Genomic DNA, 72,089 nt, shown 5'->3' with positions numbered 1-72,089 from the left:
CAATAGAGATGGAAATGGCAAATTATATCATGGACTATGATCCATCTTGCATTATGGATAATGATTCATTATTATATACAGAATAAGAGTCGAATAAGCTATCGAACTAAATACAAAACTGCAATTGGGTCATCGAATTCAAAAAATTACAATTGACTCATTGAATAACATAAAATCATACAATTAAATCAAAAGTAACATGTTTACCTATTAGTTGCATATGTGACGGTTATCAAATTAAAAAAAAAAAATTAAATTTTATTTTAATAATTTAAATAAACAAATTATTTATTAAAAAGAAAAAAAAAAAAAAAGATGAAGCTTGTGGTTGTGTCTCGGGGTGCTGAAGACAAAGAACTAGTTTTATTTTAACCCTCCAATAATAGAGAGTTATTGAATTTTCTATCAGATTAAGGGTGTGTTTAGAAACGCGGAAAATGATTTCTGGAAATTATTTTCCGGGTTTTTTGGTGTTTGGCTAGGCAAGGAAAATGAAAGTCAATGGAAAATCACACCTATTTTCCGGAAAATGACTTCCCTTTTTTTTGGGAAGTCATTTTTCATCTTCTAAACACACACACAAACGCCAGACTTCCTCCAACAACATTCAACAACACCATACCTTCACTGGTTTCCGGCCGGAAACCAGCTCTCTCTGGTTTCCGGCGGAAACCAGCGAGCTCTTCTCCGATTTCCGCCGGAAACCAGAGAGCTCCGCCTTTCAGGCCGGAAGCCAGAGAGCTCTCTGGTTTCCGCCTTTCAGGCCGAAAGCCAGAGAGAACGGCGGAAACCAGAGAGTGGTTTCCGCCGTTTTTTTTGTTTTTTTGTTGTTTTTTTTTAAAAAAAAAATTTAAATTTTTTTATTAAATAATATTATTTGATTTTATTAATAAATATTATTATTTATAATATTATTGTAAATGTTATATATTTTAAACAAAATAACTAATTATTTAAAATGTTTAATTATACAATTTTACATATTTTCAAAAAATGAGCCAAACACTAAAAGATAGTTTTTCATTTTACAGTCAAACACCGGAAAGGAAAATGACTTTTAAAAAAGACTCATTTTTCAGAAGTCATTTTCCTGCTTTCCAAACGTACTCTAAAAGAAAAACGTAACGTTGGGAACTAAATACGACACTTTGCTCATAATGGAGAGAATAAGTCGAAAATATGAGTATAACCATTTTCCCTTTTTAAAAAAATAAAAAATGAACTGATGGAGAAACCATTGACTTCGTCAACGCAAAAAAAAGACTCGAAGGTCGTGTTACTCGTGTAGTCTTGTGTTAATTAAACAGCGTAGAGTAGTGAATGAATATCTATCTGCTCGCATCACATTTTCTCCGATACCACAAAAAGCCGCCGCCATGTTTTCCGTTCTCCCCTTCCTCCTTTTCCTCTTCTACGTCTCCGCCGCCGTAGTTGCAGAATCCCCAGCTTACAGCCCCCCCGAACACTTCTTCCTCAACTGCGGCGCATCCTCAAGCAACCTGCCCGACCGGGATGGCCGTATATGGGATACTGATAATTTCACCAAGTTCATTCCGGCTAACGCGGCGGATATATCAGTGACTCCCAAGCCGGAAGAGCAAGGCCCTAACGTCCCCCAGATCCCATACACCACCGGCGTCAGAATCTTCCAGTCCAACTTCACCTACTCCTTCCCCGTCTCCGCCGGCCCCAAGTTCCTCCGCCTCTACTTCTTCCCTTCCCTTCCCGGGTTCAACAAGACAGAATCTTACTTCTCAGTCACGGCTAACGACCACACCCTGTTGGGAAACTTCAGCCCGTATCTCACCGCCGCCGCCGGCCGTGACTCTGTGGTCCAGAAAGAGTATATCGTTAACGTCGACGATCAACAGATGCTCAACGTAACCTTCGCTCCTTCTCCCAACTCTTTTGCTTTTGTCAACGGGATCGAAATTGTTTCGATCCCGACGGGGTATTACATACGAGGCGAATCCGCCGGAACCGACGACGACCAAATAAAATGGGTGCCGGGAAACAATATTTATTATTACATCTACAACAACACCGCTCTTGAGACTCTGTACAGGCTAACCGTTGGGGGGCAATCTCTTTCGCCGAAAGATGATACCGGGATGTACCGGACGTGGTCTTCCGACGATGAGTATGTCGTCGGTCGTGGATATTTTACGCCGAATTTGGATGTGAAGATCAAGTACACTGCAAAGACGCCGGAATACTCTGCTCCTGAGAAGGTTTACACTCACTCAAGGACCATAGCCAATTACAGCAAGGTTGTCAATTGGACATTTCCGGTCGACTCGGGGTTTCTTTATCTTTTCAGGTCCTATTTTTGTGAGTTTGCGATCGAAATCGATGGGGGGAATCAACGGGTTTTCTCGTTGGACATAGCGAACACAACGGCGGAGAATCATGTGGATGTTTTTCTAATGGCAGAAGGTTCGAAAATTCCAATCTTCAGAGACTACCTTGTGAACGTGAAGGATACCGATGGTCGCCGGGGAAAGACAAATGTTTCGTTGGCTATAAGGCCTAACATGGAAACCCGGCCGGTTTGGGCAAATGCGTTGTTAAATGGGTTAGAGATTTTCAAGCTGAATGATACTCAAGGGAGCCTGGCCGCGTCTAATCCTGACCTCATCATATCTCAGCCGGTGCAATCGCCGCCTCCGGGGAAGAAAAAAGGCGGCGCTACGATCGGCGCCGTCGTTGGCGGCGTGGGCGGTGGGGTTCTGGTGATGGCGATCTTGGGATTCTTTATTTTCCGGCAACGGAGGAGGAGAGTGGGGAACTCGGGTGGAAGCGTTACCAAGACAACTTGGGACCCACTGTCCGCCGTGCCACCATCAACGCACAACACGGACGGGTCCGGCACGCCGCTACCGTCCGATCTCTGCCGCAGCTTCTCACTGGAGGATCTGAAAGCCGCGACGTCCAACTTCGACGAGAATTTCGTGGTGGGCAAAGGCGGGTTCGGAAAAGTCTACCGAGGCTTCATAGACAACGGCGCGATCGCCGTCGCGATCAAGCGGCTGAACCCGGAATCCAGCCAAGGTATCCGCGAGTTCCAAACGGAGATCGAAATGCTCTCCAGGCTAAGGCATCTCCACTTAGTCTCTTTAATCGGCTACTGCAACGACAACGGAGAAATGATTCTAGTCTACGATTACATGGCTCGAGGAACCTTGCGCGATCATCTCTACAAATCCGATAACCCCTCTCTCCCATGGAAGAAACGGCTCGAAATCTCCATCGGCGCCGCCAAGGGCTTGCATTATCTCCACACCGGAGCAAAATGGACGATTATTCACCGGGACGTTAAGTCCACTAATATCTTGTTGGATGAAAGATGGGTGGCTAAGGTGTCGGATTTCGGTTTATCCAAGGTGGGTCCACTCGGGGAAGCCTATACCCACGTCAGCACCGCCGTGAAAGGGAGCGTCGGATACGTGGATCCGGAATACTATAGAAGACAACAAGTGACGGAAAAATCCGACGTTTATTCGTTCGGGGTGGTTTTATTCGAGGTCCTATGCGCGAGGCCGGCCGTGATTCCGACCCAAACGAGAGAGCGAGTGAACTTAGCGGAGTGGGCCCGGCAGTGTTGCCGGAAAGGCACGGTGGATCAAATGGTGGATCCCAGATTACGCGGCGAGATTGCGCCGGAGTCGCTGAACAAGTACGCCGAGATAGCCTGCAATTGCCTGAAGGAACAAGGGGTAGACCGCCCCGCGATGAGCGATGTGGTTTGGAGCCTTGAATTCGCGTTGCAGCTCCAGGAAGCCGCCGAGAAGAGGACCCAAGCGGCCGCCGGCGACGACGGGTTCCCGCCCGGCAGCCCATCTTTCCCGCTGCTAGGAAACGGAGACTCAAACACCACCACCGACAGCAGCGAAGGCGGCGTTTTCTCGACGTCCGATGAAGTTGCGGCAATGTCGTCTACAACCAGTGGGAGTGGGACAGCGACAACCACAACCGGCGTCGACAGGCTACAGTCCCATAATGTTTTTTCCCTACTCAACCACCCTGAGGGACGTTAATTAATATTTTTCTTATCTCTACTCTGAATTCAAATTTCTAGTTGCCGTAGCCCATAGGCATTGATCATTGATGAATGATGAGAGCAGAAACAGACAAAGCTTGGGGTCCATTTTCTATTCTCTGTTTTCCTTAATAGATAACTAGGTGGGTGTATAAGTATTGAAATTTCAGTTATAAGGGTTACAATATATGTTTGTTAATAGTAATGATTTCACATGCAAATATTACAACATATATCATAAGTAACAATTTATTTTTTATTCATATTGGTATTAAGTTTTTTACAATAAGTATTACATTCAATTTTTTTTTCTAAGTAACATTTCACATATAAGTATTACAATATTTACATTAGAATTACAGTTTGTAAGTATCACAATTTCAGTTATAAATATTACAATATGTATCATTCGTAACACTTATTTTATACTAAATACTATCACAATTTCACATATAAATATTACAATATCTATTATAAGTAACAATTTATTTATTTCAAATTAGTATTAAATTTTATATGTAATAATAAGTATTATGATTTTTATCATAAGTAACAAACAATTATGTTAGATTCGACCTGTCACAAATGATTTTTTTTTTGTCCAAATTTTAAAAGTTACCCATTATTATTCGCATCAAACTTTCATTTGTCTAGTTTTATTGAAAGCAAATCAAAGCTAGATTTATAAAGGAAACGAGACAAAGTCGGGAGGGACGGAGTCTTAATACAAACGTTTAGCCTGAGAATAGGTTGTTGTAGCTAAAGAATGAGCTAGAGAATTAAAAGAACGTGGAATAAAACGAATAGAACAAACATTAAATGAACACATTAGCTTCTTACGCTCACTATTAATAGTGCCAATATAGGTTCCTAAGATTAGCTGAAGAACTTGCCAGATTGTGACAAAGATTATAGCAGTCCAAATGTAGACGAATTGAACCCCCCCCCCCCCCCCCTCCCGCCTCGATTTTTCAGCCATGTAAGAGCCTCATTGCATGCCATAGTTCCCGCTATTAATGGACACGAGCAGTTTGGTAGTGGTCCGTTTGCAGCGACAATAAATTCTCTTGCCGGCGAGAGGATGAAAGCACCAACATAGGCTTTGCCCAACCGTGGATACAAACCTGCATCTATGAAACAATTTGACTCCAGCCTGGGTGAGGAGTCATCACAATGTCGTGAAATGGAGGTTGGCGCCGGAAGTGAGTTGCTTGTCCGAGCAACAGTACGCCGAGAGGTCACCGCTTGTTGTACCGCCATCCTAGACCGCCTCATTCTTTGCCTTTCATATCTCGTAGAGGGCAGCAGCAAGAATCTCCAGCTCAGCTTCCTCCAAGACCGCCCAAGCATCATCTAGCCAGCTTGGGAAATCGGTCCCGTCCACTCTCACGCCTAACATTCTGGGAGAAATCACAAGAAATTAGGGCATGCATAACATCTTCATTTTGACCACCACACATTGGGCATGAAGGGCTCACATATACCCTTTTGAGGTATAAATTGGAGGTAGTATGAAACACATTTTTCACAACTCTCCAAAGGAAGGTCCTCCACTTGGGAGGACCTTTAACTTCTATAATTTAGACCAATTTTTAAAATCAGTAGGTTGCTCAATATATATGTTCACCCATAGTAACTCTATATCCCCTCTTGATAGTGTAACAACCTCTTGGTTCTCCATGCCAGTACCACGAATCCTCATAATCTGGGTTCACAAGAACACGGGTGATACGCTCTATATCATATGGTAAGAACAAATCTCTTAACAAAGGTAAATCCCATGAGCGCGTTGATGGGTCAATCAAGCCTCCAACCGTTTTGCCACATAGTTGATGGGGGATGGGGTATGACGGTCTGAATCATTGGATCCATACCACCTGGCAGCCATGGATCACCCCAAACTAACGTGTTAGCTCCATTGCCAATTCTACGTCTTACACCACTACAAATCAGCCCATGAGAAACCATAATACTTCTCCAACAGAAGCTAGGGCAACTACCAAGAGTGGCATTAATAAAAGAGGTTTTAGGGAAATACCTTGCCTTATAAACCCATGTTGCCAAAGACTGTGGCTCAGTAAGGAAACGCCATCCTTGCTTGCCTAACGTTACCAAATTAAATGCATGCAAATCCTTGAACCCCAATCCACCAAATTTCTTTGGAACACATAAGCAGTCCCAAGCCAGCTAATGAATTCCTCTGTCATTAGATCCGCATGAGCCCCACCAATAACGATTCATAGTATACTCTAGTGCCAAACATAAAGAATTCGGGATTAGGAACACACTCATAGAAAATGTAGGCATAGCTTGTGCCACACTTTTTAGAAGAATTTCCTTACCCGCCCTCGTGAGTAACTTCTTATTCCAGGCACCAATTCTCTGTTTAATCTTTTCCGCAATATAAGTGAAAATAGCACGTTGCCTATAAAGGAACGCAAGCCTAAGTACTTACTAAAATTTTCCGCCTGAGAAACCCCAAGCAAGCCTGCAACGAGTTCACAAGCCTCTCCAGTAGTGTTCCTACTGAAGTAGATGTTGGATTTGTGAAATTAACTGCTTGACCAAACAGGCTTTCATATGTGTGTAGGCATTGCTTAATCACTCTAGCTTCCTGTCGCCCATAGGCATTGATGAATGATGAGAGCAGAAACGGACAAAGCTCGGGGTCCATTCTCTATTTTCTGTTTTCCTTATTTTTTTAGGTAAAAATTTGTGTGAAATGTCTCAAGAGACGGGTGATAGATAAGTAGGTGTCTAGGTGGGTGTATAAGTATCACAATTTCAATTATAAATGTTACAATATATATCATAAGTAATAATTTATTTTTAATTCGTATTGGTATTAAGTTTTTTACAATAAGTATTACATCCAATTTCTTTCCTAAGTAACATTTCACATATAAGTATTACAATATTTACATTAGAATTACAGTTTGTAAGTATCACAATTTCAGTTATAAATATTACAATATGTATCATTCGTAACACTTATTTTATACTAAATACTATCACAATTTCACATATAAATATTACAATATCTATTATAAGTAATAATTTATTTATTTCAAATTAGTATTAAATTTTATATGTAATAATAAGTATTATGATTTTTATCATAAGTAACAAACAACTATGCTAAATTCGGCCTGTCTCAAAGGAGTTTTTCTTTCTTTTGTCCAAATTTTAAAAGTTACCCATTATTATTCGCATCAAACTTTCATTTGTCTAGTTTTTTTGAAAGCAAATCAAAGTTAGATTTATAAAGGAAATGAGACAAAGTCTGGAGGGACAGAGTTCCAATACAAACTTTGAGCCTGAGAATATGCTGTTGTAGCTAAAGAATGAGCTAGAGAATTGAAAGAACGTGGAATAAAATGAATAGAACAAACATTAAATGAACGCATTAGGTTCCTACACTCACTATTGATAATGTCAATATAGGACCTAAGATTAGCCGAAGAAGTTATCAGATTGTGACAAAGATTATAGCAGTCCGAATGTAGACGAATTGTAGTTACCCCCTGATTTTTTTTTTCCAGCCATGTGAGACCCTCATTGCATGCCATAGTTCCCGCCATTAATGGACACGAGCAGTTTGGCAGTGGCCCGTTTGTAGCGGCAATAAATTCTCTTACCGGCGAGAGGATGACAACACCAAAAGAGGTTTTGCCCAACCGTGGATCAAAACCTGCATCCATGAAACAATTTGGCTCCGGCCTGGGCGAGGAGTCATCACGCTGTCGTGAAATGGAGGCTGGCATCGGAAGTGAGTTGCTTGTTCGAGCAGCAGAGGTCACCACCTGCTGTGTCGTCATCTAGGTTCTGCGCGGTAGTGGTAATCTAGCCTCCCAGACCGCCTCACTCCTCGCCTTCCATATATCGTAGAGGGTAGCAGCAAGAATCTCCAGCTCGGCTTCCTCCAAGATCGCCCAAGTATCATCTAGCCAGCCTGGGAAATCGGTGTCGTCCACATCTGCAAGTGGCAGTCCACCCTCACGCCAAACATGATGGGAGAAATCATAAGAAATTAGGGCATACATAACATCTTCATTTTGACCACCACACATTGGGCAAGAATGGCTCACATATACCCTTTTGAGGTATAAATTGGTGGCAGTAGGAAACACATTTTTTACAGCTCTCTAAATGAAGGTCCTCCACTTGGGCGACCTTTACCTTCCATAACTTAGACCAATTTTTAAAACCAGTAGGTTGGTTAATATATATGTTCACCCATAGTAACTCTATATCCCCTCTTGACAGTGTAGCAACCCCTTGGGTCTTCATGCCAGTACCACGAATTCTCATAATATGGGTTCACATGAACACGGGTGATACGCTCTATATCATATGGTAAGAACAAATCTCTTAACAAAGGTAAATCCCATGAGCGCATTGATGGGTCAATCAAGCCTGCAACCGCTATGCCACGGAGTTGATGGGGCATGACGGTCTGAATCATTGGATCCGTACCACCTGATAGCCATGGATTACCCCAAACTAATGTGTTGGCTCCATTGCCAATTCTACGTCTTACACCACTACAAATCAGCCCATGAGCAACCATAATACTACTCCAACAGAAACTAGGGCAACTACCAAGAGTGGCATTAATAAAAGAGGTTTTAGGGAAATACCATTCCTTATAAACTAGGGGTGGGCACTTCGATTCGGTTTATCCGAACCGAACCAAACCGAACCGAACTAGTAATAGAAAATCGAACGGTTCGGAATTTTGTAACCCGAACGATTTAGTACCGAATCGAACCGAAACCAAACGGTTTGGCAAAAACCGAACCGAACCGAATGCTATATAATTTTTTAAATAAATAATAATAATAATAATAATAACAACAATAATAATAATAATAATAATAATAATAATAATAATAATAATAATAATAATAATAATAATAATAATAATAATAATAATAATAATAATAAAGAAGTAAATCCAAGTTCCTTGATGCCTGCTCCGCCGTTCAGTTCTCATTCTTACTGGTACCGAACCTTACCTTTTTTATTTGATTTCTTTATAGCTTGTTTTCTACATTGCACTTTTGTTGTTTGTCGCAATTGTTCTTTACCTCACAATTATATCTAACTTGACTTATATTTACAATATTCAGTATTTTCCTTAGTTTCATGTTTTTCTATAAATTTAATGTGTTTTACAGTCATACTAATTTTGATTTCCAGTGCACTATAATTATTTTCTAGTACTGGAATATATTTCGAGTGCACTAGCAATGATAGATTGTATCCAAAAATTAACTATATAGTAATTGACACTAGTTCTTTTAATATTAACTATACAGATAGATGATTATTCATCTTATCAATAAAAATATTCCAACTGAACCAACTGAAGAGTCCGGTTGTGCAAAAACGTTAACTGGTGTTTGGTAATTAGTACTTAGTATTGTGTTTGAACTTTGAATTGCTATTTTGTTATATAATGTTTAGAGTTTGAATTTGGATTATGTGAATATGTATTGTTTGGTAGTATGTTCGAAAAATTAGGAAATGTTGAAATTTGGGGATCTTAAACCGAACCAAAACCGAACTGTTTCAAACCGAAGACTGTGGTTCAGTAAGGAAACGCCAGCCTTGTTTGCCTAACAGTACCAAATTAAATGCATGCAAATCCTTGAACCCCAATCCACCAAATTTCTTTGGAACACATAAGCAGTCCCAAGCCAGCCAATGAATTCCTCTGTCATTAGATCCGCATGAGCCCCACCAATAACGATTCATAGTATACTCTAGTGCCAAACATAAAGAATTCGGGATTAGGAACACACTCATAGAAAATGTAGGCATAGTTTGTGCCGCACTTTTTAGAAGAATTTCCTTACCCGCCCTTGTGAGTAACTTCTTATTCCAGGCACCAATTCTCTGTTTAATCTTTTCCTCAATATAAGTGAAAACAGCATGTTTATTCCTGCCTATAAAAGAAGGCAAGCCTAAGTACTTACCAAAATTTTCCGCCTGAGAAACCCCAAGCAAGCCTGCAACGAGTTCACGAGCCTCTCCAGTAGTGTTCCTACTGAAGTAGATGTTGGATTTGTGGAAATTAACTGCTTGACCAGATAGGCTGTCATATGTGTAGGCATTGCTTAATCACTCTAGCTTCCTGTGCATTGGCTTTAAAGAAAAGCAGACTGTCATCTGCAAAGAACAAATGTGAGATAGCAGGGGGCTCCCCTGGCTACCCTACAACCATGAACGGAACCTGTTGCAATAACATGGAAATCCAGAGAAGCATCTCATCTTCCATGGAAGGTAACATGTAAGACTTACCACAACATCCACATGGTTTTTAGAGAAACTCAACAATGTTGCTGTATTATTCCTCATCCATAGCAGTGTTAGGCCGCCACTCAAACCTACCCTATCAACATAGAACAGTCCTTCAAAACCAATCATAACCCATAGATGTTCTGCATGTTCTCTCCCCACCTTAATCTTCATCAGAAAAACAAAATCTGGTTTCTTACTAGACACTAAGTCTACCAGCTCGCGAACTATACGTGGATTGCCCAAGTCACGACAATTCCAACTTAAGGTACTCATGATGACGCGCGGGTCTGGGAGCCAAAACCCGCCAATAACAAGTTTTTTGAAACATCATGCATCGCCACATCACCACCTTCTACCCCATTGCCGCACTCAACCACAGCCCTCCGCCGACTCACGACGTCGTTTTGATGCAGCCACCACGCTCATCTCACCCACTACTGAACCAACCACCACGGCCTTACCCTTGCCACCCTGATCCACCACTGCCTCCTCCCGCAGCACACCCCAATCGGAACCAGCCAGCGCTTCCCAATAGCCCTTGGCCCGCAGTTCAATCCTACACACAAGCTAGACCCATACGGGTATTGATCCACCGGAATCACCACATCACGCGCCTTTAACCAAAATTTATAAGAGTTTCCTAGTAATCCAGAATAGAAGCAAAAGGTGTGGAGTCGCTCGTATTTGAAAGGCACCCAGGACCAAGACTTTTCACGTTTTATCCGCTTCATGAGACGTTTGATCAGTTTAGCAACAGGAATTGAGACACAGATACGGTAAAACGCACGCCATGGCCCTCCTGTCTGCCTTTCGTCACTCTTCACAAAAGTTATTATGAAGTTTCCAATTTGTTCAAGGATTATGTCCGAAGTATAACCCACCAACAAGTCGTACAATTGCACCCACATGTCAAAAGTATCCAGAACCGTACCACAAGTCTCAGCAACTCCCCAACACCAATCTGCTTGCAAACTAACGTATTATTTTCAAAAGACCAGGGGCCCTCTCAAGAACTCGTTGCATGTTAGTTTTATGGAAGAAAATATACATGAACAGATTCGGCTCAACCTCATATATCTGCACGCCCCTTACCGGTCGCCAAACTGAAGCCATAACTTGCTACATAAACTCCAATTTGACAAGCTTATCTGTAAGAAACCTGCCTATAAGGATCCACGAGTTAGACGCCACCCCCACACCGTCCTGAATCTCCACACCTATCGGCATTAATCCAACCTCTTTTCCCTCCAGGATGATGTCAACACAACGGGTCGCAATGTCTGCCACGGCATCCACAGTTGTCGGCAACGCCATCAGGAAACAGCAGCAACAGAAATCACACCAACGTGCGCAGATTAACCGGCAAAAACATACATTTTTATAACTCATAATGTACATTATTCTAACTCATAAAGTTCATTATCTTATCCCATAAATTTCATTATTCTAACTGATAAAGTATATTATTTTACCCTAGAAGTTTCATTATTCTAACACATAATGTACATTATTCTAACACATAAAGTATACTATTCTAACTCATAATATACATTATTTCTTCCTTTAAAAAAATAAAATACATTATTTTAACTCATAAAATTCAACGACATCGTTTTGGACCGTGGTCCATATATATGTACCATAATTTGCTGCATTATTATTGCAGGGCCTACGGTACAATGACTTGCCAATGCGGTTTCTTTCCTTGTTCCATTATCTATTTCGCGTGGGGCGTGACCCTGCAAAAAGTAATGATATTTTTCTCCAACTTGCAACTCCAACAAATCGTTTAAAGCCAACATTTATATGACAAAAGCGAGGTCACGAGCATAATTAAGCCAAGGAATACAACCTTAGCAGTTAGCACCCATTCTTTGACGATTCAAATTAAATTAGGCAAAAAATTTGTGTTTTCGTAAAGGGGTTATGTCAATATAAAAATGTAATATTTATAATGAAAAATATAATACTAATCAGAAATAAAATATTTTTTATTTTTTATTTTTAAATAAAAGTGTTTGTTACTTATAAGAGAAATTATAATATTTTTGAAGAAAAATGTAATATTTACATTTTTATTTAAAAATATTATATATTTTCTTAAAAAGTATTACACTTTCCGCTAACAAACTCTTTATTCCTGATTAGTATTATATTTTTCAGTATAAGTATTAAATTTTCTTCTTAACTCAATCCGTCTCACAAATAAGAATTTATAAGACGGTCTCACGAAAAAGTCTAATCAAATTAAGGTTCATTTCACGTAACTTCAGCATTAAGAGCATGAAACAACTTCAAGTCTGAACGTTGTTTGAGTCACATGCACTGTCTCAACTGCAATAATAATGCTATAACTACAATATGGAACAATTTTTCAATGAATTTATTTTTATTCAAGAATTAATACCACCATATTAGCCGTTGACAATTGTGACATTTTTCTTTTTGATTTTTGATTATCAATTCAATGATTTTTTTATCTATCGACTAGCTACGTGTTTCAAATTCACTAAATTCAATGAAACAAATGCCCTTATGTTTACTAATTTTTGTCATTGACATTTTGGATACTTTAAATCGAATTTGATTAATTTGAAAAAAAAAATGACTAATCAAAAGTGATTAAATTAAAAGTTAATAATTGAAACAAAAAATTTCACTATAAGTGAGACCCTGAAAGTGGAATAAATTTGTTATGTTAATTTAGTGGTGATAATTTCATTTTTGGTCCCTTAACTACAATGACATTTTCTCTTTTGGTCATAAAACAATCACTTTTGATCTATTGATTTTTTAAATTGAACAAATTCATTATAAAATGTTTGAAATATCACTAAAAATAGTGAAATATTTACGGATTTACCTATAGATTAAATAGCCTATATATACTTTAATTACGTACAGATTTTATTGATTTATATACGAATTTTATGTTGGTAAATTATATATTTTTTCTTGTAGTGTACTCCCATATGAAGAAGGATTAAATTAAATTTGGTGAATTTGAGAGCATTTCAACAATTTAGAATAATTTTGAATTAATTTGAAAATCACGGAACCAAAAGTGGTTGAGTTGATAATTGCAAATAAAAATTAAAATGAAAACATATCAAATGTGCTTTGTGTGTAGTATATGAATCACAGTAAATGATGTTAGAGAAAAAGATTAGAGTGAGATAATTTTTATAGTGGTTAGACTATTGATGTAATATATGTAATTACGTAAATTTTTACACCGTTGTCTTCAGTTATGATCTTTAAATCAGGTGAAAACCAACTTCACTAAGTTTCGAGGGTTTTTACTATTTATTTTGGTTGTATAAATCAGTGTTGTAAAAATCGGCTTAGGCGGCCACCGAGGCCCTAGGCACAACTAGGTTGAGGGGATTTTCTCCTTATGCGCCACTTAGTTGGTCATCTGACAAGACACCCAACTCGGCCGACTCAATCGAATCAGCACTGAATTTAATCGAGTTAATTGTTTTCAATGATTTTTTTCCTCAAAACAATGTCTTTTTGAGTGAAAATTCCAATGTAATTAGGATTTAGGAGAAGCCCTAGAATTCTGGAATTCTGAAAAAAAAAAAAAAAAAAAAAAACGCAAACCCCGTCATTTGCTCCTTGCCTTCGTCGTCTGCTCTAGTACTCCGGCTACTCCTGCAATCTGCTGCGTCGGCGCGTGGTGAAATTGGGAAGCTTAGACATTTGCAACGTGAGTACATTTCCTGGGTAAATTGCCACCTGGAATATAAAGGAAGATACAACTAACATGAGAAAAGTAAATGTTTAATTAACATACATTTATACCACACTAATCTCTTTGACCTTTTGCAGAAAAGATTCTGGGGCATAACTCTGATAAAATCATCTGGTCTCTAATTTAATTGATCTGTAAATTTCTAAACTCAAGTCTGGACTCTATCTAGAAGTTGTTAATTATTTCTTAACAAATCATATCAAGAATTTAGAATGCGTGAAGCAATTAAGTTATAAGAAATATCATAACATATAATCACTTTCATAAGCCAGACAATGTATAAGCAAGTGTATAATCATCTGATCTCTATATTTTTTTTTTTTAAATTAGTTGGGTGCCTAGGCGCTATGTGCCCCCGACGTCCGACTGGTGCCTTCTAAAATATTGTTACAAATACAAGTCAGAAGCATTTTCACGAAACGTGATCACAAATCCGCCTACTGCTTAGATTGTCCATTCTTCTAACAATTTTTAAGATGAAGGGCCTTCCACAATGTTGCCTTCTTATATTGCTTGCAAAACTTTCTCACATTTTCAAAAGTGACAAAACCTTTGGACTATGTGACATGACATAGCATTCATCTCTTCTCTTCGTGGTGGCCTTCTCGCTGGAGAAGGCAACCACTTGCCTTCTCCGTGACCGGCGCTCGGTCGGTCACATTTTTACTTGAAAACATGTCGAAAAAGTGATCGACTCTTTAATGACCTATGATAGTAGGTCATTTACCTGCATTTAGGCTTTATTACATCAAAATACATTGTTCATGGGTGTAATTGTACCATTAAAAAGTTGGAGAGGCTAATACTCTTTAATGACCTATGATAGTAACCCTTTTCCCTAATACATATTTAAAAAAACTAACTGCTATGCAATTTTAGTCTAATTAATTGAACGTACTAGTGTGTTAACCTAATATTTCAATAGTTATGCTCGGCAACTGAATGCACCATGCGCATGGTGCATACGATGCAAAACGACGTCGTTTTGAATAAAAACGCACGTCCCACTTAAAAAAAAAAAAAAATCAGGTTCGATTCTCGGCAATAGCATTATTGTGGATATATAGTTATGAATTTCTGGATATATAGTTATGAATTTGTGGATATTTAGTTCATTCATTGGGGATATTTAGTTCATTCATTGTAGATATTTACTTCATTCATTCACTTGGATATATAGTTATGAATTTCTGGATATATAGTTATGAATTTATGGATATTTAGTTCATTCATTGTGGATATTTAGTTCATTCATTGTAGATATTTACTTCATTCATTCACTGTGGATTTAGTTCATTCATTGTGGATTTTTACTTCATTCATTCACTGTGGATATATAGTTATAAATTTGTGGATATATAGTTATGAATTTATAGATATATAATTATGAATTTATGGATATATAAAAATGCTATTGCCGGGAATCGAACCTGATTTCTTCTTTAAGTGGGACGCGCATTTTTTAACCAAAACGACATCGTTTTGCATCGAATGCACCATGCACATGGTGCATTCGGTTGCACAGCATAATTTGCGCTAATATTTAGGATAGATCATACATGTTTCAATGTTTGGGACATTTGTTGGGTCAGCACGGAAAAGTAGTACGAGTACTAATTTTATAACTGGTCGGCCTAGTTAGTGTACTTATTTTCATTACGACCTTTCAAAAGGTTGATTCCACAAGTCATGTCCAATTCTACCATGGCCTAGGCCCATCGCTTTTATCCAATTACTAGTTTTTTTACGAACGCGAATGTGATAATGCCTAATGATTATTTTTAAATAAGTATTTCAAAATATATTAATATAATATTATATATGAGATGTTCATGCATAGGTAAATCAATGTTGAATTTGTTTATTTAAATCGGTAATTTAAAGTATATAAATGCAATATAATATATGATAGATTGATTATAATTGTCATTAAAATAAATGTTTGTAACTTTATAATAACGCTAGTATAAAAATGATAGTATAAATAAATACTACTTTTTGTTTAAATTTCTCTAATTCTTTTTAATTCTCTTTTGGGTAGCATTGTCATTGTCTTCATCTTCAGTACATGTCTTTTTTTTTTTAATTGGTAGTGTGTCATGTGCAATTCGGTTACTAGTGGTAGCATAGAGGGATTCATCGTGCAATGAGACTATGATGTAGGAAGCTTTAGATTTGCTTTGTTGTGTATATAATGGGATCTTAGTTGTACTATGAACTCTTTATGTTACAAGCACCTATTGATAGTTGGTAGTGGTAGTTTTTCTCATACATGTTTCATGCATTGTGAGATGTGTGGCGTAGCCTTGCAGGTTATCATGTGAAAGTATTGAACAAAATATTAATATTTATTATATTTGTATAAAATACTTGGTAAATAAATATATTATAACATATTTTGTATTATAACTTTGATATTTAATTACAAGATAATGTAAAAAGAATACAATGGACAATGTAGTGAATATAATAAATTAATAAATTTGAAGATAGTGAATCTTTGAATTGTAGAAAATAAAGATAATATAACTAATAAATTATATCTGTTTTTAAATTTTTTATAATGAATATTTTTTTTAAAATAAAGGCATTATAGACATCTAATTCTAAATTAATTAAATTCATATGTATTATTGTTTGTTGTAGCTACTAATTTATTTAATTTAATAAGAGTAATAAAGTGGCGTACATACTTTTTATCAATAATAATGAAATCATTGATTTTTTTTTTTAATTTTCATTCGTTGTTGAGACAAATTGTTTTGACAATTTGTCAATGATAATTGTTACAATTCCTGTCAATAGAGGATGATAATAAATAATTTAAAATATATAGTTACAATAGATATTGTTATAATGATATAGTAAAAATTAACTTACAAATTTCTTTTGAAATTTTCATGCATTGATAAAATTCTGATGTGTAAACTTATTCAATTGGAGCCAGTGGGATGTCAACATTGTCAATTCTTTGGAAAATGGTCCTATCATTTTAGAGTCCTGATTTATGATCAACAACTTTGTAGTTAGGTGGCGCAGGTCTGACAATGATGTAAGAACAATTTTGTCCGATAAAAAAATAATACTCCTAGTATAATATTTATAAAATAATGTACAATTGTACCATATAAAAAGTACATACAAAAAATATTAATACCATAACGACCTAAATCATTCCAATAATGCAAAAGTATAAATAAAATATTAAGTTTTGTTCTAAATAATCAAAATAAGATTAATTAAAAAAAAACTTAACCTAAATTCATTTTTTTTAATGCATAAAAATCAAATGATTTTTAAAGTTCATGATTTATAATCTTAAATATTTGACTGCTATGTATTTAGTTGGACTAATTATTTGACCAAAGTTTGTGTTAAATTTTATATTATATATTTTTAAATACATTTTAACATATTCGTAGTATATGTTTAACAATTATGCCAACTCTAATTGGGATGGAGTTCGAACCTAAGACTTTTCTTATAGAAATTAATGAGTAAGTTAAAAATAATAAATAGTTAACGGAATATTCCGTTACTAAAGTTTATACTAACATAATTTAAGTTATTTAAGGGAATAAAATAATATAATAAATGGTAAATAAGGAAAATCATTACAAGATACTAAAATCAAAATAATATGAACCATTCATTTTAAGAAACAATTACACCGACATTTTTTTGTTCTAGTTAAGGACCTAACATTATTGGCTCTTATTAGAATTGTATGTATGTATTGTAGATGTAGATGTAGATGTAGATAAATATAGATATTATGTTTAGCTCCTTTCTCATTTTCAAAGGGTTAACAAAAAATTTTCTTTCTATTATATATATAGATATATAGAAATGCGCTCATATGCGGTCATCATCTGCCATGTAATCGTGTGACTTAATTTGCATCGTCCAATCATTTGCATCCAAAGGCACGAGACAATCTCAATGCACCATGTATCACTTGAAAATGCACCACACAACAAAGCACTCAAATATGCACCACACACTAGCACGTAATGCACTCCGATAACGGGTCAATTGAACTCGTCGTCAGATTTGACATCCCCGTTGAATCGTGTAATTCAAATCAATGCATCATTAATCACTCAAAAATGCACTTACAAAATACTTAAAAATGCACCACACAAACACGTAATGCACCATCAAAATGTACATGGTGCTTATCGTTTAATTTTCCTAATTTAATTCATATCACCAAGAATGAACAACATTAACCAACCTCATATACACACACAAGACTAATATCATTGTTCAATAAAACCTATGATGGATGCACTCATGCACCAATTTAATTCACATCACCAAGAATTAATAACATTAAACAACCCTCAACTATTGATTTACCTAAATGAATAAGTCTCCACTTTTTACATGTGAGAAGATGTTTTCACCCGACCATACATACACAAAATTTTACTTGCAGTTTTTAAAAAAAAAAAAAAAAAAAAAAAACTATTTTGTCATTGTTACATTTAATCATATTCTTTTAATTTTGCATCATTGCATCATTCACTTTCATTTGTTTTGTTACAATTAGTTTTCCATTTAAAATTTAAGTGTTTTACTGTTAACAAAAAGATATTCAAGCCTTTTGCCCCAACTTGTATTTTCTCTATGCTACTAACATACTTTCTCAACCTAATGAAAATGTTACATGCCATCTAAGCACAAGATGCTTGGCATAAATTATATGTTAGTCATCCTTATTAAACAATGAGTAACATATAAATTTATAAAAATAAAAATTTAGAGGAAAATTAATTAAATTATACAATGTTAATTCTAAACATATATATACATTTATAAAAATAGAAAACAATGCATATTGAATTAATCAATTATGTAACTTATAAAAATATAGGTAGAACAAATTGCACTTTTGGTCCTGTGAGTATTAGGGTACTGACAATTTGAGTACGTGACTTTCAAAACTCTCAATTTAAACCTTTAACTATGCAATTTTTGACAGATTTGGTCATCCGGGCCAAATTGCCGGCCAATTTTGGCCGGAAAAAGATTTAATGCTTCGAATTAATTTCTGATGAGGGTAAAAACGTCATTGCGAGTGTATTTCGATCATCATGAGCATCATGGTACTCCGGCTCGTCTTCTTCTTCCTCCACTGAGGCCACAGAGATAATAGGTTCACCACTAGCATTTCCACTGTCCTTCTCATCGGGATATCTAACAACAACTACAGGGCAAACGCAATGTCTAACACAGTAATCACTAACGCTGCCAAGCCTTCCATCGTTTCCTCTCTTAGTAGCCCCAAATCCACGGCTCCCCATGATGACGGCACTGAGTCCCAGCCTTTCGACCTCGAGGCAGAGCCTCTCCTTCATATCGTGGTCCTTAACGATGTGGATTTTGAACGGAATCTGCGCGTCCACCAGCGGCTGAGCCAGATCGGTGGCCTTAGTAGTAGTAAAAGTGTCGAAATCATCCTCCAGCTTCTGCTGCGACTCCTCGTTGTCAGTGTCGACGATGGAGGTCAACAGAACCCCAGTCAGCTCCATAGAGAACAGAGGTGGGGCGGACATGGAGGAGTATGACGGCGTCCCCGGGACGGAGGTAGTGGTGGACCGCCCACTTGACGGCGAAGGCAGACTCGTCGCTGAGGTCTACGGCGATGCCGATCTTACGCTGGGCTCCGGCCGTGGGGGTATCGGTGGAAGACGGGGTGGCGGGAGGCGGAAAGCGCAGGGAAGATGAACGGACTTTGACGTTGGCAAGGCGTGGAAGGTCGGAATCCGCGGAGTTAGGCTGTATTTTCCGGCGATTGAACTCGGATTGGGGGCACAGGGACAGGGTGGGTACTCACCGTTTTGATTCGCCGTTGCTACAATATATAAGAAATGACGTTTTTACCCTCATCAGAAATTAATTTGAAGCATTAAATCTTTTTCCGGCCAAAATTGGTCGGCAATTTGGCCCGGAGGACCAAATCTGCCAAAAATTGCATAGTTAAAGGTTTAAATTGGGAATTTTGAAAGTCACGTACTCAAATTGTTAGTACCCTAATACTCACAGGACCAAAAGTGCAATTTGTTCATATAGGTATAACCCTTGCTACTTTTTAATTGTAGTTACTAACAATTTTTACCATTAGCAATGTAATAGAATTTTCTTAAATTTAAATATAAAAAATATCAATATTTGTTTGAACGTAATAAATATTTAAATATTAAATATTCCATTCAAATTGCATAATTATTATAGCAGGAAATACTTAATTAAAAATTATGAAAATTTAAAATTTAATTTAAACTAGATGACATGCAAGAACCTGACATTATTATATGAGGTCTCCACATGGCATAATTTGCATTGCAGATAGTCGTATGCCACTTGACAAATATTTAATTTATAAATATAATGGTATGCACTAATAATATAAAATAATAATTAAAGTAGAGTCGCCTGCTGAAATGTATGCATTTGGACTTTGAATGGAGGGAGCCATGGAGCATACCTTTCAACTCCACACAAAATTTTCTATTATCCATTTTCTTGTTCTTATTATTAGTCAGAGAGAAACTACGAAAAGAAGAAAACCGCACATTTGACTAATTACCCTCTCTCAGTAGAGAAATATGATAGTGGTGTTGGGTAAATAACTATTAGCTGATAGCTGTTAGCCAATAGTTATACTATAAATTTGAGTTCACTTTGTAAGGTGGATCTTAGTCCAAAATATATAATTTATATCAATTCAAATTGTGAACATTCAGTGTGTAAATTGTGAATATTTAGTATGTAAAATTGTGAATATTTAGTATGCATGTAAATTGTGTATATTTGGACCAGGTCCACCTTGCAAGGTAGACCCGGGTCTACATAATAATTTCTGATTGGGTTAGTGAGTTTGACTAGTTGATATCACTAGCTGATTGTAAAAAGATATTTGGTAAATTAACTGCTAGCGATAACTGATTACATAAAAAATAACTTTCTCAAAAAGCTGATAAAAAAATGCTTTGAGCAGTTTTTTTTATATTTAAATTTTAATGTTTTGGAGCAATAAACTGTTAGAAAAAGCTAATTAATCAAACACTTATATTAGTTGTTTAACCAAGTCAAACACTACTACTTAGTTGTGTGTTTTTAAAAATTAAATACTACTTGCTAGTGACCACGGTATGACCAAGAACCCCACAAATCTGGCACTTCGGCTACCAATTATTGTATCGGCCGCCACGACCGCGGCCACCGCCACCACCACCGTGCGACTGTCCATTGTTCTAGCTGGAATTGCGACCGCCGCCACCACGCGACTGGCCGCCTCGACCTCGTTGCTTCCCGTCGCGTTGAGCTGTAAGGCTGCCGGGTAAGAACCACCGTGATCACCGCTCGCGACGAACTCCTCCACTCCCAAGAAGTCAGCTAGTTCTTGAAGAGTGATCGACTGTCCATGAACATTGAGAGATGACGTTAACGCATGAAATTGCATACTGATTATAGCAAGTGACCGCGATATGACCAAGAACCCCACAAATCTGGCACTTCGGCTACCAGTTATTGTATCGACCGCGGTTCTGACCGCCACCACCACCATGCGATTGTCCACTCTTTTGGCTGGAATTGCGACCACCGCCACCACGCGACTGGCCGCCTCGGCCTCGTTGCTTCTCGTCGCGTTGAGCCGTAAAGGCTGCCGGGCAAGAACCACATCACCGCTCGCGACAAACTCCTCCGCTCCCAAGAAGTTAGCTAGTTCTTGAAGAGTGACCGGCTGTCCACGAACATTGAGAGATGACGTTAACGCATGAAACTTAGACCGTAACCCCTTGTAGACATCAAGATCTTGTTCGTAAAGAGATATCGGCCGACCGTCAAGGGCAAGGTCCTCGACCAAAACCCGCGCGCCCTTCCGATATAATCGGCAATCGAGGAATCGCCTTGATGAAGCGAATGGAGCTGCCCGAGAAGATTCAAAGACCGAGCCCAAAAAGAAGAAGCAAGGGAATTAAAAAAAATGTCACAATAAGGTTCATCCTATTCCTCCTTATTGGAGGCTGACTTTGGCAAAAATGTCACAATAAGGTTTTTCTATTTTGATCCCAAAAATACTAAAAAAATCAATAAACAAATATTTGAATGAGCAAACCAAACGTCCCATATATTTCATCTCTCATTTCATTATTTGAAAATTTTCACAATCTATTCTTTATTCTCTATTTTTTTAATTAAAAGATATATTTATCAATACTTATTTTTCACTGTATTCAATTTTTTTCATAAATTATTATAAAATTAATCATACATTTGAAATTTTTGAGTGAGTTTTAAACTCAATATACTATATATAAGTTTTTAATTTATGATATCCAAATATATAACATAACTACAAAAATGTGAATCAAAACATATATGTTGAATTAATATTTTTCAATGTTGACTCTGTTATAATGTGTAGTATCTATTCGTAACAAGCACAAATCGCACCCAATAGGGATTGAACACACAAAATTTCATTTGGAAGAATCATTTTGTGCCACTAGACCATAAGGTCATTAGCTAATATAGAGTAATATTTAATCTAAGTGTATGTAAGTATGTTATGTTGGGATAAGTAGATGAGAATATAAAAGATATATTAATGTGGGTAAAGTAAGAAAATATGGCAATGAAAGTGGTTATTGCAATGTATAAATATGTAAGTAGATAAAAGTGTGAGTAATATAGTAGTAGATAAGTATGTAGTTAGGTGATAAGGGTAGCGGATAGGTGAAGTGAAAGTTTGTAAGTAATTATAATAGTGATTAAATATAAAATTATGTGTGTGTATTTAATAAATAACAACAAATTGCTTTTTTAATACCTTCATTAACTTGAAATTTTGGGAAACCATTTTCGGAGAGAAACTTTTCATTTTTTCAATTGTCCATTGTTTTTGTTTTTGGGACAAGAATTCATGTCACATTTTAAACAATTTTTTAGCTTTTTTAGAATAGAAATAAATAAGGGAATGTTTGACAATTATTTAATAGTTGATTGATTTAATTAATAGTTGATTGTGTTAAATGCATATTTTGACGAGCTGATAGTATTAGTTGGATATAGAAAAATGTTCGATAAATTAGTTGTTTGCTCTGTTTAGCTGATTACACGTAAAATAAGCTATAAATGCATAAGTATATTGTGTTATTTACTTAACTCTTAAATCACGTTTACAATTTATTAGTATTGTTATTCTTGTTGTTATTTTTTTTATTAATAATATTATAATTATAATTATAAAGAAATACTTTATATGTAATAATAATTCAATATTAAAAATATAAATACAAATAAAAATAAAATAAACATAAGTTGTCAATAATAATTCAATATAACGAGTAACATAATTATATATCTATATAAAGTGTTATGGACCGAGAGTTAATTAATATTTTTGGCTCTATGATGGTTTTGATGATATTAAAAATGTTAACTTGAACAAAAAATGAATAAATACAAATACTACAATAACCAACAATAATTAAGATCTGATTATACGTTTTTTTTTTTAAAAAGAACTGATTATATTTTTTAAAACGAAAATGTAATAAGCCAATATCAATAAGTTATTCAAAAAATATATATATTTTTTCATTTCCAGCGTATTGGCAATAATAAGTCAAACCAAAAAGTTCTGTACCAAAATTGATTAAACAAGTCAAATTTTAACTGATAAACCATTTTACAAAAAAAAAAAAAAACCTAAGTAAATCTCAACTAGAAGTAAAATTCTGTGACCTTTCCTAATTATAGAGTTGCCAATTGAGTACAAGGTATTTATGACTTATTTAATTACCTAACAAATATGATTTCATTTGTTGTACGTTACTAATTTGTTTTTTTGGTTAGAACATAAAAATCACTACTCAATTATAGTTATTCAAAAGAAAATATAAAAGTAACAAAGCTTAGTTAACAAAGAACAAAACCCTAAACTTTGCATAAAAATAATATTGATTGATTAACGACCTTTGATGTAAACATAGCATTCAAATTAAGTAGTCTAAGAAGACAGGCAGCATTGGCCTCGCTCGCTCTTTCTTTCTTTCTTTCTCCCTCATCTTCCCCTCTGTTCTGTTTTGGTTCCACTTCATTGGTGCTGCCCTAGATCTCAAACGAATACTATATTCTTTATCAATATATTATATATATTTATATACAATAATACTACGGAGTATAATACTTGCATATGCGTAGAGATTTAGATCTTTCAGATTGAGGATTTCAAGCGCTTCTTCGTTCTGCAAAGATCTTATCCTCCAGCTTAATCATCAGGTATTGCCTTCATTGTCTATCCATGCGTTTGCTCTAATTTTATCTCGATTCTGCGATATGGGTTGGGACCACTGGATGCTAGTGTTTGAATTTGTGCTAGATGATGCGTCTACGTAGGTTTTTGTCTGTTTACCTACGTTTATGTATAATGTTTGGAGTATATTGGAATGAGGAGATTTCAATGTAGGCAGCGATGGTAGATTTGATTCAATGAGATAGGTTTGACTTTTCTCCCCGGGTTTGGTTTGGGGCAGCTCGGGAATTTCAAATCTCCCCGGTTATTGGTTTCGTATTTTTTTTTTTTTAATCTTCTGTGGGGTTTGGCTTCGGATCTACTTTCAGTTCTTTGCTCAAAATCTGTTTTTCCGTTTGAAGCGTTTCCATTTTTCCCATTTCTGCTTTCAGTTCTCTTTTGAATGTAATATGGGATTAAGGGAAGTGAAATGCAAATCAGCATCCGGATATTGCAAAGTGGGTTTCTTGGAATCTTAATTTTCCGTAATTCTGTAGTTGAAATGCTGATTTCATGTTTTAGTTTGGTGATTTGTTGAATACGTAGTATCTATGGGTCTTAGTTATTTAATGTGTAATAGTGTGGGGTCATCTGCTGGATTTGAGAAATTGCCTTCCCTCTAGCTTGGGAATCTCCCAACTGGTGTAGGTTGCAATATTTCGGAGTTAAGTTTAAGGTATATGTCTCAATAGACGATTGCTTACCACTTCATTTTGTTATTTTTGCAGCTTAAGCTTACCACTATGAATTGATCTTAGATCTGCATGTGATTGAAATTGCTAGACCAAGTTCTGTGATTGTGGAGACTGGGTTTTCAGAGGGACACTGCATCTTGGTAGGGAGTTAGTTGCTAATGCATTGTCTTTAAATGAAGACAAATCAGGCCTGGCGTTTAGGCATGAAGGATATGCAGATATTGCCTGCCTCTCGCCAGCGAGCTCAGTTAAGGAAACCAACATGGATAATCGTTTTGGTTTCATTGGTTAGCTTGTTCTTGATCTGTGCTTATATGTACCCTCCTAGAAATTCTGCTGGTTGTTATGTATTCTCAACTCATGGTTGTGATTCCGAGTGGCTTCCCCCTACTCCAGCCAGAGAATTATCAGATAGAGAGATAGCGGCTCGTGTTGTAATTAGTGATATTCTAAATACACCTCCGGTTTTATCAAAGAACCCAAAGATTGCATTTCTATTTTTAACACCTGGTGCCTTACCATTTGAGAAGCTCTGGGATCAATTCTTTCAGGTTCGCCTTTCATCCCCTTTCGTTATGTTCATTGCCTATTGTTGCTGTTGTTGTTATTATTATTAGTTCAAATTTATTTTTCTGTTGTCATGTTACTGTACTATTTTTATGAATTGGTAAGCATTTACCACTTACCTATATTGTTTTGTCATATTAAATGCTGACATGTTTGGACTCATTGCATCTTAAATGTATAAGCCCTTGATCTTTGAAATTGCTATTTTATGAGATTGCATATAAGAAACCACTTTCATCTATGAGCTATAAACATTAAAAATCATGGCTGGTAATGCATCTGAACTTCAAATAACACAATGATAATAACATTGAATTGATGATGATTGTTTTCCAGAATCCAAGTAGATAAGTTGACAAGGATTACTATCGTTATTTACTCTCAATCATATGGTGATATAGATAGACTGCGAAGATTCAATTTTTCTTATTATTATAATATTTTTTTTCAATAAGCAAATTGTTTTAGGAATTAGGAACTTTGGAACCACCTCAGATATTAGCTTTTTAAATTTTTCTTAATCTTATGTACCACCTCAGACATTAGCTTTTTTACCTGGTCAAATATCTAAAAGCTCTCCCCCAAACAAGGCCTATATTTTGACTTGCCAAACTTGTATTCTTAATTAGTTATTCATCATTTCACAGCTAAGTCATCCATCACTTGGTAGAATTAAAAAAAACATATAAAAGAAATGTACACATATTACCTAACTTTTGATAATAAATTGCATCCTGGTTGTACCTTGCATTTGGTGCTTGTTGCTAGGTTAGGGTACTAAATATGGAATGATATTCTAATCAAACATTGCTCTATTGTAATAATATAACTTATTTTCAAAAAAATTGTCCATTTTTTATCTTGAAAAATGCTTCATTTCAGATAGTCACTTATTTTGTTCTGTCATCAGTGACATGTGATATATATATATATATATATATATATATATATATATATATATATAGTAATAATCAAATGAGATCACCTCTTCCCGTGAGATCCACACAAGCTACTACACGAATGCACAGTCTAGATTGTGTGCAATTCGCCCAGCATATGAATGCACAATCTACCCTGTGTGCATTCGTGCAGTAGCTTGTGTGCGTTTCCTTAGGGTCTCATGGGACTCACGGTAACAGGTGGGGATGCACTTGAACATTAGCCTCTATATATATATAATGGGCTCTGAGTGAACTCATTTTGATATTTCTCTTCTTTTTCAATTTATGTTGTCAGGGTCATGAAGGAAAGTTCTCTGTTTATGTCCATGCATCCAAGGATAGGCCAGTACATTTTAGCCGTTACTTTTATAATCGGGAGATCCGCAGTGAGAAGGTTTGTTGTTCTACCCTCAAATCTGAAGTATTCTGTATCCTATTTATGGCTTTAGTCTTAGTTCCACTCTGTTGCATGGAATTTTATTTAATCTTTTTTCGAAAAATATTTTCTAGCTGTTAACTTGTATCTTCCTTTTATTTATTTATTTGTTTTTGAAATATAATTTGAGGTGTTCACTTTTATTATAGGGTAATAAAGAACAGTTGAAATATAACAAACCCTCCACCCCCCTACTGAAAAGGGTACCGGACTACCGGGTTCCTTATTACATTGCTGGCCATTGGTTGTTTTAGAGAGTTTCATTTGAGTTGGACATTTTGATCCCTATTGATCAATAATTATATCTAGCATTATGCCTTTGAATACAAATTAGCTACTCCATATAGAGTGTTATATGGCATTTAACAACAAAATATAATTCACAGTTGTGACATTCCTACTATAGTTTTATTATCTTCTGTTGTTTTAGTATTTGGAAACTATGGTGTCATTTTATCACTGAAGTTGTTGGATCTCATTCTACAGGTAGTGTGGGGGAAAATTTCAATGGTTGATGCAGAGAGACGGCTTTTGGCCAATGCCCTTAAAGATCTTGACAATCAGCAATTTGTACTTCTCTCTGATAGGTGGGTAGTGATGCTCCACATTAACCTTTTGGCTGGATTTGTGAATCCTTTAGTGTTTGCATTTCTTAACAGAAGTTTCTTGAATTGCAGTTGTATACCCTTGCGTAGTTTTGACTATGTGTACAACTATCTGATGTACACAAATGTCAGTTTCGTAGACTGGTAAGCTCAACTTTTTATTGTGTTTTTTCTGATTAGATCAAATTTGGAAATATTCTTTTATGTTTTATTACTGTAAAAAAAAAAGAAAGAAAGAAGCAGAAGACCATTTTGGAGTACCCTATTTGGACCATATGTATTATGGAGCTTCCTTTTATAGGATTCTTGTCAATTCTTTTCTTTATTGTGAGCCCCTTCTTTTTTCCTCAGCTTTGAGGATCCTGGCCCACATGGAAGTGGTAGGTATTCAGAGCGTATGTTACCTGAAGTTGAAAAGAAAGACTTTCGAAAGGGTGCACAGGTACTTTCTCTATTCTTTTATCTTTTATTTTGTTTTTATTTTTGTTTTTTGTTTTCTTTGGGAGAAGCTCATGGAAGTTGGCAGTACTCGGCTACTTGCCACATTTTGAAAATTTTGACATGAGCGGTAGCTCTTACCAATCCTATCTGTTCAGTTTGTATATTATTGTATCACTCTCACTTTATTGTGTGCCTTATTCTCATAGCTTTTCACTTGTGCAGTGGTTTACTATGAAGCGACAGCATGCTGTTATAATTATGGCTGACAATCTTTACTATACTAAATTCCACGATTACTGCAAGGTGGTTCTTTTCCTGTAAATGATTTACATTTATATATGTTAAGGCTATACTTTTAAATCCTTGATCTAATATGGCCTCATTTTGTTTGAGTTTCAAATCATTTTCCACTTGCTTTGCATTGCACTATTGCATTAAGCAAGATGGTAATGATCTTGTTTATGTTCATTCATAGGCCTAGTAGTCTCTACAGTTTACAAGCATGGTTGTTCAACAGCCTCCTTTCCCTTAGTCCTTCAACTTAATCTAGTTGTTTGTGCATTAAGTTATCTTGTTTTATCAAGAACTTTACTACCCAGTATTAATCTCTTAGCTCCACCAGGCAGACTATTGGATCACTATGAGCTTTTAACAATTTATATATGAATATGGACATGTCAGACATGGATTGACTTATGAATATTGAATCACACTGAATCTGTCATAGTTTTTGTCATTTTGTGCATTATCTTTTGTTTGATTTATTGCCTTTGTTCTTGTTTGTATGTTTGTTTGTTTTATTTTTGATTTTTTACATTACGACTTTTCAAAGGAAGTATTCTACTCATTTGGCTTTTATGTTATGTGGGCCAATGATTTATTTATTAAATAAACATTGTATTCTAGTAATGAATTTTTCAAAATCTAGGGGTGGCCAAGGCTCCCAATTCTCCCCCACTTGTGGTTTCAATGTGGATCTGCCATTTGTTATACTAACACTAGTACTATTCCCATGCTAGTATGAATGGGGATTTATGTTTACTGGTTTCATTGATTGCTTTCTATTTGTGCTTAAATGTCTTTCAAGAAATTGTTCAACCTTATCAAGGCATAAAAGGTGTGGAAGATTCTGAAATAGTTCTTGTAACATTAACGTTTAAGTTGGTTGTAGTATAGGTTTGAGAAACTTAAGTGAATGCACTCAACAAATAGTGTTAGAAATGTTTTAATAATCCTTTTAGATCTGCGAATTTTAATTTGAGTACTAAAATGTAATCGATCCTGGTTGCATTTTGACTTTGACATAGTTTCTCTTGCTAATAATTGATTCTATTGATAAATTACTGGAAGACTCAACTAAGTTGATTAGTTGAGTGAATTACTTTCATCAGTTCATGCTTTATTCTCCTTGACACATGGAAACCAGTTAATTTCCTAGACCAGATAATTTGAGGCTTATTTTCAAATACATTTATTAGAAATTCAAAAGTGGGTCCAATTTTTGTTACCCTCACCTGTACTTGAATGCTTTCCTTGAAAATATGAAGAGATAAATTTGAACTTAAAAGTCATGTTGACAAAGACCCTAGTGACCTAGTCCTTGCGATATGCTAGCCTTCAGGTTCAGTGAATGTGATACACTATGGTGAATATCCTATCAATTGATGAATATGCTATAGGGTTGAATATCAACCTGAACTCGCACTAATACAATACCAGTATTCTTTTATCAGTTGTATCTGTTAGTTATTGTCACAAGTTTATCTTAGATTTGAATTACATTTTCAATCTCTAAATCGTTGCACTGATATGTTAATGCCAAGTTAGGTACAGCCTTTTGCACACATTTCAAAGAAAACCAATGTGCTATACATTATATCACCATTTGTTTTAGTTATATTTGAAATGTGTAAATCTTGATTAATGGCATTCAATCACTGACACTTTTTCTCTCACTTAACAGCCAAACATGGATGGAGGGCGTAACTGCTATTCTGATGAGCACTATTTACCAACCTTTTTCTATGTAAGTGGTTTTTTTATAATTTTATTTCTTTTTCAATTATGTGGAATTAGGGAAAAGATAAAATATTACTATTGAGAAAAGATTGTGAGAGCCTAGGCTCTCTATACTGTATTATATAGTAGTATGCTCATATTTATGGCAATGTGGCTGACTGGCTGTACAGCGGGCATGTACAAACTATGCCTATGCTATGGTTTTTTTTTTTAATAAAAAATAAAATTTCAACAAATTATAAACCTTGGAGTGTAATCGCTCTATTGCATTTTCAGATGCTTGATTCTTCTGGAATTGCAAATTGGTCAGTTACACATGTTGATTGGTCGGAGGGAAAGTGGCATCCCAAATCATACACCAGCCGTGATGTTACTTATGAGCTGATGAAAAACATTACAGTATGACTTGCTCTTCCTTATCTTTCATATCGATCATGTACATTGAATTTCCTTTTTTCCCACTTTTTGTATCTTGGATGTTCTTATTGCTGTACTTGTGAAATTCTTTGTAGTCTAGCTTTCATCAAAAGCCTCATAAATAATTTTGTGTTTTGACATCTCTATCGGGAATATTCATTTTACTGATGGAATAAATGCATAAATAACCTCTGAATCCTTGATTTAAAATGATTTTGTGCCATATAATTGTTTCCTTGCTAATTTGAAATGAGTTTTCTCCAGAAATTACAAATTAGGCATGGGTTGCTCTAATTCTTTTTCCTCTGTTTCTGCAGTCAATTACTGAGAGCGTGCATGTTACCAGTGATGCCAGGGTATGATTTTTCTTCGGTAGAATATATAATGCATTTGATTTTGGTGGTTGTCGTGTACTAACCTAACAATTTATTGTATGTTGCAGAAGGAAGTTCAAACTAGGCCCTGTTTATGGAATGGGAATGAACGACCGTGTTACCTGTTTGGGAGGAAATTCTTACCTGAAACTCTGGATAACTTGATGCTCCTTTTCCCCAATTACACGTCGATTTGAATGGATTGGTATGTGTAAGACTAATTCTTTGGTCGATAGAATTCGACTCCCTTCTTCTGCTGCATTTGTGATGTACCAACCGCTATTGTAAAGTGCCCCACGCACGGTATAGAAGGCTTGATTGCTCACCGAGGCTACTTGTTGAGGACAGAGGCGATCCAGTTGCTAGCAGTTAGTCGTCAAGCTTTGCTGGGGTGTTGGTGTTTTTTGTGTTATTTTTACCCCTAAATTTTGGGCTATTTATGTCATGGTAATCTTTGGACACGAAAATATTTGAGGACATTCAACTGTGCATCATCACTGTACGTTTGACCATTGTAGGAGATGCAAATTTGTGAAAGTTGTGAATATAGCCCGGCAACAACTCACTCACTGCTGTCTTTTACTGCTTTGTAGAACCAACCAGATATATATAATTTTCTGAAACTGGAAATTCATGTAAAATCTCTGCAGACTTGCAAGCAAAGCAGATGGCGACCTTTTGGCCTAGTTGGAGTGACTTATTGACTTTCATAGTTTGAGTCGGTTACTTTGTCGGCCGGGATTATGTTGTCTGCCTTTGGCCCCTTTGCTCATCCCTATCATTTGGTACGTTCATTCATGAGTCCATATCGATTTGGTGGTTTTGTCAAATTAGTATTTATGCGCAAAATTATTTGTCGAAAAGTATAATTATAATAATTGAGAATTGAAATTACCACCAAAATCGAGGATGGATCTGGTATTTTGAAATACGAATGATACAACAATAAAATTAGCTCAAACCCAAATGCAGTAACACAAATACCTCCTCATTCTTCAATCTAATAAAAACACAAGAATACTAAGAGCATCCTCAATAATAGTGTTTTTTTTTTGGTGATTTTTGAGGTGCCAAATAGGAAAGAGAGGAGGGAGGGAAAAGAAGAAAGAAAAAAAAAACAGAAAAAAAAAAAAACAAAAAAAAACAGAGCAGTGGACGAGACAATGGGCATGTTCTCTTAAAAAAACTGTGAAAAAATCACAAATAAAGATGCTCTAAAAATCCATGTGGTCCTGTCTTGTGGTTATGGTTCATGCCTGTGTCTTTATGTGCCTTGTCGTGTCAAATTTGTTGGTGCGCCTTGAGACTTATCTCTGGTTTTAAAGTTAGAGTTGTTTAGGTCTATATTTATGTATTCCTAAGTCTCAAAATGGTTTTCCTATATTTATACTTATTGTACTCAACGGGTGGAAGTGTGATACTTAGCATTATTCGCTAACGGTTGCTACACCGCATGTTTTTTATTAATTGGCTCGTGAGCGCCTGTGAGCCATGCTTGTATTTGAATAATGATTATAATTTATACTTTGTTTAGTTAGTTTTAGCCTGTGTATCTAGGTTCTCAAGCTTAGATGTGGCATAGCACCCCAACACTTATGTTTAGCTTCCGCCTTTTTGGGATATTAATGATAGAATTGTTCTTATTTGGTAAGCTTTAATGGGTTTAAATTATGCTGAAAATCGGGGGTGTTACATCATCGCTGGTCAGCGACGCTGTGGCCGGCCGAGAGGGCGCTCGTCGCGGCCCACAGTACGGACCCACTCCATGGCCACCCAGAGTCACGGTGATGGTCCTCTCTTGACTCTATCAGCCCAGGTTTGTCCTACTGAACCTACTTATTATACACAGGATGTCAAACACGATGAATGGCGCAAGGCAATGGATGATGAGTTCAATGCTCTTCTTCAGAATGAAATATGGTATCTTGTTTCATCTCAGTTTGATATGAATATTATTGGTTGCAAATGGGTCTTTCGTACCAAAAGGAAAGCTGATGGGTCGATAGATCGCTACAAAGCAATGTTAGTAGTAAAAGGATTCAATCAGGTACCTGGTCAGGATTTTTTTGACACCTTTAGCCGAGTTGTCAAGCCAACTACTGTCAGGTTACTTCTATCTCTGGCTATATCCTCATGTTTGTCTATTGAAACGTTCTCTATATGGATTAAAACAGGCCCAAGAGCCTGGTTTAATCGCTTGCATACTTTTTTTTCAGGCAACTGGTTTTAAAGCTTCAAAAACAGATGTATCATTGTTTTACTACTCACAGGCTTCAAGATTCATTTATGTTCTTGTTTATGTTGATGATATCCTTGTCATGGGCAATGATCAAAATCTTATCAGCTTTCTTCTTAATGCTCTATCGTTTGCATTCAATATTAGAGATCTTGGCGAATCCTGTTTCTTTCTTGGGATTGAAACCATTAAATGTAAAATGAAATCTTGCTTTCTCAACAAAGATATATGATATATATCCTAAAACAGGCTGGCATGACAGATTGTAAACCTTTAGTCATTCCTATAGCTGTTTCAAAATCCACTGTTTCCAATGTTGATCTATATGATGATGCCACGCAATATAGAAGTCTGACCGGTGCTTTAATTTACAATATCTTACAGTTACTCGCCCAGATTTATCTTTTGTAGTAAATCAGCTATGTCAGCACATGCATGCACCTACAGTCTCACAATGGGAACAGTTGAAACGTGTTCTAAGGTATGTAAAGGGAACTATCACTTTTGGTTTGAGAATTCGGCAATCGATATCCAGGGAATTGCATGCTTTCTCATATTCTGATTGGGCTGGTTGCCCTGATGATTGTAAATCAACTAGCGGGTATGCTGTTTTTCTTTGTTCTAATATTATATCATGGGTATGCGAGAAACAACGAACTGTTGCTAGATCATCTACTGAAGTTGAATATAAGCTATAACATATGTCTGTGCTAAGGTCATTTGGACTCTCTTGCTCCTACGAGAAATTGGCATAACCAACGTGTCCACTCCCAGGCTTTGGTGTGATAATCTTGGAGCTACATATGTGTGCAAATCCTATATTCAATGCTAGAACCAAACATATAGAAATTGATTATCATTTTGTCAGAGACAAGAGTTGCGAAAGGAGATATACAAGTTAATTTTATTTCAACCAAGGATCAGTTGGCAGATATACGAAGGCTCTACCTGGTCCTCGTTTTTCATTTCTTCGGAACAAGCTACAACTCACTAGTGTACCTTGTGCTTGAGGGGGAATATTAGGACTCTATGTATTTGAGTTTGATTATAATTTTTTATCCCAATCTCACTGAGACTTCCTCCTTATATATACCTATAATCTGTATATTATATTATTGATCATTATTAAATACAACTCTATCAGTTCTCATTAAGAGAACCCCTCAAATGCCACTCTTGACTCTTGTCTTCAACTGCACTGCAACCTTCACATGCAGATTTGAATTTGAAATTTAGTAATGATAAATGAGTCGATAGACGTGTAATTGGATTTATTTGAAGATGATTGTTGAATTAATTATTTTTTAATTGTGGCTAATTGGGTTAGCATTTGATTTGCTTGGGTTAATTGAAATTCCCGACTCCAATTTCTTGCAATCGTTATATTGTGGACTGTGGACCCTAATCTTATACGATGTTGTTTTGAACTTTAATTTTAACGTGGACCGTTTATTTTTTAATTCGCGTTACAGAATTTTGTTTTTTTTTTTGTTTTTTTGTTTTTTTGTTTTTTTGTTTTTTTTTTTTTTTATTATTGTAAAGCATGTTTATGTACATCGTGTTATACGTTTCTGTACATTATGTTACGAAATTTCGTATCTTAAGCGTAAAGATTTTGTACATGAAATTGATTAATAGTTGTATAACACAAAACATATTGTGTGTCTTATTTTACGAATTTATGTCTTGTATTATAAAATTATGTGCTTATAAGACATAAATTATTTACATAAATTAGATATGAGAATAAGTAAAATAAAAAACATGTGTATGTATCTCGTGTTATACGTTTCTGTACATCATGTTATGTGTTTCTGTACATTATGTTATGCAATTCTGTACATTAAGCATAAGGATTCTATACATGAAATTGATTAGTAGTTGTATAACACAAAACACATTGTATTTCTTATTTTACGAATTTATGTCTTATATTATGCAATTATGTACCTATATGACATTAATTATTTACATAAATCAAATTTGAGAATAAGTAAAATAGAAAACATATGTATGTATCTCGTGTTACGTAATTCTATACATTACGCATAAGGATTTTGTATCTAAAATAAATTAAAAGTTCTGTTAAAACATATGAAATGGAAGGTTACGAATTCTGTTAAAATTTAAATATCAAACGACGTCGTTTTGATTCAGGGTCCACATAGCTATGTGGACCCTGGTCCAAGATATAAATTGCCAATTTCTTGGTTAAAAAAATCACATGGATGTGATTTGGCCCAAATGACCTTTTGAGTTGATTAGTTTGGTTAATTATCAAGCCCAGGTGCTAATTGCCGTGGGGCCCGCCATGGGGTGATGAGTCCGGTTGTTATACCGTGAACCATGGTCCATACAGCTATATGGATTATGGTATGCAAACGGCGTCATTTCTTTAATAAGTAAAAGAAACGACAGTTGTTAAATTTTAACAAATTTCATATTTTGTGTATGTTTATAACTATGTTATCAAATAAGGCCTTGGTAATCAATAACATTATTTGTGAATGAGAAGAAAAGCCGAAGTGTTTATAAGTGCAACAAGGAAACAATCCGCAACAACAAAAATAACATTGTGGAGGTTCACGTACCAAACTATTGTTTCATGATAAAAGAAAAATTAACAGACGTACAAAATGTTGTTTGTTGTTGACATAAACAACGGTAGCTGGATGTGTTAATATGGATCAAATTAAAGGGGACATTATCTGACCTTGTCCAGTACGTACATGCTCATGTGTGGTTGTGATCCATTCCCGGTACAAGGCCAAATCAGACGTAGGTAAAATGGCATCCATCGTAACCTGTTGAGGGGCCCAAAACAACGTAATTACCAAATTAGTTTTGTGTAAATTGAATATTATTAGTATTATTATTAGGCAAATTTTTCTATGAGGATTCGTGAGACGTGTTGACTCTTTGATAAGTATATCACATAAGTAACTTTTCAAATTTTAATATTACATTCTTCATCGTCTCATAATCATTCAATCTTAAATAATAGGTTTTTTAGGTAAATCCCATCTTCTGGTTAGCCGGTAAAGGACTACAATGAGATAAATCAGCATAGGTTACTCATAACTGATCGAGTCAAATCAAGAAGGCTGGGATTCGAACGACTGACTGACCCATCTTGGTTGTGTTTAGATTTGAAAGTATTATATTTTTCCTTAAAAATATTACACTTTTTCTTATAAGTAATTAATAAATAATTTATTATTCATTAGTATTAAATTTCCAAATTACATTTTCTTCATGACGTAGGAATGTCTACGGAGCGGGGAGTATACTCTCCATCCCCGACCCTTAAACCCCACCATGGTCTCCGCCCCCGTCCCCATCGTCACCAGGGATAGGAAATCTTTTCCATTCCCATTTCTGCAGGAAATTTTCAAGGACGGGGAACTCTCATCCCTGGTCAAATTTTAATTAAACTAATATTTTTTTTTTGGGTTCAAATAATAGTCAAACTAGTATAATTTACAATGTTAAAATAAAATTTTTTAAATATTACATTTTTTTAATCTTAAAACAGTTAAATCTTCATCAATTCTCAATAACAGTTGAAATGTCAGATATAATATTCAAATAGTTTTCATGCAAATAAAAATATAAATAGACTATTACAAAAATATAACACATTGAATAACAAAATATAATACAATATATCTATAATAATAATAATAATAATAATAATAATAATAATAATAATAATAATAATAATAATTTATTATTATTATTATTATTATTATTATTATTATTATTATTATATTTTAAAAATAAAGGACGAGAGAGGGGAGAAGGGTATTTCCGTCCCCCATTTTGAAAGGGAATTGAAAATATTCTCCATTCCCGTCCATGTCCCTGATTCCATAAATTTTACTCATTCCAGTTCCTATTGAAGCGGGGATATGGAATCTCTATGGAAGATAGAGAAAATTGACATCCTTATTATGATACGACTGATTTTATCGATAAAAATCCGTGAGGTGATCAGAAAACTCGCAGATTATTATTATTGATGAATGAATGATGCATAGAATCAGTGTTGCAAAAATCCCGCATAGGCACTAATTAATCGACGCCTAAGCGCTAGGCGCTGGCCGGCCGCATAGCGTATCACCATAATCGGTGGTCTAGGAGCCTAGCCGGCTAGGCGGCCGACTAGGCCGCCTAAGTGCCGTCTAGGCTGTTTAGGCACTAACCGCCTAAGCCTTCTAGGCGCCGACTAGGCCGCCTAGGCACCGTCTAGGTCGCCTAGTCGGCCAATTAACTATTGGTCCATTCTTTTTTAAATGAGTTATTTCACTCAAAACAACATCGTTTTGAGTGAAATAAACCTAAGTTGTTCAAACTCTAGATGCTTTTTAGGTTAATATTTAATATTTTAGTATTAACTATTACTATTAAATAGTTTATAATTATAAGTCTTAAAAAAATTTAAAAATTTTAAAAATATTTTTTAAAAATAAAAAATAAAATAAAAAGTACACTGACGCCTAGGCACTGATTAATCCCCGAGCTCATCCGAGCGCCGGATGAGCGCTTAACGATTTTTTTCAACCATGCATGGAATAATAAGTAATGGATTGACAACTTACTTGGATCGACGGTGACAAGCATAGCGGTGCCTCCGAATTCACAGGTGCCGCCGGCCTGCTTCGTCCTCTGCCAGTAGCTGTTAAAGGCGTAGGAGGCGTGCGCCAATAGAGTGTCCGGCTGGAAGCACGACCCGTTGGGCTGAATCTGATCGCATTCCGCGCCCGATGCGCACGCGTAGTTCATCGCCTCCTGTATTATCGGCTCCGGCACCGCCGGCTTCGCCACGCACCACAGCGCCGTTGGCGCCGCAGTCGACGGCGGTGGCGGCACACTAGGCGGCGGGTACACCACCGGCGGCAGGAACGGGGTGGGCACGTACGGCCCGGTTGGCGATGGGATAATGCTCGTTGGCGGGCTGGGCTCGTAATAAAATGGTGGGCTCATACCGGGCTCTGTTGGGCTCGGAACACTTTGAGGTGGGCCATAGTAAGGCACGTTTTGTGGTGGGCTGGGTAGCATGGGAGGTGATGGAATGTATCCTCCGCTGCCGCCTCCGCCGCCGCTGCCGGCGGCGGGGCTAGGGACAGTGGTGGACGGAGGAGGATACACGCAGTAGGGTGGGGAGTTTTCCGGCAAGGGAATCGGAGCTAGAGAGTCATAAGGTGGCAAATTGAAAGGAGAACTCACGCCGTAGGATTTAGAGTTTGAATCCAACGGTAGAAACACATCAAACCTCTTCACTGTCTTTGATGATGATGAATGAATGGGAGCTCTGGGAGAGGTTGGAGATAATTTTTTTGCATCTTCAACAAAGATAATACAATAAAATTAACAAAAGAAAATTAGTATTTGTATGATTTTTAGTAAATTTGTTATAGTGAAGCACTTCATGTTCAGCATATATAATATATAAACGCAAATATGTTTCAATGAAATGTTGAACATATATAATATATAAACATAAATATGCAGACTAATTATAAGCATGTATATAGAATTTAAGTTGAGATGGAATATATGTTTCAATTCCATATTTATTTACTTTTATTTTTTTTTCAATTAACATTTTCAATAGTTGTGATTATTTATTTATTTATGATGTTATTAGTAAATTGATAGGCAATTACTCAATCATTTTGAATGATGAGAAAACCCACCGTCACTATTTACAAGTGTAACCAACTTGGCTAGGGTTGCTTCATCGGCAATTACTCATTTTAAAACCATATAATATATGCAGTTGTTCATTTAGACTACATTAATCAAAATATCATCATTTTTATATTTTTTTGAGTACTACTGATTCTGTTACAAATTTACAATGCAATATCTGTTCATAACTACTTTCTCAACCTACTGAAGCACAAAAAGTTAATATCGCCACAACATTTAATTTTTATGTTAATTTAGAGTAAAATTACTATTAGATCAATCTTATTCGGGAGAAGTTATATTTAAGCGTATGGTGAGTAGGAGAAAACAAAAATTATATGAGTAGTAAAAACAATAATTTTAGTAGGTAATAAATAGCAACTTACCACAATGTGTGATGAAGACAAACATTCCAATTAGCACACATAAACATTGAAGCAGACAAGACACTATATATACTGATGATGATGAAGATCTGCTTCTTGTTCTTCCCATGTTCATCAATGAGAGAGACTCCATAAAAACTAGAATTAATGTCTGTATGTATATTTTGAAGTTGTTTTATAATTTTCTCCTAGCGAGCTAGCTAATTAACTACCATCAATTCACACACACAGAACAGTTATATATATACACTTACACACACATATATCTATAAATATATATATAGGCAGAGAGAGAAATATAGATATATATATATATAGAGAGAGAGAGAGCATAATATTGAATAATAATTAAAAACTAGAAGTTGGAAGAGGAAGCAAGAGTAAAGTGGAAATATAGAGGCATCAGAGGAAGAAAGAAGAGCAAGCAAGAGAAGCTAATTAAGTTGTAGTAAAAAAGCCATATAAGCTAGCTGCGAAATCAATAAAGATGATTCTTTAGGACACCACTTTACATCAGTGTATATATGTGTTTTTGTGCATTTGCTTCTTTGCATTTCAATGTCTACCACAAGAAACATTTTTAAAAATGTAACTTTTTCCCAAAAAAAAAAAAAAAGAAAGATAAAAATCCAAAGTTTCATCATATATTATATAGGATCAAATGAAATGTACGTTCACAAATTATTTCAGAAACAACGATTCGTATTTCACTCTAATAACTGCTTACTCCAACTAAAGTAGTATTCACTATATTACAATTAAGCTCTAATGGTCACTTTGTTATAACGAATAATAATATGAGTTGTATTATGTATAGTATATTTCTAAATTCTATTCCACAATTGTTACTCCCTGATGTGTAACAAATAAGGATGAACTATTTTCATCATGTGGGTCTCCAGAAAAGTGTTCACATCAAGAATTTGACCGTGAAATTATATATTAAGAGTAGAAATTAAGAGTGCACATAGTATTTTCTTAATAATATTTATCAAATAAATCCAAATCAAATATTATAGTTTAATCATGTACATAGGTTGTGTCATATATCATATACATGAGAGTTGGGTATGTTGTATAGTTGTGAAGGACAGCATATGTGCTTGCCTTGATTACATGGGAAAACTAGCTAGCTAGTTGATCATCAAAAGTTGGGAGTGTCTTTTACTTGCTTTTGAGTCAAGTATCCCTCCCTGCCATGCCACACAACCCCATTCTATGTGTAATCTCTTAAAGTTGGATTACAAACAATGTTTTAATAAGTACTGTTATTTTAAGAAAGAAAGCCAAGGAACATGATCGTGTTGTATAATCCACCAGATTTGTTCGTCAAATTCACTGATATGTTAGTAGGTTTGACTAGTTGATAACATCAACTGATTATAGAAAATGTTTGATAAATTAAATATTACTTATAACTGATCGATTACATGCAAAATGATTTTTAAGGGTATAATTTAAAAAAACTGTTATGAGCAGTTTTTTTTTTTTTTTTTTTTTTTTTTTTTTTTTTTTTTTTTTTTTTAATTTTAGCATTTTAGAACAATAAACTATTACAAGAAGATGATTAACCAAACACTCAGCTATTTTAACAAAGTCAAACAGTTAAAAGTGATTAAACAAATCAAAATTGACCGATAAGTTAACTATATTACCAACATGGCATGTGTCTTCATAGTTTAAATTGATTTGTAATATATTTGATGTATGATCGTAATGAATTTGACTTAGTATGATCATCATGACGAACATAACCAAAAAGTTAAATGAATTTATTCAAGAGACATAAATTGAAAATGTGTTATATATATATTAGGACTCTATTATTATTAGTATTCGTTACCTATTGTTACTAGTATTAGTCTTGTATTAGGTTTGCTATTCGCTACTATATATATTCTTGTACAAACTTATTATTTGATTCATTCAGAAATATTATATCCTCATCTGGTATCAGCAGGTTCTTTTTCTCTCTCTCTATGGCGCACCTCGGTTCTGATGGCGGTTCTGAACGGACTGTTTCTGAGGCTGCGCTTGTGGCACCCTTGCAGTCCGGGGTGTCGTTTTCTTCGGCTCATCACTTCGTTTCCATCAAATTGACGTCCCGTAATTTTTTGTTTTGGCGCACTCAGCTTCTTCCGTTCCTGGATGGCCAAGGATTATTGGGTTTTGTCGATGGAACGTCTGTGTGTCCCCCGTTTACTGCGATTACGGTACCTTCTGCCGAGGAGGCTGCTGCTGCCGTGTCTTCGTCGGCCGTATCGTCCGCCGCTCGGAGTGCATGGCTTCGTCAAGATAAGGTCGTGCTCTCCTTGTTGATCTCGTCCTTGTCCGACGAGATGATGCATCTTGCCATCGGTAAAACCTCCTCTCGGCATTTGTGGGTGGCGATCGAACAGGTTCTTGGTTCGACGACTCGGGCCCGTGCTCTTCGGTTGGTGGGCGAACTGCAAGGATTGCGGCAGGGGGATGCTTCGATCCCGGATTATCTTGGGCGTGCTCAGGTGCTTATTGAGGATTTGGCACTTGCCGGCCGTCCGGTGACACTAGAAGATCAGAATATGTATATATTCCGGGGCTTGCGGTCCGAATATCGCCCTTTGGTGGCGTCGCTGACGAGGGGTGCTCCGGTGTCTTTACCCGAGTTATCCGATTTTCTTGTTTCGCAGGCCTTTATATGTGCTGATGATGGTGGTGACGTTGCTGCTGCTCCGGTCGCCATGGCGGCTCAGCGAGGTGGAGGTCGCTCGGGCGGGCAGCATCGTGGCGGCGGCAATCGAGGCCGAGGTCGTGGCAAGGGCCGAGGCCGCGGTCGAGGTGGCGCCGGGGCTGTCCAGTGCCAGATCTGCTCCGATGAAGGCCACTCGGCCGCTTCGTGCAATCGTCGTTATGATGGCGCTCCGGGGCCGCGGGCACATGTTGCATATTCTGTTGATGATTCGGCTTCGGTTAATCCTCAGCAGTGGTTTCCTGACACTGGTGCGTCGAATCATGCCACTCCGGATCCGTCTTTAATGTCCTCGGCGGTTCCTTATAATGGTCCGGATCATCTTCGTGTTGGTGACGGTAAGTGTTTACCTATTGTTAGTACTGGTTCATCTTCGTTAGCCGCATCTAAAACACTGTTTCGATTGTCTGATGTTCTTCATGTTCCTAGGCTTTCTGCGTCTTTATTGTCTGTGCAACGGTTTGCTCGTGATAATAATGTCTTTTTTGAGTTTCACCCTGATTGTTTCTTTGTGAAGGATCGTTCAACCAGGGAAGTTCTATATAAAGGGCCGGCTTCGGGGGGTCTCTATTCTTGGCCTGTCTCTCGTTCAAGTCCTGCTGCGTTTGTGGCCTCTCGAGTCTCCTCTGACGTGTGGCATAGCCGGTTGGGTCATCCTCACCCGCGTGTCTTGCGGCAGATTTTAAATTCATGTTCTATTCAGTCTAGTTTTAGTGATACTTCGGAATTGTGTCGTGCTTGTATGCTTGGGAAATCCTCACGGTTTCCCTTGCCTCGTGTCAATACTACTACGTCTCATGTTTTAGAACTTATATATACTGATATTTGGGGCCCAGCGCCTTTTCTTTCCGTCAATGGCTTTCGTTATTTTGTTTTGTTTGTTGATGACTATACGCGCTATGTATGGTTTTATCCTATGCGTTTGAAAACTGATGTGTATGCTATCTTCGAGCAGTTTCGGTCACTAGTTGAGCGTTCATATGGTCGTAAGATTGTCTCTATTCAATCTGATTTAGGGGGAGAGTATAAACGGTTGCACCGTACTTTTGTCTCTTTGGGTATTAATCATAGGCAGTCTTGTGCCTATACCCATGAGCAGAATGGTAGAGTTGAGCGTCGGCATCGTCACGTTGTGGAAACGGGTTTGGCTCTCTTGGCCCAGGCTTCGGTTCCACAACGATATTGGGATTATGCCTTTGAGACTGCGGTCTATCTCATCAATAAGATGCCGACTCGGGTTTTGGATAATGATAGTCCTCATTCTCGGTTGCATCGTTCTAGTCCTTCTTACTCTTTCTTGCCTGTGTTTGGCTGTCTCTGTTATCCTCTGTTACGCCCGTATAATCGTAACAAGTTGCAGTATCGGTCTTCTCCGTGTGTGTTTCTTGGTTATCCGTCTTCGTTTCGTGGCTATCGTTGTTTTGATCCTGCTACTAACAAGGTATTCATTTGCCGTCATGTGCGGTTTGATGAAACCATATTTCCATTTGCTTCTTCTGTCCCCTCTCAGGTCTCTAGCTCTCGCCCGATTGAGCCGTGGGGTGTTGGCGTCGTTCAGGTTGGCGCGAGCTCCGGTGTTTGTTCTGCTGGGCCGGATCCTCGTCCGGAGATGGACACGGATTCCGGGGCTGCTGGTGCTGCTTCTGATTCCCGCACCGAGACTGCCGTGGCTCCAGATGTGGCAGTCTCGGGTGCTCCTAAGGCGCCCGCGGTAAAATCGGTTCCACCTCGGTCTCATGTTATGGCGACTCGTTCTTTGGGGCCGACGCAGCATGTGGCTCTTATGACTGTTTCTGAGCCGACCTGTTATTCTCAAGCAGTTCGGTATCCGGAATGGCGTGAGGCCATGGATCTTGAGTTTAATGCCTTGCTCCAGAATCACACTTGGCGTCTGGTTAGTCGCACACCTGGTATGAATGTTGTAGGCTGCAAATGGGTGTTCAGGACGAAGCGCAAGGCTGATGGCACGATTGAGCGACACAAGGCTCGGTTGGTGGCTAAGGGGTTCAATCAAGTCGCAGGACAGGACTTTTTTGAGACCTTCAGTCCTGTTGTAAAACCCACAACCGTGCGGCTTCTTCTCTCCTTGGCTGTCTCTCGCGGTTGGGTAATTCGGCAGTTGGATGTTCACAACGCCTTTCTGAATGGTAATCTTGCAGAGACAGTCTACATGCGACAGCCGCCTAGCTATGAGGACTCGTCACGACCGGATGATGTATGCTTATTACAGAGGTCACTCTATGGTCTTAAGCAGGCTCCTCGCGCATGGTTTAACAGGTTACATGCTTTCTTGGTGTCGGTTGGTTTTTCACCTTCAAAGACTGATGTCTCTTTATTCATATACACTCGTGACTCTATATCTTTATATGTGCTTGTTTATGTGGATGATATCCTTGTTATGGGATCTGATGCTTCGCGTGTTACTCGGCTTCTGACTGACTTAGCCTCGGAGTTCAAGATTCGTGACATGGGTGCTCCGTCTTTTTTTTTCTGGGCATTGAGACGGTCTCTCGTGGTGATGGTTTGTTTCTTTCTCAGCAGCGATACATGAGAGATATCTTGAGCCGTGCAGGTATGGTGGACTGCAAGCCGTTGGCTACTCCGGTGCCTGTGACTCAACCCGTTTCTGAATCTGTGGTTCCCTATGCCGATCCCACGCAGTATCGCAGTCTTGCTGGGGCTCTGCAGTATCTTACTGTCACTCGCCCGGATTTATCTTTCGCTGTGAATCGGGTCTATCAGCATATGCACTCCCCGACTACTGAGCATTGGGCAATGCTCAAACGTGTTCTGCGGTACGTTAAAGGCACTTTGCATTTTGGTCTGTTTATTCGCCCATCCTCCTCTGTTGCAGTGCATGCTTTTTCGGATTCGGACTGGGCTGGGGACCCCGCTGACAGAAAGTCTACTAGCGGCTTTGCGGTTTTTCTTGGTGACAATCTGATCTCTTGGTCTTGCCGGAAGCAACATACGGTTGCTCGTTCGTCTACAGAGGCCGAGTACAAGGCACTAGCTGACGTGTCTGCTGAGGTCACCTGGTTGGTTTCTCTATTGCATGAACTTCGGTTGCCGTTGGCAGCTCCTCCCACACTCTGGTGTGATAATCTGGGTGCAACTTATCTCTGTTCCAACCCGGTGTTCCATGCTCGTACGAAACATGTGGAAATTGACTATCACTTTGTTCGTGACAAAGTGGCAAAGAAAGAGTTGCAGGTTAGCTTCATTTCTACTAAGGATCAGCTGGCTGACGTGTTCACTAAAGCTCTCCCTGGTCCGCGTTTCTCTACTTTGTGTGGCAAGCTCAATGTTGTAGCTAGTCCACCTTGTGCTTGAGGGGGAGTATTAGGACTCTATTATTATTAGTATTCGTTACCTATTGTTACTAGTATTAGTCTTGTATTAGGTTTGCTATTCGCTACTATATATATTCCTGTACAGACTTATTATTTGATTCATTCAGAAATATTATATCCTCATCATATATAGCCATGAAACATTGGATGCGGTTTGTGAGTGGGAAAATTTTAATGTGGAGTATGTATCAAAACACATTAACATAAATAGTGAATTTTATGCATACAAGTAGTGAATATTGTGCATATAAATACTGAGCCTAGATTTACTGAATATTATATTTCTAAGTAAACTAGTATTTTCACCCGTGCAATGCACGGAATGAATTTGTTATAATATATTAAGAATATTTGGATTGATATACAATTATTTAAATTATAACATCAAATATTATATAGTACAGTTGGAGATATGATTTGGATCGTTTATGTTTGATGATGTTATCATTGCTTGAATTCGAGCAAATAATTGTTCAAATTAATAACTAATGAGTAGATGTACGCATGCGGTGTTGTAACTTTAGAGATTTTATATATCATTGTTTAGGATTTTTATAAATTGAGCAAATGTGCTCGTTCTCTTGCAACTTAGTTATAGTAATCAATTGCTGTCCTAATTCATTTGTATAGATGATATATTTTTGTCTAAATATATAGCAATTTTTCATTTCGAAAAAATAAAAACATAATATCATCAATTGTATTTACACATTATAGATGAGGGTGGGATATGCCGAATAAGTCCAACTATGTTCTACAAATAATAAACGCCATGTACAATAGAAATGAGCCTAAAATATAATCTACTTGTCTAAATAACCAACATTAAATTAGTTTTTACATGCTCAAACAATGAGCCATATGCATGCACACGAATAGTGAACCTTATGCATATAAATAATGAGCCATCAAGTTGTTTTCATACTATTTTATATGCATTCAAATAATGGACATTGTGTATAAAAATAATGCACCATATGCATAGAAAATAATGTCCCATACGCATATAAAATAATGTAACATATGCATGGTCTACACAATTGTGTGGACCATAGTCCACCTAATAAGCACCGTTGTGAATGCCTCATGCTAGTAAGCATTAAAATTTCAATTGTTATACCACCGACCAAGTGCCACCTTGCATTGTAGATAACATATTGATTGCACATATTATGTGCCTTCAGTTAATAACTTATGTGCTTATAAATAAATTGATTGCACATAATGTTTTAACTACAAACACATAATATGTTAACTGCATATTATGTACATGCAATTAACATATTGGCCCTGTTTGGTAAAAAATTGGCCTATAGGCCAATTTTGGCCTATTTGACCACTATTAATTGTTTGATTTAGTTAAAATATCAATATAAATGTTTGGTTAATTAGTTTTTTGCAACTCCAAAAGGCTAAAATTCAAAAAGTTACTCCAAGCAACTTTTTCAATTAGCTTTTTGAAAAAAGAAATTATACCAAACAGCTATCAGCTAACAACTAATTTACCAAACACTTTTCTACAATCAGCTAATGTTATCAACTATTTATACCCTCTAATTAACACAATCAGCTAACAGTTAACCGCTATCAGCTAACAGCCATTTTACCAAACATGGCCATTATGTGTCTGTAGTTAACATTATATATGTGTTTGTAGTTAACATATAATTGTAGACACGTGATTTTAATTAATGTCTTCTTAAACCAAGATCCACAATGCAAAGTGGACCCTGGTCCATGGTATAATTTGCATTAAAATTTGGCATAAAAAAATGGACCTATGAAATTTGGTAAATTATATCATCGACTAAGGTCTACCTTGCATTGTGGTGCAAATTATACCGTGGACCATGGTCCAAAATGGTGTCGTTTCTTTTAATGAAAAGAAACGGCACCTATACCACACCGTGCCGCATAAAGTAGCTCTGTTTGTAATACATATTCAGTTTCAATATTTTATATACACTGCAGTTTCATTTCAACACAATTACACAACTACAATTTCATTTCGATATAACTACAGTTTCATTCGACATTATACACTCAAATATGTAAAACTGTTATTCAGTTTCATTTTATATACACTATATAGTTTCGTTACAACATAACTACAATATCATTTGGATATAACTACAGTTTCATTGGACAATATACACTGCAGTTTCATTTCAATACAACTACAGTTTCAATTCATTCGACATTATACTTTCAAATATGTGAAACTGTTATTCAGTTTCATTTTATATACACTATAGTTTCATTATAACATAGCTACAATATCATTTCGATATAACTACAGTTTCATTGGACAATATACACTCAAATATGTGAAACTGTTATTCAGTTTCATTTTATATACACTGCAGTTTCATTTCAACACAACTACAGTTTCATTTCAATTCAATTACTGTTTCATTTGACAATATAAAAACAATATGTGAGACAATTTCATTTTGTAATTAACACACCAAAAATACGGGCTCTGTTAATATGTAACGACAACGACACCTTTTTTTGGACCATGGTCCACGAAGCTATTATATAACGACTGACATTGTGGACCTTGGTTCAAAATAACCTTCATATTTTGTCTAAAGTTAGCCTATTTTGTACATGCAGTTAATCGTTTTGTACATGTAAATAAATTGAAGACACATAACATGTTAACTACATACACATAAACTATTAACTACATGTACATAATATTTTAACGGTAGACATATAATATGTTTACAAACATATTATGTGTCTGTAGTACATAACATGTTAACTACAGATACATAAAATAGTAACTACATATACATAAACTATTAACTATTATACAGAATATGCTAACTGCAGATACATAATATGTTTATCTATCGACCACATGCACATTAAGTACAAAACTCACGCACATTAAGCACAACCTCAGACACATTAAGCACAAAACCCACGCACTTTAAGTATTAACTTACAGACCTTAAGTTTCAACAATACAACTACTGACATAAGCACAAACCCACGCACATTAAATACAAAACCCGCGGCACATTAAGCACAACCTCATGCACATTAAGCACAAAACCCACGCACTTTAAGTATTAACTCACGGACCTTAAGTTTCAACAACTACTGACATTAATCATTAACCTCACACACATTAAGCACAAACCCTACGCACATTAAGCACAAACTCCACTCACATTAAGAACAAATCTCACGCACCTTAAGCACAAAAGCCCACACTTTAAGTTTTAACAACTACTCACATTAAGCACAACCCCACGCACATTAAGCACAAAACTCACGCACCTTACGCACAAGACTCACTCATCTTATATTCAAAACTCAGGCACATTAATCACAGAACCGCTCACCTTAATTTGACCTAGATGCAAAAATTACAAAATTGCCACCGCGTTTTTTTTTTTTTTTTAATTTTGCTAATCTTGGACGTTGATTTAAGCGAGATGAATGGCCCAGATTAAACCGCACAATAGCACCTGGACACCCTAATCGCACCATAACCTAATTTTGTGTATATATATATATATATATATATATATATAATATATATATATATATATATATATATATATATATATATATATATATATATATATATATATATTGATGGTTTTATTGGGACCGGGTCCACCATAAACCGGGTACAAGGTACAGAACGGGGGTAGGGCTCTAGCCCCAACGCGATACATACAAAGCCCGAGGTACAGGCCCAAAATGACAGCCCAAATACAAAGAACAAAGCCCGCAAGATAGGCTATGTTTGACTATGCCACTAGTAAGAATCGAACCCAGGTAACTGGATTGAGAGTATAAATCAAGACCACTAGACTGTAGTGCCTGTCGTGTCTGTGTTGCCCTTAGCCAAAAATCCAGGGCCCCTATTTATAGCAAGTCCCCCTCCTCCTCTAGCGTCCATGTGTCCCATGCAATCCATCCCTACTTCCCCATTTATCGCTAAGCAAGCGGGCACATTCGCCATACTTCCAGGACTCTCGCGCATACCACCCCGGTCCATCATGCTCGGCGCACCCGCCCAGCACCCCCTCGGGAAGGGGGGGGGGGGGTGCCGTTGACAATCTGGGGGGCGCACTGCCCCCGCTGGCCGCGCCTCGGCCTGAGGTGGCCGGCGGGACCCGGCGCCGGCCAGTCGCCGGCCGGCCAACGGCCGGTGATGGAAGCTGCCAGCCGCAAATATAGGTCATATATATTTGCTGCGCCAACCCCAATAAGACTTGGGCCAACCTCTTTCCTTCACTACCCCAACATGGGTCCATACTTTCCAATAAAATGGACCCCGGGGTCCCATATCCCCATCACAAGTCCCCCAGTTCTTTTAGGTATCTTGATGCCTAAAGGAAGTAGAATTCGGTATCACCACCTCCTTTCTTTCCCTTTCTCAATCTCTCGCCGCCACCTTCCATTATCACCATTGTTGTGCGTCACGCCATTACTCCGTACCTCTGCCACACACCGCACGTGCCCTGGCCTTCGCTTCATCACCTAGTGTCGAGAGGCCAAGGTGACTCCTCTATCGTCACTTCTTGGATGCTTCTTGCATTGTACATCTCTTTTGTTGCATTTATTTAGTATGCTTTTGTCGATTTCTTCATGATGCACCTGCATGCTCATGATGCACCTGTATGCTTCTTTTAAATATTCAATGGATGTCTTTGCTCCTTCTCCATGCTACACCTGTATGCAACCTTTTTTTTTTTTTTCTTTTATTTTGTTTTTGTTTTTTTTTAATAACTTATATTCGCACTATTATTCTCCTTTTTTCTTTTTTCTTTTTTTGCCATGCAATTTGCCGCCAACTGCATGCGGCTTGCCGGGGGCAAGTCCGCGCATGTGGGTTGCGATAACCCACATGCCCCATTTGCCAAAAACCATGCGGCTTGCCGATGGCAAGTCCGCGCATGTGGGTTGCGATAACCCACACGCCCCATCCGCCAAAAACCATGCGGCTTACCGGGGGCAAGTCCGCGCATGTGGGTTGCGATAACCCACATGCCCCATCCGCCAAAACCATGCGGCTTGCTGGGGACAAGTCCGCGCACGTGGGTTGCGATAACCCACACGCCCCATCCGCCAAAAACCATGCGGCTTACCGGGGGCAAGTCCGCGCATGTGGGTTGCGATAACCCACATGCCCCATCCGCCAAAACCATGCGGCTTGCCGGGGGCAAGTCCGCGCATGTGGGTTGCGATAACCCACATGCCCCATCCGCCAAAACCATGCGGCTTGCCAGGGGCAAGTCCGTGCATGTGGGTTGCGATAACCCACACGCCCCATCCGCCAAAAACCTTGCGGCTTACCGGGGGCAAGTCCGCGCATGTGGGTTGCGATAACCCACATGCCCCATCCGCCAAAACCATGCGGCTTGCGGGGGCAAGTCCGCGCATGTGGGTTGCGATAACCCACATGCCCCATCCGCCATGGCCGTAGAGCCAGCATGCATAGCATGTAAGAGCACATAGGAGCACATAGTTGAGGTGGCCGTGGGCCAAGCATGCAGAGCACATAGTTGAGGTGGTCGTGGGCCAAGCATGCAGAGCACATAGAAGCACATAGTTGAGGTGGTCGCAGGCCAAGCATGCAGAGCACATATGAGCATATAGTTGAGGTGGTCGCGGGTTAAACATGCAGAGCACATATGAGCATATAGTTGAGGTGGCCGTGGGCCGAACATGCAGAGCACATAGGAGCACATAGGGGCACCTAGTTTTGGAAAATAAACACAATCTTTGCAGAGCACATAGGAGCACATAGTTCGGGAAAATAAACACAATCTTTACCTAACTAAGTGTTCAAGTGTACTCACCAGAGTAGCGTCTCGATGTGCTAAGTGTGTTACCTTATAGGGTAGCTCCTCTTGCGAATCAACCATTTGGGCGTACCTCGGAACCTTGCTAGGATGATAGAGACTACAAACACGGGCTAATTGTAGCGAGCCCCACAGACAGTGCCAATGATGGTTTTATTGGGACCGGGTCCACCATAAACCGGGTACAGGAGTACAGAATGGGGAGTAGGGCGCTAGGCCCAACGCAATGTGTATAGAAGCCCAAGGTACAGGCCCAAGAACAGTGACCCAAATACAAAGAACAAGGCCCACATGATAGCCAATTGCTAACTACGCTACTGGTAAGAATCGAACCCAGGTAGCTGGGTTGAAAGTATAGATCAAGACCACTAGACCGTAGTGCCTGTCGTGTCTGTGTTGCCCTTAGCCAAAAATTCAGGGCCCCTATTTATAGCAAGCCCCCCTCCTCCTCGACATGCAATCCATCCCTACTTCCCCATTTATCGCTACGCAAGCGGGCACGTTCGCCATACTTCCAAGACTCCCGCGCATACCACCCCGGTCCATCATGCTCGGCGCACCCGCCCAACACCCCCTCGGGAAGGGGGGGGGGGGGTGCCGTTGACAATCTGGGGGGCGCACTGCCCCCACTGGCCGCGCCTCGGCCTGAGGTGGCCGGCGGGACCTGGCGCCGGCCAGTCGCCGGCCGGCCAACGGCCGGTCATGGCCTGTGATGGAGGCTGCCAGCCGCAAATATAGGTCATATATATTTGCTGCGCTTTAAGAAACAATAGTTGACGTGGTTTGGTGGTATGGTGCGTGCCAGTTGTGCTTGAGGGCATGGGTCAAACCCTGCTGACAGCGTAGCGCCTTGGTAGCCTTTCTTGTAACATTTTACCCATGGCCAGTGGCTTTCACTGGCCACGGTGGTGGGGCGCCGCCGGGACGACAGGAGGCGCACCGCCGTCGGGAGTCCGGCCGGCCACCATGCCGGTCAATCGCCGGCCATCCGCCGGCGGTTTCTCCCCCGAAACCCCTTCTCTCTCTTCCTTTGTGCCTTTTTGGGCCACCATGTCCCCTTAGCCCAATAAGACTTGGGCAAACCTCTTTCCTTCACCACCCCAACATGGGTCCATACTTTCCAATAAAATGGACCCCCGGGTCCCATATCCCCATCATATATATATATATATATATATATATATATATATATATATATGTATATATATATATATATATGGCATAGACACAATACGAAGGTTCATCCAATATATGGAATTAATCATGTCAAAGTAGCATTTGGAAGAAAATTATAGTAGTAGTAAAATGTATTAAACTTTGAATTGATATCCTCAAATAATATTAACATTATATTAAAATTTTCTTCCAAAAAGTTAAACCTCAACCCTAAGGGCCCCACACTCCGACCCGACAGAGCATTTGAGAGGATGTAAATCATGGTAACTCAACTGAACATGAACCACAAAGGCTAGACCCTTGCTCACAAGGAACCCCCTTCTAAAAATACATTGTCAATCCTTATTTGTTGTAGCACAAATTTTAATTGTTCTATTATGATATTGCTTTAATTAAAATGTATATTTTATTAAAAAGTTGATATATTATATCTCAAACAAAATTTCTCCCTACTTTAAAGAATTTTTATTTTAGATTATAACTATTTAGAGAGTGCAATACGTATCTCTATTATTTTTTTTTATTACAAAAGAAGGGGGATACTCATTCAATCTATGCCTACAACGAGGCTTGAAACCTAGACCTCTCACATAAGGGAGCAATCCGATATCAGTGGACCACAAGCCACATATCTTTACTATTTTATCACAAATTAAAAATACTCAATTTTTTTTTTTTTTTGATGTAATACTCAATTTGATTATATTTAAATTAATCAATTTTATTTTTATATTAATTAAATTTATAGTTACACATTATATTAATTAATTAATTATTTTAATTTGTATATATGAAGACATTATATTTAGTTATTTACCATATGAAAATTGAATATTTGCATCTGGTTTAGGCAATACGGGTCATCTTCCGGGCTCCAGCATCGCCCCGAACCTTTCCTAGAAGCCATACAAACAACCTAGGGTTTAGGGTTTTTGAGAGCCTGTTTATCTCTACGTTTCTAGGCAAAGAAGAAGTGGAATGCTACCATTTCAAGTCTCAACACTCTCTTGATAAGGAACAACCCAATTCTAGGAATTTCCACGTTTTTGAATGATTGAAAAATGCAAAGGTATTGTTTTCTGCGCAAATAATCTTCTTGTACAATGATCTTTCGCAGCCTTCATTTCTGTAAAAATATTAGAAGTGCCAAATGTTTTCTTACCATTTATCCTCCACTGGGAAAGAACTATGGCTTTTCTTGGGCCGTTAATGTATTCAATCAGAAATGCACAAAATCCCAGTTTCTATCCCCTTCGTGCAATAACGATGTTATAAAAAGCCCTTATCTCTCCAGAAGTTATTGTTCCGGAAAGGGTACTGAAAATTCCAATGAGTGGACTGAAGACATAGTCTACTTGGATGAATCTGGTGGGTTCATTTCCTCCGGAAAGGGGATAAGGTCTGTTGAGCCAGGTCTTGATGACCATGTAATGGTGGGTGGGCTCAAGAAGCCTATTTTGAATGCATCGGCTGTGGCCAAGATAGTTGAGATCGTTAAAAGGTGGAGATGGGGCCCTGATATGGAAACGCAATTGGATAGACTTCATTTTGTGCCGAATATGACTCACATTACACAGGCTTTGAAGGTTATGGAAGATGCCGATTCTTCCTTAAGCTTGTTTCGGTGGGTCAAGCGGCAACCTTGGTATAAGCCAAGTGATGAGTGCTATATGATGCTGTTTGATAGGTTGAATCAAACTAGAGATTTTGATGGGATTCAATCTGTTTTTGATGATATGGTTCTTGATTCTGGTGAGAATGGGGTATCTTTATTTAATGCTTACAACCAGGTTATTCAGTATTTGGCAAAGGCTGAGAAGTTGGAGGTAGCATTCTGTTGTTTTAAGAAAATTCAAGAGTCTGGTTGCAAAGTAGACAGCCAGACCTACAATTCTCTTATAACCTTGTTTCTCAATAAGGGCTTGCCTTATAAGGCATTTGAGATATATGAGAACATGGAAAATGCAAGGTGCTCATTAGATGAATGTAGTTATGAGGTAATGATACCAAGTCTAGCGAAATCAGGCCGCCTTGATGTGGCATTCAAGCTCTACCAAGAGATGAAAGAAAAGAAATTCCGGCCAAGTTTTGGGATTTTTGCTTCACTTGTTGATACAATGGGCAAAGCTGGGAGGTTAGACACGTCAATGAAGGTGTACATGGAAATGCAAGGTTTTGGGCTGCGACCATCTGCAACCATGTTTGTTTCCATGATTGAGTCCTTTGTTAAGGCTGGGAAATTGGATACTGCACTTAGGCTCTGGGATGAGATGAAGAAAACAGGGTTTAGACCTAATTATGGTCTCTACACTATGATTGTTGAGTCACATGCAAAATCTGGGAAACTTGATATTGCAATGTCTGTCTTTTCTGATATGGAAAAGGCTGGATTTATGCCTACCCCGACTACCTATTCATCACTTTTAGAGATGCATGCCGCTTCTGGTCAAGTAGATGCTGCAATGAAGCTTTACAATTCCATGACAAATGCTGGTCTAAGACCAGGACAAAGTACTTTTATGGCCTTGCTCAGTCTCCTGGCAAAAAAGAAACTTGTGGATGTTGCTGCTAAGGTTTTACTTGAAATGAAGGCCATGGGATATTCTGTTGATGTAACTGCTAGTGATGTTTTAATGGTTTACATTAAGGACAGTTCTGTTGATCTTGCTTTAAGGTGGCTCCGCTTTATGGGTTCTTCTGGGATCCGGACAAATAATTTCATAATACGACAGCTCTTTGAGTCATGTATGAAGAATGGATTGTATGAGTCTGCTAAGCCTCTCCTTGAAACGTATGTGAGTTCTGCAGCTAAGGTTGACCTCATACTTTACACCTCAATTCTGGCTCATCTTGTAAGGTGCCAAGATGAAACTGATGAGAGGCATTTGATGTCAATCTTAAGTGCAACAAAACATAAGGCTCATACTTTCTTGTGTGGACTCTTCACTGGTCCTGAACAACGGACACTGCCAGTCTTATCCTTTGTAAGGGAATTCTTCCAGGGTATTGACTATGAGCTTGAAGAAGGAGCTGCTCGGTACTTTATAAATGTTCTACTTAACTATCTTGTTCTCATGGGGCAGATAAATCGTGCCCGATGTGTATGGAAAGTTGCGTATGAAAACAAGCTTTTTCCAAAAGCAATAGTATTTGATCAACATATTGCCTGGTCTCTTGATGTTAGAAACTTGTCTGTCGGAGCAGCTCTTATAGCAGTGGTGCATACACTTCATAGGTTCAGGAAGAGGATGTTGTATTATGGTGTTGTCCCAAGACGAATCAAATTAGTAACTGGGCCAACTCTGAGAATAGTGGTGGCACAGATGCTAAGCTTGGTGGAATCACCATTTGAGGTTAGTAAGGTTGTTTTGAGGGCTCCAGGGGATACTGTCTTGGAGTGGTTTAAGAAACCAATTGTTCAGCAATTTCTTTTGAATGAAATTCCATCAAGGGCTGACATTTTGATGCATAAACTCAATGTGCTTTTCCCAAGTTCCGCACCTGAAATTAGATCATTGTCCCCTCCTAAACCTCTTCTTGCAAGAAAGGCTATATAGTTTTAAACGATTGTAATATAACAAGTGATGGATTATGTACATGCAATTGGATATGTAAGTTGTTCTATGCTATAGTTTTGTTTAAATTTTTCCATCTGGACTCCACAACAGTATGTGTATTAGATACACTTGGCAATTTTGTTTGTGAGGACTTGCTAGTTGTCTATGATATAATTGTCTCTCAAAGTCACTCTCTCCCTTAATAAAATCTCCACTTCTTAAGGGAAATGAGCTGGAGTATTTATGTTCAGTGATTTCTGACCCTAAGCAATTTCTTGATGTTACCTTGAATTTTGATGACTGCATTTTCAATATAACTTCATTTATTTAGCAAGGCCCTGCAAGAGTTGGCATTTGTTTTCTAACATGTGAAACCATCTTTTGATGTGGTGACCGTGTTGGTTTTAGAACTCTTCGTTATGGCATCAACCTTTCACCATTTTAAAGTGTGCAATGGTATCATCATAAGAAAAAAAAAGCTTGCTATATTCCATTTCCTTAGACACAATGCTTGGTTATCATTTGGGGTTCTGAAAATCTTGAAAGTCTTTGGATGTTGATTCCATTCCCACTTCAACCATTTGCTTCATATGTTAGAACTCTCCATCTTTTGATGCCATTGAGGGATTGACCATTTATGTATGGGATTATATGTTAGAACTCTCCATTTTGGCATCATCCTTCACCATGTTAAAATGTGTATTGGTATGAGCACAAGAAAAAATCTTAATATATTCTGTTTTCTTAGACAAAATGCTTGGTTATATCATTCAAGGTTCTGAAAATCTTGGAGTCTTTGGATGCTTATTCCGTTCTCCACTTCAGCTGTTAGAACAAAATAATGATATTCTTTCTTGTGTGTTCTTAGATTGGATATGGAAGATAGAAAAACTTTGCATTATTTTCCTTTTGTTAGTAAAGAGTATTCTAGTTCATCTAGTTGAGATGGCGGTGGTGGTTCATTTTTATTATCCTTTGATTATATATGTTGTAAATGAGGATGGTCTGCATGGTCGATTAGTAATTTAGTATTAGGCACTGAACATTATTAATGACTATTTGACCTTTTTATTTAAAAAAAAAAAAATAGTTGAGCACCTGAATCTTGAAAGATTAGCTTATTGAATGCACTTAGCTTACATTTGAAGTTCCAGTTATTTTATTTAGTATTGACATGTGGCAGTCAAAAAAAGTGTCACTAAGAAAGTTGTGAATCCTATTTTTCTTTTTATTCTTTTTTTATGTTATCATTTCAATAGCTGGAAGGGTCAGATATATTTGTTAAGGGACAGGCAGCATTGGTATTTCCTGGTGGGCGGGTATTGTTCATATGACATTCTGGATATGTTTAAGCCTGAATTTGTGCTTCTGTCTAAATTCATATCACAGATAACTGAACATTGTTAAGGAGCATTTTGTTTTTTTCTTATTCCACATTTAACCTCAGGAGGAGGAACAGAATCTTAGTAAGTGATGGGAACATTGTGACAACATGTGTACCGGATTCTGACTGACCAAGTACATTGTTGCTAGCTATGAAGGTAGAGAATGAATGCTCGAGAGATTCAGCCTCCAAGTCGTATGCCCTAAAAGAAGTGGTGGAATGACAAAGCAGCGATCGGACTACTCGGTGACAAGGTAAAAATCTTATTTTTTGCCTGTTTGTTCGTTTGTAAACTCGTACATGTGACCATGGGTAGCATGAATATGAATGTGTGGATCTACCTGCTGTTTATGCTTCTCAAAGAGCATCTTCTTGAAAAAGCAAGCCCATGAAAGGGATTAAGGGAAGAGTTCTGCTACATATACTCCCAATTCTTACTCCCTCAATTTTATTTCTTGATGTGGCGGGTACTAATAAATTATTATTATTTTCATGTGGGCCCCATTACAAGTGTTTACCTCAAGATTTTGAGTGTGGGAGTAGAGAATAAGAGTACACATAGTATTTCCTTAAGGGATTTTAAGGTCTGGAATGCGTCAGGCAGTATGTGAAGGACTACAGCAGCAAAGGCCATGATCATGAAAAAAGTATCATTCTCTGGCATAGGCATTAATATAATATAATCCCTTGAGCACAAGGCGGCTCACACCATCTGTACATACAATACAAACTTGTAACCACAAGGTCGCAAGTTTGAATCTCAGTCATCTTAGTTTGAGTCGGTCAACTACAAGCAACCTAGGCTGGTTTACCTCCTTGTGACCTTTTGTCTGCTAGAGCTACAAGGCGGGGTTTACTCAGTGCACACCCTCGGATAATGGTTGCGAGTTTCCCCCGTCACCCGAAAAAGAACTGAACCAATTGCATCTACTCTGTATTCACGCTGTTGTATGTATAGTTGTTCATCCAGTGTTGCAAGACATTGTAGCTGCAAAGAGGACAATAAACAGCAGTTAAAGTTGGAGAAAACTAGTATTCTTCATGGCAAATCTATTGTGCATTTTTAAGCCTAGGAATTGAAGTGAAGTACCCATTGTGCCCGGATGTTGTGAATGGAAATTAAACCGACAAAAAGAAGTATATTCGTGTCTGTCTATATATTGATGGAAGCAAGTTGTTGGTTCATAAGATGGAGGGAGAGTGTTGTCGAGAACCCAAAGCATTTATATAGGGAGCAGAATGGTTGGCTAAGAAAGCTCTTGGTTGTCCTCGGGGCTTCTCAACCTGAGATCGAGATCCTTGGGCTGCTTAAAGATGACTCCATGGATGTGCCTCTGCCACGTGTTGTCAACAGAAATAGCTAGTCGGGTTTTCCCCTCCATTTGATCCAAAAAGAAAAGGCATTTATACAGGCAGGGATGCCTTAACCTCAGTGGAATGTAATGACATTCTGTTGACATTGCAATCTAGTGCTTTTTTTGCCCCCTTTTTTACCTATTCCATCTCAACATTATTTGCAGCTTTATGTAGTGGAAATGGACATTAGAAGTTGCATCATAAAATTATTTGGGCATCAAAGATTTAAAGCACACTCAGGGTACACTTTGTGTCATATACTCATGGTGCCTTTCAGATAACAATATGGTATTTTTATTTTCGGTTCTGTCCTCACCTTAACAATCCTTGTTTGTCATATGTTGTTTACTAAACTTAAAGTTGTTTGCTCACAATATTTAATGTTCACATGACAATTATAATCTTAGGTTGGGGTCTGAGGATATCATACGTGGTACACTTTTCCTCATAATTCATAAGTATTGTGTTTTCTCTCACAAGTAATATTCAATTAATTTATTTATGATCAATATTACACTTTTTCTAATAACTAACTTTTCAATTCTTAAATATTACATTTTCATTTAAGGGTCCGCTTAAAAATTTGGAAAATAACTTTCAGAAGTCATTTTTCAGATTTTATTTATTTATTTATTTTTTATGTTTGGGTATTCAAAAAAAAAAGATAAAAGAAAAATATTAATTCTAGTCAATGACAAAAAAGGTTTTATGTGGCGAAAAATGTTTTCCTAAATTTTTAGTTAGAAGACGTTTTCAAGATTTTTTATTTTTATGTCTCCCACCTCTTATCTCATCTCTCTTCAAGTTCTTGTTGTCGTCATTGTCGTATAACAAATAATATATTCATTTTCAGGAAAATAAACCTAATAAAAAAATTGTTACTTCGTATTTCTTAACTTTCAACCCAAAAAAAAAAAAAAAATACAGAGTAATTTTCTTGTCTTGAACCAAATATAGAAAATTAAAATATTTTTAAAAAAGTGAGTCATTTTTTTTTTGTTTTTTGGAAATTATTTTGTGGAAAACAGCTTCATGTTTCGAAACGGACTCTATAAGTATTACATTTTTTAAAAATAAAAAATATAACATTTTTTTTTCTCATAAGTAACAGTCAATTGGTTCCATCATAAGTATTACATTTCTATCTAAACTTGACTGGTCTCTCACGAAAAAGGATCAATGAGGCGGTTTCACAAGAGACTCAACTAAAAAAAATGCGGGGTTAATTTTATAATCGTTGAAATTTTAAGTTTTCAATATTTTTAAACCTTATCATGTATTTTTTCCCCTTATTTTCAACGACGTTCAAACGTTGATCTACCCAAATGAATCAATCATATATATCCTCACTTTTTATATTGGAGTCTGTTCTTACATGGTAATATATATATATATATATATATATATATATATATATATATATATATATATATAACTTCCAGTTAAGGTGAGAACCACTGCTTGAGTGTGAACCTGTGCACTCTAGCTAATGCACCATTGAGATGTGAGATTGGACGGCCGAGATCTAAGGAGTGGTGCAGTGGTACATTCGGTGCAGTTGTGCAGTGGCGCAATAGTGCAGTGATATATATGGTGCAGTGGTGTAGTAGTGTAGTGATGTGGTGCAGTGATGTGTATTTAATAGGCCAAAATTATTATAAATCACAAGATCAAGCAAGATCAACGGTGCACAGAGGTACATAAGTGCACATGTTAACAAAGGTTGTCATTTGAACACACACACACACACACACACACACACACACACACACACACACACACACACACACACACACACACACACACACACACACACACACACACACACACACACACACACACACATATATATATATATATATATATATATATATATATATATATATATATATATAGGTTTAGGATCCCATTAGAACATACTTCCATCGAAAACTAATAACCAATATCTGCCTTACATTTGTAAAAATCAGATGGATAAGATCAAATTTTAATAAAAATGCCATAAATATTTTGTAGTTATAGTCAATTTAACTTTGCAACTTAGAACACTATACTATGCACTTTGTAACAACTAAATGTGTATTCTGAGTAACTTTTAGAAAGTCAATGAAAAAAATTAAATTTTAAATTCAAATTGTAAATGTTAACCACTTTGCGGATCCAAATTCACCTTATGTGAATTGAAATTTTTTGAGTGATAGTGGGTGGTCAATCGGGATGAGTCTTAAAGATCTAAACTCGTAATGAGTCAGCATGTTGAATGTGAATTTTATATACAAAACCCGTATAAAAATTAAATAAATTAGCCAGTCACCGGTGACTTAGTCAGAATTTTGACCCGAAAATTTAACGGCAAGACTAAATGTGGTACAAGTTGAATAGTCATGCACCTAATTTGAAAATGTTAATAGTTAAGGACCAAATGTGATACAAATTGAATAGTCATGCACCAAAATTGAAAATTTTAATAGTCAAGGAATAAAACTGATACATGTATTATAGTCGAGGGGCTAAAAATGATATTTTCTCGATAATAAATGGTGTGTATCCATAATGAGTATTCGCATCCAGTAGGATGGTAGAAAGTTTTGAAAAAGTCCACCTTTTGAGGTTTAAAGTGGGGATGAGTGGGGAAGTATAAGGGTATGTTAGGTGGTGGATGGAGTCATTCCTGACTCACATCCGCCCCATTGTGATGTATAGTCTGCAAATGACATATGAAGTTTGGTAGAGAATGGGTTTTTTCCTTTAAACCGTAACTCAAAAAGTTTAACATGGAATCTTAGTTGGTTGAAGGTCCATTGCAATGGCTTGTAGGAAGGTTACTGGGTTAAGTGTGCACCAAATTGTAAGTACTTTTCTACTTGTTGCGATTTTCCTTTTTGATTTTTCTTGATTAGCTTGATGAAATTAAGAGTCTCATCCATGCCTGTAGTAGCTGTATAAATGTTTATGCCCTTGACAGTCCACTAATCATGGGCAGATCCGGAGGGAGGGCAATGAGGGTAGTTGCTCCCCCCACCCAATCATTATTGTGTGGACCATGTTGTGTGAATCATATTTTGTCTATTGTAAAATAATATACATTCAGTACAAAAATAATGTACATTGTATTTAGGGGATGTACATTATTTTTGTTCTGAGTGTACATTATATTGTATGTATATTCAATACAAAAATAATGTACATTTAGAGCACAATTAATCAATCTCACTAGGCAGTTGCATCCCCCATTAACACAATCAATCACCAAAATTCAAATTTTGAGCACAACTTTCAATTAATTTTACAAAAGTAGATGTAGACCTACGACGGAAAACATCAGAGTGTTCTCTGAAATTCCTTTCATCCATTCCAAAATTAAAATTGAATTTTTACCAACGGGTGATCAGACTAAGGATGGCGTCGTCATTGTTGGGGCCGTCCGCGGACATGAGAAAAGGGAAAGGGAAGAAGAAGAAGAGAGATGTGACGGTAGTTCCACCGGCGGCTCTTCCTAGGAGCATTTGGGGGTGGAGGACACCGCGGAATGGATCACCAAAATGGTTTTTTCGGACATGTGACATTTTGGTATTTTTTGTGTTTTTCTTTATATTTTGGCGGGTTGATCAGAAATTCGTCAGAGTTAATCGGAACGTCATCGGGATGGATTAGAAGGTCGCCGGAATTTTTATGACCTGCAATAACAGGTCATTAACTTGATGGACTTTAATGCATCAAAATGACATGTTTATGGGTGTAATTGCAACTTTGTAATGTTTAAGAAGGGCTTAATTGACTTTAGAGATAAAGTTTGAGGGCTTATTTGACCATTTTCCCTTAAAATTATGATTTGTGAGATTTATTCATAATTCTAATTGCATATATATTACTTGAGAAATTTATAATGTGTTACATGTGATAAAAATTATTCAAAGTGATTAATTAATTGATACAAAATATGCCAAGGCCTCGTGGTCTAATGGCACCCGGGTTGGATTGCCATATGAGAGGTTGTGAGTTTGAGCCTCAGTATACTACATTGTAATAGAATCAGTAGCATTCAAAAAAATAATTGATACAAAATATGATTTATAATTCAATTACGGAAAAGAATTAAAAGAATTTTTTTTATTAACCGAATGGATTGGGGGGGGAGGGGGGGGGGGGTGACTGAGAGTAGGGTTGGCGGTTGTGGCCGGAGGGGTCGCTGGCCCCAGCCGGCGACGGCGCGCCCAACGCGCCTGGTGCGCGGGCATAGCGCCCCTCACGCTGGGGGCACGACAGTGTGACTGCCAGCACCCTCACGCGCGGGATGGCGATCAACAGGGGAGTGACGAGTGATTACGTGGGACACGTGGACGCCAAGGGAGGAGAGGGACATACTATAAATTGGGGTCCTGGATCCTTAGCAAGGGGTAACGCAAACACTGCAATCTAGTGGTCTTGATCTCATACTCTCAACCCTTTCATCCGAGTTTGATTCCTATCAGTAGCATAGTTAGCTATAGTCCACCTCGTGGGCTGCCATTCTGGGCCTGTACCTCGGGCTTTGTACGTACTATTTCAGCTAAGTTTGATTCCTATCATAGTTAACTATAGTCCACCTCGTGGGCCGCCATTCTGGGCCTGTACCTCGGGCTTTGTACGTACTATTTCACCTGAGTTTGATTCCTATCAGTAGCATAGTTAGCTATAAGTCTATAACCCACTCCGTGGGCCTGTACCTTGGGCTTTATACGTACTATTTTGGGCCTAGCGCCCCAAGTAATAAAGTTACTCTTTGTTTATCCCCATTCTATATTTCTATATCCGATTTATGGTGGACCTGGTTCCAATAAAACCATTAATTTATTTTTTTCTTTGCATCAGCTCTTGTTCCATGCCATCATCTCGTTTTGAAGAATATTCTTGTCTTTGGTCAAACAAAAAGGAAGTTATTTGCCAACTTTAAGGATTTTTTTATTTCTATAATTTTAATATTTTACTTCTATCAAATCAATGCAAATTGAGACAGTATAGTATACTCTCTGGAGCATAAGAAGTATTGTTTCCATTGATCATAGACTTATTATGAATACACATTTAGAACCCAACAGGGTAGCTCAAGTGGCAAATGAGCTCTCTTTATGGGGGAGGATTCCGGGATAACCCGGGTTCGATTCTCACAAGTGATGATTCCCTCTAGGCTAGCTTTAGTGCCTCTCGGAGCGAAGGACCTGGACCACATTGTGGTTTACATAAAAAAAAAAAAAATGAATACACATTTAGTTAATTTTGTAATTTCATTTCATTGATTATATTTCATATTGCCTTAATTACAATTAAGAGAATTGTATTTAGAAACTAAAATAATTTATTTAAATTTTGTATGGGTTAGTGTACTCCACTACTGGAAATTATAGAATTTCCGACCACCTGAAAGTGATCTTGAATCGAATTGATACCAAAAAGTGATCGGAAATAGCAACAAAGGTTTTTCCGGATACCAAAAGTGGTCGGAACAAGACTTTCGACTTGATTTAAGATCACTTTCAGGTGGTCGGAAATTTCAGAATTTCCAGTAGTGCTCCTTAACTGTACGTACTATATGTACATATTTATCGTATTTTATAAAATTTGTTTTACACTATTTTTACTACAAATTTATCCATACATTAACGATGTTTATATTTAAAGTTTGAAAATTAGAAAGGTAAAATATATAATTATTATGATTTTAGTATTATGCTAAAGTCAAACTTAAACATTAATTCATTCATTTTAAAAATTTGTAGTAAAAATAGTGTAAGCACTTTTTTTTTTTTTTTTTTTTTTTTTTTTTTTTTTTTAATGAATGAAACAATACTTAAGTTTGTCTTTTTATGTAGAATGCTAAAATCATAATAATTATATATTTTACATTTCAAATTTTCAAACTTTAAATATAAACATCATTTATGTAGAGATAAATTTCTATATAGTAATAATGTCAAAATTATTTTCAAAAGTTACATACAAATGATCAATTTTACAAATAAAAAAAATGTATGTAAATAATCATAACTTGTAAGAAAAAAGTCGCATATAATAATCAAATAAATTATAATTTCTTAAAAAATGTTAATTAAAACAAATGATAAAAGTGAAGGATCTTCATGTTCAATCACTAAAAATAATACTAAAATTGTATTGTGCGTTTTCGGTCAAATTCTGATTTCGCTTTGCTTCTCCCTATCGTCGAGCTTGATCGACTCGACTCTTTTCCCTGCCCCCGGCCTCTCACTTCGTTTCGTTCTTCTTCTATACCGTCGCTTGAATGAAGACACCCGATCGGCCCGACTTTTCTAAATGCCCCCAAAATACCGTAACCTCCCTATTTCACTTTTACACCTTTCAAGCTAAGGGCAGGGCAGGGCAGTACCCTCTGCTCTCTCGTGACCCCTACTCTATAAATTATACAATCTACAAAATATTATAACTTTAAAATAAAACTATAAAGTTTATGAAAATCTTCACCAAAAAAAATAAAATTTATGAAAATAAACACATCTATAATCCTCTATGATTGAATATAAAACTAATTTATTCTTTTAAAATACATTATAAAAAATCTCTGTTTAAAAAAAAAAAAAAAAACTCTACAATATAATGTAGATCTAATTAAGAAATATTTCTAAATGTTGCTAAAAAAAAGAATATAATGAAATACCTCTTAATAACGCATGCATGGGGTGAGCTAGGCTGAGAAATGAGAATGATAATCCATGCACGTACGATCAATATAATATAATGGCTTCACTAGCTGCATGCATGCGCTGCTGCAATTGATCTTGATTGGCCATGGGCTTCGTTCTCATACTGCCTGATGCATTCCAGATCGACATACATAATACATGGCCCAATTTAAAATTTCCCAGAAAAGAATGGAAGTTGCATTATATTATATTTGGAATGCAATATAATATAATGCATGGGAAATTGATGGATATATGGCTTGGCGTCTGGAATGCATCGGGCATTATGTGAACGCTTCCCATTCATGCATGCATGCATGCTTAATTGGAGCTGATGAGGCTAGCTGCATTCATCTATCTCATCTCTTCCTTTAATTTATAGGCAGCTGCAGAATAACAGCTCAAAGAGAATCTGGTAAAGATAGATGTTGTCACGGTGTTCTCATCAGATCAATATGTCGCCATTATGTTATCATTGCAAAAAGGACGGATTATAATTGATACCATCGGAATGCCAAAATCTTTCTTTTCATTATATTGTATGCATCCATATTTTTCCAGTACGCTATCTAGGTAGTATGTAGCACTATATTTTTGTCTTCAATTAATTAACATCCTAAGTTGGTATCGAAATCGGGATTCGGAATTAATCTGGTCGGGATCGATGTGAGACGTGCCAAAATGCTAATGCAAAAATCTTCTCAAAAAATTCATCACATTTAATTTTGGGGGTGTATGTTTGGCAAATAGCTGCTAGCTGATAATAGCGGATTGACTTAGTTGGTAGCTGCGCTATTAGCAGATTGGGTTAGCGGGTTTGACTAGCTTATAGCATTAGCTGTATGTAGAAAGACATTGTGAAGTGCTTTTTGCAATTGTTGTACTACAACAGTCGCGGATACTCGTGTTGCGCAAAAGCCTTGGACTTTCGCGACGGTTGTTAAACAATCGCGGATTTTTTTTTATTCATGACTTTCCGAAACTATTCTTTTAACAGCGCGTTTGGTTCACGGAATGAATTTTGAGGTAATAGGAATGCTATTCCATAAGGAATGGAATATGCAAGGAATAGGATAGGAATTGTATTCTATTGTTTGGTTCGCGGAAGGAATATACTTTAGGAATTATATTACAGTGTTTGGTTGATTTAAGGAATAGAAATGAAATATGTTTTAAAAGACATAAATACCCTTATAAAAATATGTGATGGTGGCGATGGTGGTGGTGGTGGTGGCGATGGTGGCGATGGTGGTAGCGGTGGTGGCGGTGGTGGTGGCGGTGGCAGTGGTGGGGGCGACGGTGGTGGTAGTGACGGTGACGGTTGTGGCAGTGGTGGTGGGGGCGGTGACGGTTGTGGCGGTGGTGGTGGTGGTGGCGGTGGTGCTGCTGGGTGGTGGTTCTGGTGGTGGCGGCGGCGGCGATTGTGGTGGCGGTGGTGGTGATGGCGGTGGTGGTGCTGGGGTGGTAGTGGTGCGGCGGCGGTGGCAGTGGTGGGGGCGGCGACGGTGGTGGTGGTTGCGGCGGCGGCGATGGTGGTGGTGGTGGCAGTGATGGTGGTGGTGGCGACGACGGTGGTGAAATAAGATAAATTTATATATAGGATAAAAAAAATTAAGTTAAAGAAAGGGGTAAAAAAGAAAATAGATTCTAAAATCTATTCCTGAGCGTTCAGTAATAGGCTAATACCAGGGGGACCTTAGTAATAGCTATTATCTTATTTGAGGTAATAGACTATTACCAGGAATATTATTCCTAGTAATAGAAATGGTTACCAAACAAAGGAATAGGCCTATTACTGGGAATGCTATGTCATTCCCGGCCTATTCCGTGAACCAAACGGGTCATAAAAGAACAGTTGCAGTTTTTTTTTTTAAATATTTTATTTATTTTAAAACCCCTATTTTTTAAAAAATTTCTGTACCGCTCAAAATCCATATCAACGCATGATATACTAATAACTATCAACACACTATATATCACCACAATATAATAATTTATCTATCAACACACTATAATTTGTTCAAAAGAAGTAAATCTACAGTTCCTTGCGGATATGGTCCCTACTCACCCTTATATTGCTTTTCTTTGGGGTAGGAATTTATTTTGGCGGGACACCCGGACACCCACCCTTTTTGACAGTGGTGATCTCTCATACACCCATTCTCCTGGTTTCGTCTTGGTGCGGTCCTTGGTCGATGACCCCTGACCCTTGTCTATGGTCTAAAACTTTGCTAGATAGACACCCTTTCGCCCAACTCCTCCAAGACGGGCATGGAAGCGGTGGCCGATGTCCAACAGAGCCGACTGCTTGAACTCCTTACCCTCAGCCCCTCACCTCGATCCCTTCCCCTTTAGCAAGGTTGGGTTTCAGGGCAACCTCCCATCACGTGGGTTGCACCTCATTGTCGGGTTCTCTCTCTACGGGGACTCCACCCCAACTTCCTGAGCTGGCGACAGGGGCATTTGACATTGCATTCCTGCCACCAATTGAGTTGTTGTCGCCGCTACTTACTGAATGACCTGGGCAGTTGCCTGGAGGTCTATAGGCAGGACCGGTGCCTCAGGGCCTCTACTGCCGTTGTTGTTGAGCTGGTCTCAGAGGTCCCAGGATTTCGTAGGTCGGGTACCCATACATGTGTTGCCCAAGTTGCTGGAATCATGGAAACTAATTGATCCTGATCGTGCCTTCTTTTTCTTTTGTGTGATAAAAAAATGTAAAATTTTTAGCTAAAAGTTTGTTAGTCACTTGAGAGTTAATCTCAGGCTCTTAATGAAAATACCAATGATGGTAAATAAGTTACAGAAATATATTTGGAAAGAAATAATTAAGCAAAGTAGTTGTATCTCTAAGAGTTTGAGTACAATTTTGTGTGCGTGTCCCTGTTGTCATAGGAGCTCAGCTTTTATACTGGACAAGGACTACTAAGTATAATGGTTACAGTAATGGCACACCGGTCTCCTATTAAGTGTAACGGCTACCCTTACTAAGTGTCGTAGATCTTAGTAATTGTTGTGCGCTCTCCTTCATAACTTCTACTCTTTATGGGTCAGCGTACCAATAAATGCGTTTTAAGTGTACCGTTCCACCTCCTATTTGACCATGACCGTTACTATTTGATCACCTTCACTATTTTGACGGGTTAGACCAAAAGCGTCGGGTCGAGTCCGGTGTCTTGTCCAATTATTTTGTCAAGTTCACTTTTTGAAGGTACATTATTTGAGTACTAAATATTAATTATTTGGTATACTATTAAATAACAAACTTTTAATACACAAATAATATATCTTCATTAGAGAAAATTTCAATTTTAGTCCACTGACTATTGGAGTTGTGTCAAATTACCGGAAAAATTTAATTAGCCAATTAATCTTTAATTTCAGGGGTAATTTCGTCTTTCACCACAGTCAATTAATCCCATCGTCTTCTCTGGACGATTCGTCGCCGCATCTCTACCGCCACCGCCTTCCTCGTCGACAGAGAATTCCCAAACCAAAATGACCGAAAAAATGCACCAACTCGTCTTCCAATAACATAATGCAGGCCAACAGTTCCACTCTCTAATCCGCCTCCAACATGCAGTCATGGATGTCAGTACAATCATCCCATAAAACAACCATTACAAAATCATTGTTCCTCACCAAGTTGTACACTGGGATAAAACAATCACTACGGATATTCGCCGGTTTGCTGCAACTCCTCCGCATCAAGTCGGCATATAGTAGTTGTTCTTCTTCGCCGGAAAATTTCTTATTTCCAGCGACATAACCGTCGACGAAAACCGCTCCGCCACCGCCGGCGACGGCGGCGCTACCGTCGGGCATTCCTCAGCTGCCAGGCTTCAGTCGCACAAACAAACTATGAAAATTGATGCACGGCAACATATGATTTTAAGAAAAGAAATTAAATGAATTTTTAAATATTAAGGGAATTCAACAGGAATGGGTTCTTTCGTTGATGGCGTTGGTGAGGGAATTCAACAGGAAGGAATTCAACAGAAATTAAGTCGCACAAACCCCTTCGTCGGTAGTGGATCAAAAAAAGACTATTTTGCCCCTTCCAATTCAATACATTTGTTGACTTGTGTTTTTCCGGTGAAAATTCGCCGGTAATTTGGCCAGTGTGACCAAAATTGATAGAAATTACATAGTGAAGGTACTAAATTAACATTTTTGATAGTCAAGTGTTACAATTAACACAACTCCAATAGTCAGTGGACCAAAATTGAAATTTTCTCATCTTCATTATATTAAATATAAAAATTTATTTATGATTTATATTTCGGAAGACACCTTCGCCCCGGCCACAAATCGCATTTCTGGTCCTATAGGAAGGAGTTCTTGGATTTCCTGGCACCCCCGGGGGAGGGGTGGATCAAAATGAACACCATGGGGCCTTTAAGCAAGGTACGAGGCTTGCGAGTGCGGGGGGTTTGGCTCGTACTCACCGGTGCGACGGGCTTTTTAGGTTCACCGTCAAAATTGGATTTACTAATAGCTTTGTCGCAGAGCTGTGGGCTCTAAGAGAGGGTCTACGGCTGGCATGCAAAAGCTAGGAGGTTACTAGAGTGATTTTGAAACTTGACTCAGAATTGGTTGTTGCTGTGATGCGAGAGGTGGAAGTAGATAATGAGAACGCTTCAACCCTCATGAAAGATTGCAAATTTCTCCGACAGCACGTTTGGTTCACGGAATGAATTTGGAGGGAATAGAAATGCTATTCCACATGGAATGGAATAGGTAAGGAATAGAATATGAATTGTATTCTGTTGTTTGGTTGGCTGAAGGAATAGACTTTAGTAATTGTATTCCAGTGTTTGGTTGGTTAAAGGAATAGAAATGGAATAGGTTTTAAAGACATAAATACCCTTATACATAATAATAATAATAATAATAATAATAATAATAATAATGACTATGATTATTTATTTATATTTATATTTGTATTTATATACATGTATATGCATGTGTGTGAGAAAGAGAATAATAATAATAATAATAATAATAATAATAATAATAATAATAATAATAATAATAATAATAATAATAATAATAATTATAATAATAATAATTATTATTATTATTATTATTATTATTATTATTATAAATTATTATTATTATTATTATTATTATTATTATTATTATTATTATTATTATTATTATTATTATACAAATACATATTTATTTTCTCACTTATCCCACATCGGTTGGAGAAGTAAGGAATGGAGCCTTGAGGCTCCTATAAAAGGAGTCTCAAGGCTCCATAATTTCAATTGCAATGCTCATCCGCTAGGCAAGCTTGCAATGCCCATCCATTCGCCAGGCATGCAGATGAGCAGACTACTTAATTTAGGAGCCAAGGCTCCATAAGTAAGGAGTCTTATACAGTTAATTTATTTATTTATTTATATATATATATATATATATATATATATATATATATATATATATATAACTGTCAACGCCGGTGTTTTGAGAAAATACTTTTTTTTTTCTCAAAATGCCAATTGCAAATGCTACAAAATGTGTGTGTTGGTGTGTGTGTGTGTGTGTGTGTGTGTGTGTGTGTGTGTGTGTGTGTGTGTGTGTGTGTGTGTGTATATATATATATATATATATATATATATATATATATATATATATATATAGATTGATGGATAAAAATTATAATTAATTAAATATATACATTTATATAATATACTATATTTATTAAATAAATATAAATATTATATAATGTGCAAAAGGGTATTTTTGGTATTTGTGATATAAAAGCTATTCCCAAAGGCATGGGAATAGCTAATACCAAGGCCCTCCCTAGGAATGGCTATTACCCTTGCGAAGGTAATAGCTCATTCCTAGGCATGCTATTCCCTGGCAAAATGATCAGGGCCGTTCCAATAAAAATGGAGGTCCTGTGCGATATTTTAAATTGGGCCCATTTTTCAAGTAATTTGTATATATATAAAATATTTGTTCAAAAAGTTGTGTCAAAAATTCAAAATATAAATATTGTATAAAAACTACATCTAAAATTTCATGTAATCTCGGTCGCGCTTCTCTCAATTTGGCAAATATTTTGATTAAAATGCTGACGAAAATTTTCTAGAGAATTTATCTTTAGGACCTTTATTTATTGATAAATCTCTTTTAGGACCATTTTTCACAAGAATATCTATTAATTTAGAATCAAGAGCTTCCCAATTTCTTGTATCATATATGTCAAATAAAAGCAAATCATTTCGTTTATTGTGACGAACATCATCTAAACAACTATCAACATTCTTATTATTGTCATTGTCACAGTGATACCTATCATCGTTGTGCACACTACCATTTAAATTTTTTCTAATCTCACAATCATATTGATCTTCCATATGAAGATTATCATCTAACAATTTTTCCTTGGCATCATTTTTCTGCACATCTATTTGAGTTTCTTTTATAATGAATTTTTTGAAGAGCTCCATTTTGAGATTGAGTTATTTGCTCAATTCTTCTTTTCTTTTTACACTTCTCAAACCCAGATGAATATATTTTAGAAGACATAATTATAAAATCCTAAGGAAAAAATAAGAATTTATTTAGAAATTAAACTCTATGAATAAATAAATAATTAATCAAGAAACAAATTCTTGAATATATTATTCTGTAATCAGAATTTTTAAGTCATGTAAATAAAATAATAAACAAGAATTTTGAAATATTTAGTAATTTTAATTACCTGTCAAGCGAATTGAAGAACGTACTTGAGAATTTGTGACTTTGTATGATGAAGAAAAATTGAAAA

At 37.2% G+C, this 72,089-nt stretch overlaps 5 protein-coding genes and 1 long non-coding RNA gene across 8 annotated transcripts; 4 read left to right on the top strand and 2 right to left on the bottom strand.

Moving 5' to 3' along the window:
* Nucleotides 1–1,184: 1,184 nt before the first annotated feature.
* On the top strand, nucleotides 1,185–4,298 carry LOC109173149 (receptor-like protein kinase FERONIA). The gene has a single exon (XM_019322421.1). It carries the CDS (start codon nucleotides 1,377–1,379, stop codon nucleotides 4,035–4,037), a length of 2,661 nt encoding a protein of 886 aa, XP_019177966.1. The 5' UTR covers nucleotides 1,185–1,376; the 3' UTR covers nucleotides 4,038–4,298.
* Nucleotides 4,299–24,104: 19,806 nt separating this feature from the next.
* On the top strand, nucleotides 24,105–31,536 carry LOC109173175. Of its 3 annotated transcripts, none has more exons than XM_019322449.1 (11): nucleotides 24,105–24,392; nucleotides 25,137–25,657; nucleotides 26,910–27,008; nucleotides 27,537–27,637; nucleotides 27,728–27,799; nucleotides 28,007–28,097; nucleotides 28,319–28,399; nucleotides 30,060–30,122; nucleotides 30,392–30,514; nucleotides 30,850–30,888; nucleotides 30,975–31,536. In XM_019322449.1, the coding sequence occupies exons 2-11, from the start codon at nucleotides 25,280–25,282 to the stop codon at nucleotides 31,101–31,103; spliced, it is 1,176 nt and encodes a 391-aa protein (XP_019177994.1). In that variant the 5' UTR covers nucleotides 24,105–24,392; nucleotides 25,137–25,279; the 3' UTR covers nucleotides 31,104–31,536. The 3 variants fall into 3 exon arrangements, with proteins under 3 accessions (XP_019177994.1, XP_019177996.1, XP_019177997.1); XM_019322451.1 differs by having other exon boundaries at nucleotides 24,105–24,398; nucleotides 25,140–25,657; XM_019322452.1 differs by lacking the exon at nucleotides 24,105–24,392 and adding an exon at nucleotides 24,754–24,832 and having other exon boundaries at nucleotides 25,140–25,657.
* Nucleotides 31,537–35,642: 4,106 nt separating this feature from the next.
* Nucleotides 35,643–39,502, bottom strand: LOC109173033 (leucine-rich repeat extensin-like protein 5). Its single transcript, XM_019322294.1, has 3 exons — nucleotides 39,223–39,502; nucleotides 37,744–38,487; nucleotides 35,643–35,946 (listed from the first exon to the last, which is right to left on the bottom strand). Exons 1-3 carry the CDS (start codon nucleotides 39,353–39,355, stop codon nucleotides 35,915–35,917), a joined length of 909 nt encoding a protein of 302 aa, XP_019177839.1. The 5' UTR covers nucleotides 39,356–39,502; the 3' UTR covers nucleotides 35,643–35,914.
* A 4,995-nt stretch (nucleotides 39,503–44,497) lies between these two features.
* Nucleotides 44,498–53,367, top strand: LOC109173039 (uncharacterized mitochondrial protein AtMg00810-like). The gene is made up of 3 exons (XM_019322299.1): nucleotides 44,498–45,059; nucleotides 45,144–45,259; nucleotides 53,164–53,367. Exons 1-3 carry the CDS (start codon nucleotides 44,498–44,500, stop codon nucleotides 53,365–53,367), a joined length of 882 nt encoding a protein of 293 aa, XP_019177844.1.
* Nucleotides 53,164–56,124, top strand: LOC109173200 (pentatricopeptide repeat-containing protein At1g79490, mitochondrial). The gene has a single exon (XM_019322496.1). The coding sequence runs from the start codon at nucleotides 53,417–53,419 to the stop codon at nucleotides 55,868–55,870; it is 2,454 nt and encodes an 817-aa protein (XP_019178041.1). The 5' UTR covers nucleotides 53,164–53,416; the 3' UTR covers nucleotides 55,871–56,124.
* A 1,601-nt stretch (nucleotides 56,125–57,725) lies between these two features.
* On the bottom strand, nucleotides 57,726–58,637 carry LOC109173201. The gene is made up of 2 exons (XR_002052865.1): nucleotides 58,345–58,637; nucleotides 57,726–58,242 (listed from the first exon to the last, which is right to left on the bottom strand). It is a non-coding gene; the product is annotated as an uncharacterized LOC109173201 (long non-coding RNA).
* Between the last annotated feature and the right edge of the window lie 13,452 nt (nucleotides 58,638–72,089).

The sequence above is a fragment of the Ipomoea nil genome, unplaced genomic scaffold (genome assembly GCF_001879475.1).
Source record: "Ipomoea nil cultivar Tokyo-kokei standard unplaced genomic scaffold, Asagao_1.1 scaffold0465, whole genome shotgun sequence".
Classification (NCBI taxonomy): domain Eukaryota; kingdom Viridiplantae; phylum Streptophyta; class Magnoliopsida; order Solanales; family Convolvulaceae; genus Ipomoea; species Ipomoea nil.
Note: the sequence above shows the minus strand (reverse complement) of the source record. Positions and strands in the feature narration are given on the sequence as shown.

Coding starts and splice junctions, on each gene's coding strand:
- LOC109173033 (XM_019322294.1), bottom strand. CDS start 39,355: ATGGAGTCTCTCTCATTGATGAACATGGGAAGAACAAGAAGCAGATCT. Junction 38,488..39,222: donor TGTCTTCATCACACATTGTG/GTAAGTTGCTAT, acceptor TCTTTGTTGAAG/ATGCAAAAAAATTATCTCCA. Junction 35,947..37,743: donor GCTTGTCACCGTCGATCCAA/GTAAGTTGTCAA, acceptor GCCCCTCAACAG/GTTACGATGGATGCCATTTT.
- LOC109173200 (XM_019322496.1), top strand. CDS start 53,417: ATGATCTTTCGCAGCCTTCATTTCTGTAAAAATATTAGAAGTGCCAAA.
- LOC109173149 (XM_019322421.1), top strand. CDS start 1,377: ATGTTTTCCGTTCTCCCCTTCCTCCTTTTCCTCTTCTACGTCTCCGCC.
- LOC109173039 (XM_019322299.1), top strand. CDS start 44,498: ATGAGAGATATCTTGAGCCGTGCAGGTATGGTGGACTGCAAGCCGTTG. Junction 45,060..45,143: donor ACTCTGGTGTGATAATCTGG/GTGCAACTTATC, acceptor TTCGTGACAAAG/TGGCAAAGAAAGAGTTGCAG. Junction 45,260..53,163: donor TGTGTGGCAAGCTCAATGTT/GTAGCTAGTCCA, acceptor CATCTGGTTTAG/GCAATACGGGTCATCTTCCG.
- LOC109173175 (XM_019322449.1), top strand. CDS start 25,280: ATGAAGACAAATCAGGCCTGGCGTTTAGGCATGAAGGATATGCAGATA. Junction 27,638..27,727: donor TTTGTACTTCTCTCTGATAG/GTGGGTAGTGAT, acceptor CTTGAATTGCAG/TTGTATACCCTTGCGTAGTT. Junction 30,515..30,849: donor AGCTGATGAAAAACATTACA/GTATGACTTGCT, acceptor CTGTTTCTGCAG/TCAATTACTGAGAGCGTGCA.